Below are 72089 nucleotides of genomic sequence, written 5' to 3' on the forward strand. Positions count from 1 at the left end.
TCAACGGTGGCAAAAAGACATCTATATCATTACCGGGTTGTTTTGGGCCAGAAATCATCAATGACAATAATATATATTTGCGTTTCATACACAACCATGGAGGTAGATTATAAATCACTAACATGACTGGCCACGAGCTATGCTTGCTACTTAGGTTCCCGCGAAGGTTTATACCATCAGTACAAAGTCCTAGTCTTAAATTTTTCGACTCATGGCCAAATTCAGGAAAAGTATTATCAAAGGTTTTCCATTGAGGAGAATCAGCCGGGTGTCGAAGCTTGCCATCAGAAATTTTTTGATCTGCATGCCATGTTAAATTTTTCTCGTCGCTTGGATTTCCAAACATACGCTTAAATCTTAGAAGAATTGAGAGATACCACATACCTTTAGCTGGTGGCCCTTTCAAACTTACCTTACCAACAACATGCTCTCTTATTTTAAACCGAGATGCCCAACAGATTGGACATGAATTCATTTCTTTGTAATCATTCCTAAACAATATGCAATCGTTAGGACAATCATGTATCTTTTCATACTCCATACCCATGGGACACAAAATCTTCTTCGCATCATATGTACTCTTCGGGAGTTCATTATCTTCTGGAAGTATATCCTTTATTAAATCAAGTAAAGCAGTAAAGCTTTTGTCGCTACATCCATTCCCAGCTTTTAAGTTGAACAATTTCAAAACAGCGGATAACCGAGTATATTTACTACACCCTGGCCATAAAGGTTGTTTTGAATCATTTAATAATTCATCCTATTGGTGAACTCTTCTCCAACATCATGAAACATTTCCTCCAACCTATCTTCAGACTCATCATCTTCATTTGCTTCATTGTCAACATACATGTTAGATGTACTAGTCCATCCTCCTCCTTCACCGTGCCATATCCATTTTGTATAACTTGGAATAATTCCATCACAAATTAAGTGATCATATATGCCCTTTATACCTAATTTTTTTTAGATTACAACACTTCTTACAAGGACAAAAAAAGCATCCCATTATTATTTGGGAGATGACGTTTTGCAAAGTATAAAATTTCTCTAACTTCGACTTCATATTCCGTACTAACCCGAGAAGCATTCATCCAACTTTTATCAATCACAAGTCAATCTAAAACAATATTAACTCTAATTAAACTTTTGTTAACATTAATTCAACAAATATCTAAAATCTAAAATAATAATAATTTAATATCAAAGCCTACTGAACAATTGAAAATTTAGTAGGTAGATTTAACAAAAAATCATTTAGAAACTAGTTATCATTGAAAAGTTACCAATTCTACATAACCAAGTACTCCAGATAAGATTAAGATCAACACTTTTACAACAAACTTAAAGTGTTCTAATATAATTTTGCATATAATGAGGGAGCCAGTTTATAAATTTAAACATTAATTAGACTGCATTTCAAGAGAAGTGTTCTAATATAATTTTGCATAAATGATACAGGCTAAAAATAACTTGGATTCTTGCAAAAATAAGGACTTTATGATAGGAATATTTTTGTATGTTTTGATGAGCCAAATGTACTTTAGATCCCCTTAGTTTTTAGTTCTTTTAGTACAATCATCATAAATCAGAATATCGAGTCAAAAGGAATCTACCATAGGAAGAACAAAATTAATTTTGAAAAAATTAATTTTGGTCCTACAAGTATTCATCCGAGAAAGAAGGATAAAGGAATGGCGTTGCAAAGAATGATCGGATGAGCCTAACGGTGAAATGGTAAAAGTCTTTACTTAAAGTAATTATACCCGAGATCAATTCCCCCCCCCCCCCCAAGGACTTATTTTTACAAGTTAAATTTTCGGACAAGCACAATGTCCAAAAGAGCACAATGTTCTTAAAAAGGAGCACAATGCGGACAAGCACGATGTGTGCCAAGGAGCACGATGTATGCTAACAAGCACAATGTGTGCTAAGGAGCACAATGTTCAAAAGGAGCACAATGTCTGAAAAGGAGCTCAATGTTCAAGTCAAGAAGCACGATGTTCAAGTCAAAGGAGCAAGATGATCAGAAATTGGATAAATTCGAAGGAATTTATTCTAAAGTCTACCCACATGCCACAAGAATCCAAAATTGCCTGAAAGACATTTGATCAGAACGGAAAAATACTCATGAAGAAATGAATATAAAAATTTATCCTAGAAATAAATTCTATCAGATGAATTTATTTCAAAGATACGTTGGATATTCAATATGACAACAAAATAATATTTTGAACAAATCAATTGGAGATAAGATATTATTTTGTCAGGCAAGTTGACAATCAAATCAAAATTGAAGACCTACTATTGTCAACAATATCAGGCTATGAAGATTCAAATTTCAAATATCAAATTATCCCACTCCAACGGATATATTTGATTGCCTATAAAAAAAACCATGAAGACTTGAAGATAGAGCAGAGGTGTAATACACACGGATAAACAAAGTGCAAAATTCAAAAAGTGCAAGTGCTCAAATATTCTTAGAGACTTAGTCTGAATAGTCTCAAATCTAGTTGGAGAGAGATACAATTACCTTTGTATTTGTAATTGTAGATAGAGTATAGCTGTGTGCAAAATACTCTAGTGAGTGTAGCTGTGTGCAAAACACTCGCAGTTGCTAAGTGTAGCTGTGTGCAAGACACTTAGTTGGCGTTGAGTATAGCTGTGTGCGAAATACTCGGAGTTGAGTGTAGCTGTGTGCGAAATACTCGGAGTTAAGTGTAGCTGTGTGCGAGACACTCGGAGTTGGGTGTAGCTGTGTGCAAAACATCCGGAAGAAGTGCTTGTGTAGCGCTTATTCACTATTGTAACTGTGTGTGGAAAATAGTGAATTTCTCCTAGACGCGAAAGGAGAAAATTGGACTAGGAAGATTACGCCACTTCCGAACCACTATAAATTGCCTCTCTCATTTACATACTGCACTTACATAATTTGCTCTATCTATCTATCTTATCCGACTAACCCGTTTACTATTCACAGTTAATCTTAACCTTTCGGGTTTAGTGTGTTTTCACGTATGCATGTGACTCAAACTTCTCAAGCTTAAATTTTGAATTATTCTAAGCAAGTTTGACGTGTTGCATGTAACATTCGTTACACGGTCAACGTGATACGATATTTATTTACAATCTTGAATATTATTATTATATATTGAGTGCACCATCTCCTTTATATATTCAAGATATCTCTGTCACTTTACATATCATCTGTACTCATCTTACATGCGCATTTGAATTATTGATTGGGCATAACTCTTTACATACTACCTATTCTGCTGTGCAGTTCAAACTTACTCTATTTACTTGTTATTTAGAGTTGAAGTTACCAAAGAGTTATTTAGTTTTTGAAAAAGCTTGAAAGTCTATTCACCCCCCCCCCCCCCTCTAGACTTTCACCACCTTATCGGGACCAACACTTTAATATTTATGTTTACCTTTAAACTTCTTAAATTCAAAATATAACAATAATGCTTAAAATTCAAAATCAATTAATAATAAATCATAATATAATATCAATAAATCCTAAAATACAAATATATCAACATTATTTACTAAAATTCAAAATAAATTAATAATGATTCGACATATAATACCAATAAACCCTAAAATACAAATATATCAACATTATTTACTAAAATTCAAAATAAATTAATAATAATTCGAAATATAATACCAATAAACCTTAAAATACAAATATATCAACATTATTTACTAAAATTTAAACTAAATTAATATTAAATTCGAAATAAATTAATAATAATTAAAAAGTAAAAAAATAAAAAATAAAAGCTTACCGACAGTGCGCTGCGGCGGAAGCGGAAGGAGGTGTAGTGTGGCCCTTCGGACATAATATTGCCAATTATAATATGGGGTTTTTGAACATAAAAACACTAACAAACTCCCCCTTTGGCTATTATTTGGCAAAACAACTCAACTATATAAAAAGAACTAAGATAGGTTATTAAAAGAAGCAACCCAAGTGTCCAAACTGATTACATAGGATAAAAAGAACATAAGATCCAAAGCAGTCTAAAAACAAAAAAGAAAACGACATCAAAACATAACGCCTAGCCAGGGCCAGAAAGTACTCGATCACAAAAAACTACTCCCCCTTTTTGCCAATGGTAGCCAAAGATTAAACATTTGAGGGAGAGTCACAGTCAGACTTCACGGGATCCTCAGCAGCAGCAGCAGTATCAGACAGGCTCATGCAGAGAAGAACAGTAGCTAGCTCAGTGCGCGCACCAGTCAGTTGCTTGGCAATGATACCGTGCACCGTCTCAAGATCAGCAACTCTCGCCTTCAATTGTTCGGAAAGCCTCTCATCTTTAGCATGTGGAGACTCATCATTCACAGCATCAGGTTCCGAATTGGATGGGGCAGTCACAGGAACGACATCATTAATATGATCTCCAGAAAGAAGACGTTTATCAACAGTGTAAAGCAGCGTCGGACTGATCACTTCGCTGGGCATAGGCTTAAGACCCTGAGAGGTAAGGATGCCAAAAATCTGATTTGAAAACGGTAGTCTTACCTTCTGTTCCCGGGGATGAACCAGAGTTAGAACATGATAAAAAATCCATTTGCCCAAATTACACTGCATCTTAGTTCCAATTCAAAATAAGAACCCTGCCAGAAGCTTGCCAACCGTGTTGAAATGCGCTGATGGAAGCCAGTTGTGTAGAGCCAGGCGATGTAGGATGACATATCTAGACGTGAGATGCGAACTCAGCAAATAGTCCTTATCTCCTGTAGGCCAAGATGTAGTATGTCCACCAGTAAGAGTTTTGGCCACCACATCCCATTCAGTAATAGCTTCTTCTTGCACTGTAGGTAAGCCATAGTATTTATTTATCACAGCTGGCCCAAAATCATACCACTTCCCTCTGATGAAGATTTGCATCGGTCGTGGCCCTGTGAGACTGTCAATCTCATCACTGAGATTGCAATAGAACTCATATGTGAGCAGCTTGGAGTAAGGGCAAACATCTGTAACAGTTTTCAAAAGACCAACTTCATTCAGCAAGGGCAGGATGTCGCAAACGGAGTTCAGTTGATTCTTATCCACAGTTCTTTGAACAATCAGCTCTTTTCTGACCATAGTGGCCCATTTTGTTTGTGCAGTAGGAGATACAAACTGAGGTTTGTAAACAGTAGTATCAATTCCTTCAATAGGTGGAACCTCCGGAGTTACACTTCGACCTCTTGACCTTGTGGTAGGTTTACCTTTTCTGACAGAGGGGGTTGGTGCAGAAGAAGCTTGAGCAGCAGTAGTGCCTTGTTGCTTAACAGAGGAACGTAGAGTCTTGAAAACTTGGTGGATAGGTGGGTCTCCTTCAGGATTAGCAGTCTCAGTCGACTTTCTTCTTCACAGGCTGATACATCAACATTATCAGCACTGGTATCAACAACAACCTTCGTTGGAACATTCTTCCTTTTTGTCCGTCTTGTTTCTCTGGATGGGGGCTGAACAGGAGTCACCGAGTGGCTAGAATCAGAGACATTTGCAGATGAGCTCCCAACAATATTTGATATCTCTCGAATTCTGAAATTCGTGGAATCGGGATGAGCAGTTCCCTCAACAGTAGGGGCAGCAGAAGAAGGTGCTTGGGATACATACACCTCAGCCAGAATCTTATCATCTTCACTGGAGGATTCTGAAGGGTGTATCACTCGATAAGGTTGAGGGATCGAAGCAGATGGTAACCCATCAAAATGTCGCACATGTTCCAGGCTTTCTCCCAAAGATGTTGCAGTGTAAATAGGAACTCCACCTATTTTCTCAGACTTGTGGGGACTTGATAAATCAACAGTTTTAACAATTGCAGGTAAGGCAGGAGGATCAACAGCAAGACAAGATTCTTAAGAGACACAAACAGTTTCAGACGGAGGCAGAGCAATGTTCTCAGAAGCATAAACAACTAGACTCAGTGGATTTGGCTCATCAGAGGACTTTGTTTTCTCATGAGACACATGTAACGCATCAGATTTTTCACCAGCAAAATTAGTCACAGGCAAAGATAAAGGATCAACATTCACAGGGGACTTCTCAGAACCCAAAGAAGATTGATTTTCAGGCAAAACAGACACAGACGATGGAATAGAAGAATCAACAGGTCTATCAGGAGAAATTTCAATAGGGCTTTCAGAATCATATACCCGTTGTCGAAGAATCTCCTGTCTGTGTGTTGCTTCTCTCTGAGCAGCTTCAAGATACAGAGCTTGGGACTCCTCTTGTCGTCGAGCTTCTTCAACAGATTGTAGGGCACGTTGAGCAAAAAATTGAAGGAATGCCCCGACCCGATTTCCATCGAAGGGTTCTGGAATAAACACTGGAGAGACGTCATCACTGGCTTTGGCGACCAACACAAGAAGTTCAGTTACATCATCTGCCGACCATTCAGCATAAAATTCCGGGTAGTTGGTCATAACAGTCACCAGAATCTCGTCGCGAAGCAGAGGATCAAGCTTGAGCTTCTTCTTCATAGACAACTGTAGAAGTGTCTGAATGTGTTTGAGGGCTGCCGCCGGAGGGTGTACCTTGCTTCCAAGCTTAATGATGATGTTTTTTACGGGGTCCGCCATTTAAGATTAAGTGCGAGAAGAAGAATAAAACACCGAGAGCAGATAAGCACGGTAAATGGAGAGATGAGAGCTGAGGTGAGTTCTCTCTTCTTGACCCGGTATCATATAGGCTTAAGGGTGATGACCCTAATTAATGCGGCAAGTCAAAATATCATGCAGAAGTGATTGATGGACACAACGGTACAGCTCCTTTTTAGGAAGGAAACGGAACCCAAGGGAATTTGAAATTCAAAAAGCATTGAGATCTTTTAAGATATCTTCTTAGAAGAATAAGCTTAGATGATCTTCTTAACATAAAAAGAGAGGAGTCTTTAAGGAAATTCAAAGTCATAACACTGACCCGTATTAAACCAACTCCTCTCTGACGGACCAACTGCTTTAGTCAGTCAATTCTGCAAATTCCCAGAGCAGATCTGAGAATTTCAAAACGATTAGCATCCAGTGGCTTAGTCTGAATGTATTCCAACTCAATTTCCTTGGATTCAACCAGGTCTCTGATGTAGTGATGCCTGATGTCAATATGCTTCGTTCTGGAATGTTGAACAGGATTCTTGGAGATGTTAATAGCACTGACATTGTCACAAAAGAGTGTCATTGTTCCTTGTGTAAGACCATAATCCAGAAACATCTGTTTCATCCAAACCAACTGAGTACAGCAACCACCTGCGGCTATGTATTCTGTCTGCAGTGCTTAGTGAGATAGAGTTCTGTTTCTTACTTAACCATGATACTAAGTTCTTCCCAACAAAGAAGCATCCTCCAGAAGTACTTTTCCGATCATCAATATTCCCTGCCCAATCAGCATCACAATATGCAACCAGATTCAGTTCACTATCCTTGGAATACCAGAGTCCATACTGTATCGTTCCTTTCACGTATTTTAGAATGCGTTTTGCCGCTATCAAATGTGATTCCTTTGGGTCAGATTGATACCTTGCACAGATTCCAACACTGAACATTATGTCTGGTCGACTGGCTGTTAGATACAACAGACTGCCTATCAAGCTACGATAGACTGTGTTATCCACTGATATACCAGTTTCATCTTTCGATACTTTTGTAGAAGTGGAGATCGGTGTTCTAGATGGTTTACATGATTCCAGATCAAACTTTTTGACAAGATTCTTAGCATACTTTTCTTGTGAAATAAAGTATCCTTCAGAACTTTGCTTGACTTGTAGACCTAGGAAATATGTCAGTTGACCAACCATGGACATTTCAAACTCTTCCTCCATGACTTTTACCAACTCATCAGTGTATTTCTGCAAGGTTGATCCAAACACAATGTCATCAACATAGATTTGAGCTATGGTTACATGACTTCCAGTCGTTTTGACAAACAGAGTTTTGTCAACACTTCCGCTTTTTTATATCCGTGCTGGAGCAAATACCGTGTCAGACGTTCATACCAGGCCCGTGGGGCTTGTTTAAGGCCATAGAGAGCTTTTCGAAGCTTATAGACATACGAAGGACGTTCTGGATCTTCAAAACCTTTAGGTTGAGCCACATAGATATCTTCATAGAGATGCCCATTCAGAAACGCTGTCTTGACATCCATCTGATATAATGTAAATCCCAAAATGCAGGCAACAGCCAGCAAGATTCTGATTGACTCAAGTCTAGCTACAGGAGCAAATGTCTCGTCATAGTCAACCCTTCAATCTGTGTATAACCTTGAGCTACTAACCGAGCTTTGTTTCTGGCTATATTCCCTGCTTCATCAGTTTTATTTTTAAAGATCCACTTCGTTCCTATTACGTTGACACCATCAGGTCTTGGTACAAGATTCCAGACTTGATTCCGCTCAAACTGATGTAGCTCCTCCTACATTGCATTGATCCACAGATCATCCTGTAGAGCTTCTTTGACATTTTTGGGTTCTATCTTTGAGGTATAGCAGTAAGACCCAGATATTTCTGTCAGATTATTTCTTATTCTGCTTCTGGTTTTCATTCCATCTGACAGGTTTGTCTTTACCAACCTGAGTTCTGGTAGGTTTTCATTCCATCCAATAATGTTATCTAATGGATGGTTTTTCTGAGTTCTGGTAGGTTTGTCTTTACCAACATCATTCATGAGATCTATCTCTTGTTCCGAACTTTCTTGATCTTCATCTGATGAATCTTGTGGTTTGAGCTGACTGTTGTTATTACTTGCATCTGAATCACGTAGAGGTGACTCTATCACTATTGAGTCCACTGGTTCTTCTGGATTGTCATCGACAACCACGTTTACTGACTCCATCACAGACTGAGTCCTCTTGTTGTAGACTCTGTAGGCACGACTGTTCGGAGAGTATCCAAGAAAGATGCTCTCATCACTTTTGGGTTCGAACTTCCCTCTTTGTTCTCTGTCAGCCAGCACATAGCACTTTGTCCCAAACACATGAAAGTATTTCAGATTTGGCTTCTTTCCCTTCCAGATCTCATATGGAGTTTTCGTCGTTCCTAGTCTAAGGTAGACCCTATTTATAGTATGACACGCTATGTGTACTGCTTCAGCCCAGAAACGTTGTGGCATATGTGAGGCATGTAGCATAACTCTAGCCATTTCCTGTAGCGTTCGGTTCTTTCTTTCCACCACTCCATTCTGTTGAGCAGTTCTAGGAGCTGAGAACTCATGTGAGATACCATGCTCGGAGCAGAAGTCTGAATATAGTGAGTTCTCAAATTCCTTTCCATGATCACTCCTCAATCTCTGAACTTTTATAATAGACTCATCTTTTTCCTTCTGAACTCTTATGCACAGAATCTTGAAGGCCTTGAAGGCTTCTGTCTTTTCTCTCAGAAAGTAAACCCAGCTGTATCGAGAGAAATCGTCTACACACACAAATATATATTTCTTTCCTCCAATGCTTTCAGTCTGTGTTGGCCCCATGAGATCTATATGGACAAGATCTAGACATTTCTCAGTGGTGATACCTCTTACTGCTTTGTGTGGAGTTCTGATTTGTTTCCCAATAGCACATGCGCCACAAATTTTCTCTGGATCAATTCTGATCTTAGGTGCACCTTTTACTGCTTCCAGTTTTATCAACTTATCCATATCTCTGAAATTTATGTGACCCAGTCTTCTATGCCAGAGTTTTGATTCATCAGATTTGGATAGGTAACAAGCAGTTTCATTTGTCAAAACATAACAGTTGTCTGAAGACCGAGTTCCTTCCATGACAAGTTGATTTGCTTTGTCACTCACTCTGCAGCACTTACGATCGAAGCATACATTCCAATTTTGATCACATATCTGACTGATGCTAATAAGATTCGCTTTTAACCCACTGACTAGCAAGACTTCTTCTAATTTAGGTAAACCTGGAACATTTAGGACACCTTTCCCAATGATTTTACCCTTTTGTCCATCTCCAAATGTTACAGCTCCACTGCTAGGTTGAACAGCCATCAGACATTTAATGTTTCCTGTCATATGTCTGGAACAACCACTGTCGAAATACCATCTAGCATCAGTTGTAGATGCAGTTAGAACAATGGTGGGATAACAGATAACTTCTGACTTTCTGACCCAAACCTGTCTAGTGAATGGTGTAATAGTCTTATTCTGATATTTTTCCTTCCTTTGATCTCTGTAAAAAAAAATAGCATTCGGGACGAGTATGACCTTTTGTGTGACAGTAGTGACAAATGGGAGTATAATATTTAACTTTGACAATCTTTTTTTTGAATCTCGAATAATGAGATTGATAAGTTGATTTGTCCTAGTCAGTGTTAGTACCGTATCTCCTTTTCTTGATTTGTACTGACTGAGATGATTGTCCTTGTTCATACCTGTGATATGTTGTGGTCTTAGACATTCCCTCTTTGATGAACTTTGGTGTGTTGTTCGAAGATTCTCCTTGCTCAAATCCCAGACCCTTTTTATCATTAGGATTTCTGCCAGAGTCTAGAATTTTATCTAAGGTAGATGTGGTGTCCATCATCTGTATATTTTTCTTCAAGCTCTCCAACTCCTTGATTAATTTACCTTCTCTGGACCGTATCTGAGTGATGAGATCTTCTTTTATGACCAGTTCAGCATTCAGTTTCTTTATAAGATCATCTTTCGGCTTTAGATCGTCATTCAGATTCTTATTCACTTTCACAAGTTGTTCCCAGCTAGCGATAAGTTTTGCAAATTCTGCCTCAAGTTGAATATGTCTCTCTTCAAAATCATCTGTTGATATGTATGATTCTCCATCTGATTGATCTCCGTCTGATTGAATGTTTGTGGCAGTGAAGAACGCTACAAAGTTTCCTACATTATCATCTGATTGATCATTTGAATTTTCCTCCTCATCATCACTAAGAGTAGCTACAGACATAATCTTTTTCCTTTTAAGATATGTTGCACATTCAGCCTGTATGTGACCATATCCTTCACATTCCCTACACTGCACTGACCGATTGAGGGGTTTTCCTGTGTCTGTGGTACTACTTCTGTTTTGTCTCGATCGCCCAGTCTGAGATTGATTGTTCTGAGAGAAGAGTGCTGTTTCAACCTTTTGATATGAAGGGTTATTGCCTTTGTATTGTGTTCTTGTAGGCTGACCTTGACCCTTTCTGTTGAACCCTTTTAAGATTTTCTTGAAGTTTTTGGTTAGGAGAGCTAGGGTTTCATCATCTATGTCGTCTGTGTCAGATTCTCGGTTAGCTTCAGCCACAAAGGCTACAGACATTCCTTTCTTGTTGCTTCCAACATCATCATCAGCAAGAACTTCCAGTTCATATGTGTGCAAGCTTCCCATGAGTTCTCCGACAGTCTTCTTTTCCCAACCTGTGTGTTCCTGAATAGCCGTTACTTTCATTCGAAAACGTTTAGGTAGAGATCTGAGAATCTTTTTGACCACTCTCTCATCAGTGAATGGTTCCCCAAGAATTGAGGCTCGGTTCATCAAGTTCTGAACCCTATTGTGGAAGGTAGAAATGGTTTCGTCTTCAGTCATTCTGAGAGCTTCGAACTCTGACAGAACCATTTGCAACTTTGACTGTTTGACATCACTGGTTCCTTCAAATCTAGTTTCAAGAATCTCCCATACTCGTTTAGCCTCTTTTACCCCTATAACAAGCGTAAAAACAGATTCATGTAGAGATCCAACAATTGAGTTCAGTGCTTTGTTGTTCAGATCAGAGGCATTCATTTCATCATCTGTCCAAGTCTCCATGGGTTTTTCTTCAGCAACTCCTTGTGCATTCGGAGTAGTAGGTCGACTCCACCCAGTTAGGATGGTGCGATAAACCCTGGTTCCTTGTGCTTGAAGATATATTTCCATACGAGCCTTCCAGAAAGAGTAGTTGTGACCATCTAGTTCTGGTGGTTTCATACTTGCGTCCATCCTGAAACCAACAACCAGCCAACGAACACACAGATAGACTTCCACAAAAACAGAGAGAAAGCAAAACTAAGATAGCCCTTCGGATCAAGTCACTATGTAGACTTAAAAGCTCTGATACCACATGTAATTTTGCATTTCCTCAGATTACGTAAATTAACAGAAAAAGTTTGCTGACTTAGAATACTGATTGATTCAGTTAAGCTCCTACTTAGTAATGATAGATCATGAAGAGAACATTAGAGAAAAATAAACAAACACACAGAACGAACACTCACAATGTTTACCCAGTTCGATACGGTGTGTATCTACGTCTGGAGGACGATCACATAGGCGTCCAATCCACTAAGTCATAATCCAATGTACAAAGGTAGATATACAATAATCTTACCCAAGTGCCCCACACAAGGTATATACCCAGTCTACACAGGTTTAGTGGATTGTTGAAGATGGAGAGCCATGCATACAGAAGTCCAATGAAATCCCTTCACTTGGAGAGCCAGCTCTGATGCAGTCCACTTCAGTGACGCTCTATAAGGTTGTTCCCACAACAGTGTGATCTTAGTGTCCTTTCGTTTAAGCAGCAGTAAATCTTCTCAAGTTCATCAGCTTAATCACCATTAACATGTTGTATTGAGAAGGTGCATGACCATCAAAGATCTAGACTCATCAAAGTGATCTGGAGTGTTTCTTCTGCTTATTTTTTGGCGTAACCCTAGTTCCCTTAAAGAACTGGTACTTATAGATTCTTCTATAAACACTCTCCATAAAAGATCTTTGATTGTAGAAGGTAGGACTATAAAAGAGGAATGTAATCTCAGCTGATTAGGTCCATTACCTTCTTTGAAGATACGCTGATCGTCTTTCCATACTGAGCTGATAAAACCGCGTAAGACTCTTAAGGAAACAGCTTTCCTAAATCAGATCTTCAGTGTCAGTTCTTCTGTCGTTGCTTCTGCTTGATCAGTAAACTGTAGACCCAACCGGACAGACTCTAAACCTATCTTAGTATGCCATAATAATATTGCCAATTATAATATGAGGTTTTTGAACATAAAAACACTAACAACATAAAACTGAAATCACTATACAACATTATTTCTCAAGAATATCAAATCTTCCATGCTGTCTATTCTTAAATAGACTAAACTCGTTCTCAACTTGAATCCTTATTCATGTTCACCTGTAATAATCATTTCACACAAAAATAAAATATAGACAAAATTAGCATAAGCTATGTAAGTTCCATTTCACCCCGTAAAATAATAGGCTCGGATTTTATATAATTTTCAAATAAAGCACTTATATATTCTTATACTTTTGCAAACCATTTATATATATAAATATATGTATACTTTTGTATAATTAACATAGTAGAGTTTCACAAAGTATTACTTAGTAAATAATCATTTTCCAAAACCTTCCACGTCATTTTTTCCAAAATATAACATATTAATCAAGGAGGAGTAGATACCAAGTGTAGAGTCTTTAAGCTCTCAACTTAACCACCAAGAGGCATCTCATAAGCCAATCATGAAAATAATTTAGAATTTCAATGTGAGTTCTACTAGCTCACTCCGGTTTCCATATCTGAGATAAATTTCAAATTTGTGAGTTCTCCCGGCTCACTCCGGTATAATAAAAATATTTTTGTGAGTTCTCCCGGCTCACTCCGGTAGAATGACCAAATTCCAGTCGGTAGGTTGTGAGTTTTCCGGCTCACACCAGCACTGGATATCACCATCCTCCAAGATTAAAAAAATATATACTTTCATATCAAAATATTTCTTTTCCAAACTTTCGTTGGTAATAATATGAACGTGGAATAATAATAAGATTTCACCACATATATAAATGGTGTAGCTTGTCCAAAATAACACTTTTTTCACAAATTGGTCACATTTGATCATTATTTTAATATATAAATATATATAAATACCAAAACTTCCAAGCCAAGCATTTACACAACACATGGGTTCGACACGTCGAAACTCATTCTCGATACTTCGAGAATCACCACTCACAACGTTACCATTTATCGATAAATGTACTTGTGTCACCATAATATTACATAATATCACACATAATTTGAGAAATCATATAACTTTGATTTATATAACATCATATCATAACCACATTCACACATTATAAAAACATATATATATACTTTGGAGCAAATATAAAATTTTAGTAAACATGAAATCTTACCAAAATGATAATTCCTAGCAAGTAGCAACCCTATAAACTGCACAACCTCCAACTCCTATCTGTCTTTCTCTCCTCTTCCTTCCTTCTTTCTTTTCGTCTCTTTTCCTTCTTTTTTTTTTTTTCTTTTACCTTATGCCTATTTATTTTGCTACGTAACCCCCTTCTTATAATACTAAATAAATACCAAATAATTATCTTACTTAATTGTCCTGCTAATCAATCATTATAATAACTGCAAATCATTTTACCCTGCTAATCAATCATCAATATTATTAACCCTTAATCCTTTTCTCTGCCGAAATAAAAACAAAACAATCATTTTGTAGCTCGTAAGAATTGAACCTAAAACCTCAAACTTAACACACAAATCTCAAACCACCACACCAATTCATCTCTTGTGTGATCTCTTATCAAATTATACATATATTTAATATATAGGAAAACAATATACGGTTTTGAAATTAAATTGTTGTTGCCAAGAAAGAGTTGAAAATAAATTAACCTGTACATTGTTTTGAAAGAAATATATATATGCATATACTATACCTGAAATTATCTTTTTAGGTATAATAAATAAATATAACAAAATAATTTTTATAAGATTAATTTCAAAAAATTCTTCTTGCAACATACAAAAATATTTTATGGGTGAACAAAATAATATTTTCTCAAAATTATATTATTGCTTAAAATTACCGGGTGTCACAATGGCAATCTAGCTCGATGGGTGGGAGAAGGGAGAAGGGAGAAGGGAGAAGGCGCGCTGGGATGGGAGAACTGAAAATGAAATCTCGATCTGTTTTTAAAAACTATATAACGTCGGCTATTAGGATATAGCTGACTTTATATATGGAATATTTAAAAAAGTAATAAAATAATCTACGACGTCGAGTAAATAGATTGCCGACATCGTAGTATATTTATTTTTATTTTATTTATAATGTCGGCTATTTTCTAATAGCCAACGTTATATGTTTTATAAAAAAAAAAAAACAAAAAGGCTTTAACATCGGCTATCTATATAGCCGACGTTATATGCGAATTCTGTAGTAGTGAGCACACAGAGATGTTGTAACAGAAGTTGTAACACAGATAATTTAGGACGCAGTTTGGGTAACTAACAGCCCTAATCTGCGAGGCACTTCTCAATTTGAGAAGTTGCCTAAATCCACTAAAAGTTCAATATTAACGGTACATTGTTTGGAACCAAAGATTACACAATAGATGATCTTTCCTATCGTACTATTGTAACCTAAATACATGTACTACTTTCTAGGGGAATTTAGTAACTCTTCCTCAATTGACTCTCAAACCTCACAAGATAGATTGATGAAGGCGTAAGTCTTCAGAGAAGAGAAGGAGTCTTTAAATAATCACCTTTCTCGTTATTCATTTAGGATTAGCGTTTAATCCAAATTTGAATAGGATTGGTGAAACATCCTTCATTCATTCCTTGATTGTCTAGTAGTCCTTCTTGCATACAAAATTTGACTAATATTCTTTGAATCAACACTCTCCCCCTTAGTCAAATTTTTAGCAAAAATCTTGATCTCCTATCAGCTTGATTCTTGGACTTCTCCCCCTTAGTTGATTCTCTGAAATCTTTTCTTGGGTTTTGACTCAGTACAAGAAAAATGCACATAGACAACACTAGAAAGACAACAGTTTTTAAGAAAAGTGTTGTCTTTTGTATAAAAGACAACAGTTTGGTCCAAAACCGTTGTCTTTGATGCAACACTTTTGTCAAAGACAACGGTTTTTACTTAACCGTTGTTATAAGTGTGTTGTCTTTGTGCATTTTGTGAAAAGACAACACCACAACGATAACGGTTTTTTAAAACCGTTGTCTATGTGCATTTTTTTTTTTAAAATAAGACAACAGTTTTTTTAACTGTTGTCGTTGGTGTGTTATCTTTAAGCGCACTGGAATACATAACACTAGAAAGACAACGGTTGTTTAAAACCGTTGTCTTTGTGCGCTCTTTTTTTAAAAAAAGACAACGGTTTTATTTAACCGTTGTCATTGGTGTGTTGTCGTTAAGCGCACTTGAATACACAACACTAAAACGACAACGGCTTTGCATGTTCTTTATTTGTTTAAGATAACGGTTTTATTTAACCGTTGTCTTTGGTATGTTGTCTTTGCATGGTCTTTATTTGTTTAAGACAACGGTTTTATTTAACCGTTGTCTTTGGTATGTTGTCTTTAAGTGTATTTGAATACACAACACTACAAAGACAACGGTTTGTTTAAGTGTATTTGAATACACAACACTACAAAGACAAAACCGTTGTCGTTGCGCATCATTATTTAACAGGTATATAAAATAAAAACAAGGAAACAACAATTTTAGAAAATAGTTAAAAAATTCCCCCTAGGAAGAATAAAACCTAAGACCTCTAACATAATAAACTAACCTAAATTCACCAAGCCACAGCAACACTTGTGTACTTAAGTGCAACATCTAGTATATTACCAAAATAGTTCTATTTCCGTTCATATTTAAATATAAAATTATTCACCAAAATTTCAAAGTAAATTCATTAAAGTTTTATTTTCAATTATATTACAATTAAGACCAATCTATGAATTCAAAAAAATAATAATATTATCAAGTATAAAAAACAATATGGGATGGTGTTCATAATGGTGCGGTATGATGTGTAGGGGTTAAAGGCGGTATATATGATAGGGGCCGGGGTTGGTAATCGACTATTCCGGCTAGCGCATGACTAACAAGGTTAGCTATATGTTGGTAATTGACCCTTACGGCTAGCGCATGACTAACAAGCTAAGGTTAGCTATATGTTGGTAATCGACCCTTCCAGCTAGCGCATGACCAACAAGGTTGAAATAAACTGTTGGTAATCAACCCCTCCGGCATGCCTAGAACACGTTGAGAATGGATATGAAAGAGTAGTTGATCGATGCCATACAGTTTGCTATATCTCATTTCTTTTGTCGCGATCTTAATTAGCTCTATGTTCATAATTACCAAACTATATATTCATAATTTTTGAATTGAAATGCATATTCATAATGATTGAATAACTCAGATATCTATATTCACAATTACAGAACTTTGTGTTTATAATTTGCGATGTTCATATTCCCAAGTGTTGATAACTATACATTTTAGAAATTATGAATCAACAATACAGAAATTATGAATCTGCAGTATAGAAATTATGAATTTACTGTATAGAAATTATTAATCTATACAACTGTATTTAAATTAGAAATATACTGTATAGAAATTTTGAATCTACATTATAAAAATCTATGAATCTCGTGTTCTGTACCAATATACCCGGTTCTATTTTAATTGACCGGATGTAGCGACCCAGGTAATTAAACTAATATTTTGTTACGAAATTTCCCTCTAAGCTAAGACAAATTAAAATTTCTCTATAAGACAAAATTTCCCTATAAGAAAATATTGGGAATGAAATTTTTGTCTTCCCCCTAAGACAAAATTGGGCAAAGACAGGTCTCGGTCCAAAATTTCCTCCTTCAGGCTTCAGACATATCTCCGTCGACCTAGCTAATTGCTCGCCCGTGTGTTCGCCGCCGACCGCCACTCTCGTCAGTGAGAGGTTCCGCCGGCCGCCACTAGCCATCTTCGCAGTGAGTGCTCTCCGCCGACTGCCACTAGCCATCTCCGCCGACCGCCTACCGCCGCCGCATCCAAGTTTCGACGCCGTCGCCGCGCCCAACCTCTTCCGCCATCGCCGCCTCCATCCTGTGTCGCCGTGAGTGAGTACTTTTGGATCCTGTTTTGATTTTTGGATACTACTTATACTAATAAGAAGAAGGCCTATGTGATCCATATTAATACAGACTTTTAAAGAAAGTCATGTGATCTAAAAAAAAAAAAAACATACTGTCCTTTTGAGGTATAAAACAACCAGACCTCAAGACAACATAAGCTTTTAAAGATTAGAAACAGGGTGTCTTTTCAGAAGATAACAAAATTAAAGGGTATTAGACTTCTAGTCATTTTGACAAAAAGTGCTGGTATTGACTAGTCCTTCTCTCCCTTTTTTGCTAAAAAGTTGCTGAGGATGTTGAGATGAGAGAGAAGATTAATTCTAATGACAACAGAATACGAATTACAGAGAGTATATCCAACTGAACTTCTAAACACTCCTAAGAGATAGGATATAATATAAAGGCTAAGTCTAATACCACACATTACTACTATAGACTATACATTATTAATTACAATAATAATAGTAACACTCACACACCCCCTCAAGCACAAGGTTAGTGAGCTACAACATTGAGCTTGTCTCTTAAAGTAGTAAATCTGAGCCCTGTGAGCGGCTTAGTGAGAATGTCTGCAAGCTGATCTTTAGTCGATACAAAGTTGACCACAAAATCTCCTGAAGCCACTTTGTCACGAACAAAGTGATAGTCAATTTCAACATGCTTTGTCCGAGCGTGAAAAACCGGGTTCGCACATAAGTAGGTCGCACCTAAATTGTCACACCACAGTGCGACGGCTGACCAGAATGTAAGCCTAGCTCACGCAGTAGAGAGACAATCCAAGTAACCTCGGCTGCAACGTCTGCCAACGCTTTATACTCTGCCTCAGTGGATAAACGAGCTACCGTGCGCTGTTTCCGAGAAAGCCATGACACAAGATTAGACCCTAGGAAGACAGCATAGCCACTCGTGCTCTTCCTATCAATCGGGCAGCCAGCCCAGTCCGAGTCAGAATAGGCATGAATAGTAGTAGTCAGTGACGGTCCGAGACGCAACCCATAGTCAAGAGTGCCCTTGATATACCGTAACACCCGCTTGACCATAGCCTAGTTTTCATCAGTTGGCGAGTGCATGAACTGACAGAGTCGGTTGATAGAATATGCTAAGTCCGGACGTGTAATGGTTAAGTATTGGAAAGCTCCAACAATGCGACGATACTGCGTCGGGTTCTCATACAACTGTTCTGACGGAGTAACTGGCTGTGAAACGGATGCCGGCGTAGTGAGTGGTTTGCAATCCACCATCCTAGACCTATTCAACAGGTCTGTCATATAACGGCGCTGAGAGAGAACCATTCCATCACCAGTGTCAATCGTCTCGATACCCAAGAAAAACCCTGGTTTACCTAGATCCCGAATCTTGAAGGTAGAAGCTAAACGACTTAGTAAATGACCGACTAAGCCGGCGTCGCTGCCCATCATAATGATGTCATCAACGTAAACCAGGAGAAAAACCTTTGAGGTCTCAGTAGTATAGTAGAACAGAGAGACGTCAGTCTTGGACGAGGAAAAACCTGCAGATAATAAGAAGTCATGCAATCTTTTAAACCAGGCCCGCGGAGCTTGCTTAAGCCCATATAGTGACCTCTGTAATAGACAAACATGACCAGGATGTGCTGGATCTTCGTACCCTGGGGGTTGCTTCATATAGACTGTTTCACCAAAATGCCCATTAAGGAAGGCATTCTGAACATCTAGCTGTCTGAGAGTCCACCTGTTGGTCACTGCAAAAGAAAAGAGGATGGCGGACGGTAGTGGGTTTGACAACTGGACTGAAAGTGTCAAAGAAGTCCTCCCAGCTACCTGATTGAAACCTTTGGCTACAAGGCGTGCCTTGTAGCGATCAATTGCGCCATCAGCAGTCCGCTTGGTGCGGAAGACCCATTTGCAGCCAATAATATTCATGTTGGGTTCTGCTGGTACTAAATGACAGGTGTTATTGTGGAGTAGCGCATTAAACTCCTGATCCATAGCATCCCGCCACTGCGGATGCCCAACAGCCTGTGAGTAGCAGGTGGGATCAGTGGAGACTGTTAAGGCCTGGAAATCCTCATTTTCACCATGAGTCATGTGGCGTAAGCGCATGACATGACCCCGTTCTTGGGGTTGAGCCCGTTTAGCCCGACCCCGCGGCCGACCCCGGGTGGGTCGAACTACTGGTTCAATGGCTAAGTGCGCCTCTTCTCGAGCTATGGGAGTAGGTGACTGCGGGGCTGGTTGAGTTGCCACTAGATGGACCACATTCGTGGGAATTATAGCCCCAGAAGCCCACGGTATAGATACTGATTCATTAACTTGCAATGGTATATCTGTGACAAAAGGAAAAGAAGATTCATCAAACCGCACATGGCGACAGATATAGGTTTGTCCACTGATTAGGTCCATGCACCTATATCCCCTATAGGACGGTGGGTAACCTAGGAAGACACAGGGTGTCGAACGATACTCTATCTTATGGCGATTGTATGGCCGCAGGTAAGGGTAGCATCGACACCCGAAGACACGAAGAAATTTGTAGGGCAGTGGCTTTTTATATAGTTTGGAGTATGGACTTTCAATTTAGGACGGAGGATGGGAGATAGTTGATTAAACATGTGGCCATTTCAAAAGCGTAGTCCCAATATTGGGGTGGAACAGACCCTTGAGCAAGAAGAGCTAGACCCGTTTCGACAATATGTCTATTACGGCGCTCTACTCGACCATTTTGTTCGTGCGTATATGCACATGACTGACGGTGATTTATACCAAGTGTTTGGAATGTGTTGTGTAATTTGCGGTACTCACCCCCTAAATCTGACTGAATGGACTTGATAGAGCGCGAGAATAGTCGCTCTACCAACACACGAAACACATAAAAATTTTTATAAATATTTGATTTTACCCATAATGGATAAAACCAGCAAAAATGGGAGTAGTCATCGACAAAGAGTAAGAAATAATGAAAACCGCTAGCCGATACTACGGGGGCGGGGCCCCAGATATCCGTATACAATAAATCTAGGACAATTTTAATAGAATCATTAATACGGTCTAATTTAAAACGAGATGACTTGCCAAGATGGCAAGCCGTACATGAGCCTAAATTGGAATTATTATTTGTAGAAACTGAACACAGTTGAAGAACTTTATTTTGGACGACACTGTGAGGGTGCCCGAGCCTGCGATGCCAAACAGCTGATGTTGCCCGGTAACTAATAAACGCAAAATGACGCTGTGAAACTTGTAACTTGTACAGACCGCCTGACGTGGGACCTTTAAGGAGCACCATTTTGGTTTTGGAATCCTTCACAAAGAAACAGTTATCGTGAAACTCAATAAACTCTATTTTTATTGGCAAACTTTTGAACAGAAAGTAATGGAACAGTCAATTTAGGCACATGTAAAACATCAGACAGAAACAACTGTTTAGACTCAGAAGGGATGGTTGCATGGCCAACCCGTGAAATAACCAAACCTGTACCGTTTCTAACCCGGAGAGTGTCCGAGCCCCCATATTCGTCTGAAGATGCTAGCATGCCCGCATCCGGAGTGCCATGCGCGGTGGCTCCCGTATCCGGATACCATGCCTCGGCCAGAGAGACCGAAGCATCACCTGAAACTGCTACATGAGCCTGCGCGGGCGGCTGACCTGTGTACCTTTTATAACAATATAACGCAGTGTGCCCAAGTGCCCTGCAAATTTGACACCTCGGAGGTCCTCTACCGCCACGCCCACCGCGTCGACCGCCACGCCCACCCCTGCGACCGTCGTCCGATTGCGTCGAGCCACTGCCGTGCGCATTGCTGCCTTGCGGACTACCGCTGTTGTGCGAGTTCCTGCCACTGCCGCGCCCAGCGTACATGGCAGTGTGCGTACTGCCGGCATCCGCATGCGGGTAATCATCCGAGAGGATGAAATCCGCCGCTTGCAAATAATCCGTAAGCTGCGGCAAAGAGAGAGGGTTCTGGGCCGTCAATGACGCAGCATACGAACGGTATTCGGGATGTAGACCTTGCAGCACATACAGGTTTCGCTCCCAAAGCGACAATGGCTGCCCCGCCTGCGCCAAGGCTTCGACGAGTAATTCTGCTCGCCCGAGATAATCTGCCGGGGTTGCACCGCCTTGCCGCAACCCCTGGACTTGGCCGAGGAGATTGAGACATCGCGCCTGGGTATTGGACCCTACTGCGGTGCAGATGGATTGCCACACTTCCGCGGCAGTGTTTCGGCCTACTGCGAGATGCAGTACTGGATGTGTTGAAGTGCACTGGATGTGTCTACAGGTGAAGAAAAGGCTCTGGTGCTCACTATCTAGTGCACCAAATGGCCTCAAGGTACTAGCCAACGGACCACGAGGAGGTCCACCGACCAGCACTATGGAGCAACGACTCCAGATGACGGATCATGACAAGATCTGCCGCTTGGGGAGTCCCGCCACTAAGCTCCGCCAGGCCAAAAGGGCTTTCTGGTCGGGCCCTCTATGGCTGAGCTATGTGTCGTTCAGACCGGGACTCGTGGGCCCTTGATGCTCGGACACTCGGGTTCGTTACGACGAACTAGTAGAAGTTGATTTCGTTGAAGTCAAAATTAGAATGCATGCTTTACAGTTGGATTTGTGATGAAGAAATGCTCAGTATATGTTTATGTTCTGTTAATTTGTACAGTGAGTGGAAATGAAGTGCCTGAGATTTGTTATTTGTTAAGAAGCATGCCTAAATATTTGCTATTACTCCTTGAGAAGATTTGTTGAATTATTGAGGATTTGGCATGAAATGAAATCAAGAGACTCAAGTGAAAGAAAGAAATAAAGAAAGCGAGTCAATGTGACTCAATATAAACCTCCACAGAACAAGTGATCCTTTTCACAAAAGAGCGAGTATATATATGTATTTCTATCTATATACTTATACTTAAAGCATCATGACTATCCTGTTGCATGAATTACATGTTTTGTATGTTTAGAACTAAAGTTTGTTGAGAAGTATAACACTGTGTTGTCAATTAATGATTGACTTGATAGCATGAGCTTGTTCGTTAAGTTTAAGCATCTTTATCTATCAGTTTTGAGCTTGAGTTTGAGTATTGCGCCATGATTAGAAATATCAGTTAAATCATGAGAGCTATGTTAAATTGAGTACTTAAGTAAGCATGCCTACTTGTTGATTAGGATGCAAGCATATAGAATTATTGTTGAGCATGATCTGTGTTGTTGTTTACGAGATTGAAAGTACTTGAGATTAAGTGTATTTGTCAAATGATTTTCAAATCTATATCTATAGTACTTCACAGGGTTGAGTGGCGTTATACTTAGCATTCGTGCTAACAGGTTATCTTTCTATTTGCTTGTTTTGTTAACCCCTTTCAGCTGGGCCAAGTGTTTGAGCGCGCTCGTAATAGTTTAGAGCGTATTTATGAGTTGTTAGTGGCTAGTTCAGACTTGTTCTAGTTGTAAATGTTTAAACTTTGGAGTTTAGTTGCTTTGTTAACCTTTTGATGGTGTTGGACACCAGAGTTGTATTCCCCAAGGATATTAGTAGTTTTTGTGTTGAGCTTGACTCTATTTAGCACATTTCTTAGCCTGTGCAGTCATCTTGTGTGGTGACTGTGGCGGTGACACCCTTTGGGATGGCTTTAAGTTATTAATCTTATTTTAATCTTGTTTAGTTTATCTTTTGGAGTTAAGTATTCGTGATTTGGATTCAAGAAAAGTGGGGTGTTACAGTGAATGACAACTCCGATATTGAATTTGATGCCTTTTCCTACTTTGTATAGCAATTCTGCTAGACTCCATTTAACTGTGGTTTCATGAAGAGATGGCATCCAATTGACAAGTGCGATTTTCTGTAGAATAGCATACTTGCTTGTTAATGAGACTGCCATGATTTTCTTTTTATCAAAACAAACATTTCCTGCTGTGAGTTCATGTGCAACTTGTTCACTTGATAGTTGAATATTATGTTCTTCACTTAATGTTCCCAAGTATTCATTGATAGCTTCTGGATTGAATTCATAGAACTTACCCCAAAGATACACCTTTCCGTACATTGGGTTGCTAGGGATGGTTGTGTTTTTGGTGAGGTTGCAAAAAAATTCTTGAACCACTTCTTCTTCGTATGGTTCAATATTAGTAACTGATCCCAAGGGTTGACTTTTGGTCAGAGCGTCAGATATTTGTTCACAACTGTCCATGACCAATAGTTTTTGATGTATGATTTTTTTTTCTCTAAAATTGAATCCCATAGCTTAGAAGATTGTTTATTCAGAAATTTGGGGCTATAGGGTTTTGGCAGATTGGATCCTCTAGTTGGATAGTCATTTTGTTCAAGCACTTTCTTTCCTTTTTCCTTGGCAGAATGTTTTAGTTTATCAATTTTCTTCACTCTTCCCTTGGTAGAAGGTCTCTTGTTTGCCCTTTCTTGATTTTTGGCTCAGGTTCTTAACCCTGTTTCATTAGATTCTTCACTAGCCTCTTTAGGGACCCAGTTCGCATCCTTCTCTAGCTCCTTTCTTTCTGTTTCCTAGTGTTTGGTTTTCTGTGTGGAGGGATGTTTGGCCACCCAGGAGAGAAATAATAACCATTCAGCGTCGTCCACGTGTCCAGATCAACGAATCAGATGTAATTTTAAAAAAACAACATAGTGGCATTTTCGTAAATTTAACTCAAATTTTGGTGCATATAAATGGGTTATAAGTGCATGTAGCTGGTGCACCATTGTAAGTAAAAAGTGCAGATAAAATCACTTACAGGTGAACGTACTTTCACTTACAAGGAAAGGAATTGCAAGGAAAAGAATTGCAATTCGGTGGGAAAAGAACAAAGTATGAATAATCTAGGAATTCAAATTACATTGTTTGGTAGGGAGGAATAGAACTATTGGAGATGAGAAGGAAAAAGTGGTATAAAGACTAAAATGTCCTTGTCTAATAATAATAATAGTAACAATCAACAAGGGTACTTTTGTAATTTCTTTCATTTTTTTTCCTTTTCCCACAAACATTGAATTGGAATTCATGGTGTGACACCCCGAGATCCAAATTCGATTAAGGGATTAATTAAGTAATTAATCATATTTCAATTTGTAATTTAATTCCTTAAATTACTGAAATTCTATAGTTGGGGACTAGTAATTGACTAGTCAACCCCAAAGTCAAAGTTGTACCTTGAGCTTTAAAAGGAGTTCCCTTGTTCCCTTACACCTCTTCATGTTAGTAAGGGTATTCTTGACTTTCACCTTGTGTTAGTATTGTATGCTAACCTAGTAAGAACACCCTCATTTCTCTCCTTACACTTTCCAAATTCTAGCTCTACCTTCTCTCTAAAAAGGTAGATAACTTTTCTTCCAAGCCAAGTGGGTGTATGTCCCACCCGCGGGGAGAGAGGCTTGTGGGTGTATGTAACCGCAGGCAGGACCACGGGTAGGGGCCTACCCGTGGGTCCACCCGCGGGGTACACAGTGGTGTTGTTTGGGGATTTGTTCCCCGTGATTCTTTTGACTCGGTATTTGGTCATTTGACTTCCCGATGTTCTTTTGTGGAACTATTTGAGTGTCTTCTTGATGTTTCGTATGTCTAGAACTATATGGTAGGAATCCATGTAGGTTTTGGTGTCGTGAATCGTGCTAAGTGTTCAACATTGTGTTTCGTTGAACCATGATGAGTGTTGTGTGTTCTTCGGAACTACGTTTGGTTTACCCGTTTGATAAGCATGCTAGTTCGGTGTTTAAATGCTAGCATGTGTGTTGTTTGTACCTTCTTAATGGTTGATGATAACTTGTGTTATCCATTGTTGTTGTTGTTGGACTGTGATCCATTCCTTGATTGAGTATGGTTTCATATCTTCATTGTGATCCGTTGATTGATTCCTGTTGTGGTGTGACGTGTGTGTGGCTTTACCTGGATTGCACGATTAGTGGTATGGGACACTAGTCACCAAGGTATTGCAGTGGTCCTCGTGGTGGCCATGACGTGATTATGGAGTTTGTGGCCTGAGTGATGGGTTCACGTATTTCTTGGGTGGCATGTGTTGCCGTGTGTGTGATCGGTACCCTCGTGTACTATGAAATTGGTGGTTTGTTGGTGGGGGACGACGGTCCTAGGAGGGAAAAGGTTCGAATAAGAAGTACAGGGGTCCTGGAGGTAATGGTTGGAAGAAGATATAAGGTTGGGGGTAGCCATAAGGTTGGAACCGGGCATAAGGAAGGCATATCAACTCGTGATGGGTGATGTCACGAAGGCATGTGTAGTCGTTGTTGTGAGTTCTCTTCTTGTGACGTGTGTAGTCACAAAGGCATGTGTTGCCTTGGCATGTGTTGCCGTTTGTTGTGTCTTTATTCCTTGAGTTATGCATGTCGGGTATTAATCTATTGTGTGACGATAGATTATACCTTGAGACTTCTTGTGAGTCGTTGTTGTTCTTTGTAGTCTTGGGATGTGTTCCCGTGTTCTTGTTGAGAGTGTTGAGTCTTGTGCTGACTATTACTCTTGGTTTTTGACTTATATATATGTATTCCGTATCAAAAATGGCTTTACAAACTTATATCTTATCTATGTATGATATTTCACAAGTATTGGTGGGTTACCAGCATTATTCGCTGACCGGGCGTCGTCCCATGTTTTATATGCTTCTTTCAGGTGATGCTTAGACGAGTGCGCGGTCTAGTGCCAGCTAGTATAGCTTCACTTTTATGTTTTGTGGCCTGTGAGCCAATCTAGACGTAGTACTCTGTTGGATGGTTGTAGATTTTAAACAATGCAGATTTAGCCTGTGCGTTCACCCTTGGGTGAGCGTGGCATAGCACCCCGTTTCCTTGTTTTATATATATTTCCTCTTTCAGTCTTCCGTTGTGTTTGATGTTTTGGTTTAGATATCTGCATGTTTTAAGGCTTTAAATAGCATGTTTTTAGGGGGTGCTACACATTGGGTACCCCATGAATTGCAATTCAACAAAAAGAGGGAATTGCAATTTCATGGAATTACAATTCTCTCTAACCAAACATTGTAATTCATGTCTTCATTGAATTACAATTCAATTACAACCAAATTACATCCAACCAAACGTTAGGTGCAACTACTTATAACTATTGGTACACCTAGTTATAACGTTAGGTACACTTAGTTTTGATGCTCAGTGTAAATTTTATTTGCACCTGTAATACATTTTACCTGCACTTGTAATAAATTTTACATGCACTGAGGTGCACTATATAAAAGTACTACGTGCACTTGTAATACATTTTACTTGCACTTTGATATTCAATTATTTACGAAAATGGCACTGCATTTTTTTTAAAAAAAAAAATCAGTGTTTCTCATCCATTAGATTTGGACACGTGGACAACGCTAAATGGTTCTCATTTCTCTCCTGGACAGGAAGTTCGCACCTGAACGCAGCCCTATATATATATATATATATATATATATATATATATATATATATATATATATATATATATATATATATATATATATATATAGGGAAGGGTTCATGTGCGGATATAGCTTCCCGTGCGGTTGTGCGGTTAGATTTGAGTCGTTAATCAAATCTAGATCAACGAATCAAATCAATGAAAATTTAAAAAAAAAAAAAAAAACGCGTGCCTGGAAGAAAGCCACGCACGCACCAAGTGTTAGATCTTAAGCACAAACTCACGCACATTAAGTACAAAACCCACGCACATTAAGCACAATCTCACGCACATTAAACACAAAACCCACGCATTTAAGTATTAACTCACAGACCTTAAGTTTCAACAACTACTGACATTAAGCACAAACTCACGCACATTAAGTACAAATCTCACGCACATTAAGCACAATCTCACGCACATTAAGCACAAAACTCACGCACTTTAAGTATTAACTCACAGACTTTAAGTTTCAACAATTACTGACATTAATCACTAACCTCACACACATTAAGCACAAACTCTACGCAAATTAAGCACAAACTCCACTCACATTAAGAACAAATCTCACGCACCTTAAACACAAAAGCCAACACTTTAAGTTTTACCAACTACTCACATTAAGCACAATCCCACGCACATTAAGCACAAAACTCACGCACACCTTATGCACAAGACTCACGCATCTTATATACAAAGCTCACGCACATTAATCACAGAACCGCTCACATTAATTTTGACCTAGATTCAAAAATTACAAAATTATTATCACCGCATTTTTTTTTTAATTTTGGTAATTCTGGACGTTGATTTAAGCAAGATGAATGGCCCAAATTAAACCGCACAACCGCACCTGAGCACTCTAACGCACCAGAACCTAATTCTATATATATATATGTATATATATATATATATATGTATATATATATATATATGTATATATATATATATATATATATATATATATATATATATATATATATATATATATATATATATATATGTAGTTCTCGTCTCACAACATGGATCGTTTGTTGCGGCAATGAATGGACGGCTCGCGGGTGCTTTCTCGGCTACTATGGCCGAAGCACTGGCCTGTAAGGAGGCGCTCTCTTGGCCTAAGAATCGGGACATCATGGAGGTGGACATGTTGACGGACTGCATGGAATTACAAAATATGATGCGTACAAGCCACACGGCTAACTACTCCTACCTGGGGATCATTGTAGACCAGTGTAGGACTGCTATATCGTTATTTACGAGATGCTCGCTGAGTTATATTTCGAGAAGTTTAAATTTACATGCTCATACTTTAGCTTCTTTAGCTTTCGATCAGGACCAAGCTATGTATTGGGACTCTGTCCCTCCTGACTCTATCATTCAGTTTATTCATTAATATACCGCATGGAAAATTTTCAATATATATATATATATATATATATATATATATATATGTGTGTGTGTATATATATATATATGTGTATATATATATGTATATATATATGCTTCTCCCGTATCCGGCCTGAAACCCGCGTCTACGTAGCAGCGAGGTACACCGCCAGTGGCTTGACTGATCACGACAGTAAGTGTCCGTGCCGGCAGGCCGGGCTGCGCACTTCGGTATGCCTGCATGGCCGCCACCGCTCGATTCCATGTGTCCGTCGGTCTTGGGAGGGCGTGGTCCCATACCGCCTTGTTGCGGGTACTCCAAATAGCATATAATATCGCACTGCTAGGCCACACTGTTCCTCTGTCAAGACATTAAAAATTCCCATAAGCCATGTCGGCAATGAATTAGTATGTATATTGGTAACCGGCAACCCCGACATACCCCACACTAATTTTGAATAGTCACACTCGAGTAACGCATGCATGATGTTCTCATGCGCCCCTTGGCACATTGGGCACAGCAGATCAATCTCAACTCGTCGCATTATTAGATTGTCCGTAGTAGGGAGGATACCACAGACTGCTCTCCACAAAAAGGTCTTCCATTTGGGTGGCACTTTCAATTTCCACATAGTAACCCATATATCAAAATCACCTGGGTTATGCACATAATCCCCCTTAATTTGCCTATAAGCATTTTTAACTGAATATATTCCATTCATCTCCCCCTTCCAGTACCAAGTGTCTTCATATTCGGGGCTAACAGGGATCATTAAAATACGTGTGACATCCTCAGGAATAAATAAATCAGTCAGAATATGTGGATCCCAGGTATTAGTTTGTTGGTCAATCAATCCTGCTACATGGGCATGTCGCAACTCCTGGGGCATTATTGTTTGGACCAACGGACTGGGATTATCTGGTAGCCAGGGATGCCCCCATATTAATGTTTTTTGTCCATTCCCTACACGCCTCCTTACCCCTGAACAAACCATTCCGTGCGCAGCCATTATACTTCTCCAGCAAAAACTTGGGCAATTTCCTATGGTAGCATCAACAAAAGATGTATTCGGGTAATACCTGGCTTTATATATTCTTGCCACCAAAGTGCTGGGGTTTGTGAGAAAACGTCATGCCTGTTTTCCCAGCATTGCCAAATTAAAAGCTCGTAGGTCTTTAAATCCCAGACCCCCATACTTCTTAGGGATGCATAATTTATCCCAAGCCCTCCAATGTATTTTCCTCTCCGTTCCAGATCCCCACCAATACCTGTTCATGGTCCTCTCTATTGATGTGCAAACTGTCTCAGGTAACAAAAAAACACTCATTGAAAAAGTTGGCATAGATTGTGCCACATTTTTCAAAAGTACTTCCTTACTAGCCTGAGAAAGCAACTTTTTACTCCAGGAACCAATTCTCTGCCTGATTTTATCCTATATATATATATAGAGAGAGAGAGATATGTGGAAGAGTTCAAGTGCGGGAATGGCTTCCCGTGCGGTTGTGCGGTTGGACGCACCTTAAGCATTAAAATGTCACACATTATGTATAAACTTCGCACATCTTCAGTTTATAAACTAATGCACCTTAAGCATACAAATCACGCACCTTAAGTACACAACCCATACACCTTAAGCGCAAAACTCACGCATATTAAACACAAAAACTCACACACCTTAAGTTTCAACAACTACTCACATTAAGCACATAACCCCACGCACCTTAAGCACAAACGCTACTCATCATAAGCACAAACCTCACGCACCTTAAGTTTCAATTACTTACATTTAGGACACAACCCACACACCTTTAAGCACAAGCCCCACGCACCTCAAGCACAAACTCTATGCACCTTAAGCACAAACCTCACGCACCTTAAGTTTCAATAACTACTCACATTAATGACACAACCTACACACCTTAACCACAAACTCCACGTACCTTAACCACAACCCACATGCACTTTCAGCACAAAACTCACGCACATTAAGCACAAAACCCACTCACCTCAATTCCTCAAATTTACCTAGATGCAAATATTATCAAATTGTCATCACGTTTTTTTTTCTTTTTTTTAATTAATTTTGGTAATCTTAAACGTTGATTTAAGCAAGATCAATGGCTCAAATTTAACTGCACAATCGCACCAGAGGCGTCCACCCGCACCGGAACCGACTTACCATCATCTTCTAGCAACCTAACTTTCCTCCATTCTGGCTCACGTGTTGAACGGATGAAGTGATAAATCAAATGTTCATATCATATCACGTGAAACACCTTAGATAAGTAAGCAATCAATTAGTTGGATTATATATGTGCAAAGTAAAAAATTAAATCAAGTAAATAAATCATGTCAAACATTACGGTTGTTGGTTGAGAATAAAATATAGAAAATAATATCATTGGTTGTTTAAATTGTTAGTTGGAATTAAGGTTACAAAATACATTTTTCAATTTAGAATCATAATTTTACTCCGTAAAATTTTTTGAGTTTTTTCTTTTTAATTATTTTTATACAATTGAAGGGATTCATTGCCAAACTTTTGACATCTTGAACATAGTGTCATTTGATCACAAGATCTCAAATAAAAAATAATATGCATGGGAACTTTTTAGACATATAATAGCATTTGATTTTTTAACATTGTGTGACTAGTCCAGATTTGATTCAATACTAATATGAATTTGACATGAGTTTACCCACCATATTATAAGGCTAATATTAATTTGGCTAGCCAAGATCAAATAATTACCAAAAGTTGTAACTAATAATAAAGACATAACTTTATTTCTTTCCCTCGTTATAGTATATCTGTCATCCAATAATTGTCAAAGCCAATCGTTTATTATTACTCCAAAAAATATACTTAGTAATGATAGTGCGACTTTATCTTCTTATACTTACATAACATATATAGTGTCAATTTTTATTTTTTTTTTTATGACAAAATGTTTATTAGACTTAGAAATGTTGACTGAAACAATAAATTAAACCAAGTCCAAATGAAATCCCTTGAAATCTTGACTAAAGTTCGATCTGCGAATTAATATAATATTCGTAGTAGTTTACTAGTTTTGTTTGAATGGTGCTGAATATGGAAGCAAATTAAGCAAAAATCAATGTCGACAAATTTGACAATGTCGTTTTAGATTATTAACTTGTAGCAAAAATCATTAATTGCAGGAAAATATTATCTCTAGCTAACAAACACTTTATATATTCCTAATTAATTAGTATTACATTTTGGCAAAAATATATGTGAAAATCCGTGAAACGGGTTGTGTCAAGATTAGCTGAAATGCAATACTTATACTAGCAAATGTAATACTACCTAAGGAATAAAATATTTGCCAAGCAATTTTTGCTCAGATGGCATGTAGTCATCTCTCCCATATGGGAGGTCATGAGATCAAGCCTCAGTGGAGACGTTGTTAACTTTTTGTGCTTTAATAGATTAAGAAAGTAAGTATGTTTGAAGAGATATCACAGTGTAATAGAATCAGTAACATCTAAAAAAAAGAATAAAATGACATTTTTCCCCTTGAGTTATATGTTTATAACACTTTTCCCCCTGAGTTATTCATGTATCCACATTTGTCCCCTCAGTTATATTAAAAGTGACAGTTTTTCTTCCTTTTAAGTTAGATGAACATTTTTACCCTTAAACTAAGTATTTCATTTATTTTTCTTCTCAAATAAATTATTGCTTAAATGTACGGATGACCACGGTTTTGTTCGTAATTAACCAGACACTGTAGCAACTGAATCGAAACAGTAGAGACGGTTCTAGTTACGATTTAGAACTAAAATAAAATAAAATAAAATAAAATAAAATAATCTTTTTGTTTTCTATGATGAACCAGTTCGTACACGGTAGAACTGGGTTTTTTTTTTTTGTATGATGAACCAGTTTAAAATTTATTTATTTATTTTTGTAAATTCTATTTCTTATTTTTAAAATAATCTAAATTCAACAATTATTTTATTTTATTTTACTTTTTTTCGGTTTTGAATCGTAACTAAAACCGTCGATATTGTTTCGATTCGGTTGCTATAGTGTCCGGTTAGGTTCGAACCGAATCGTGGTCTCCATACATATATGCAATAAATTGTTGGATAAAAAAAATGAAATACTTTATTTTAAGGGTAAAAATGTCCATCTAACATAAAGGGGGGAAAACTGCCACATTTAATATAATTGAGAGGGTAAATATGGATACATAAATAATTCAGGGGGGAAATCGCTATAAGCATATAACTCAGGGTAAAAAAAGTGTAATTTTTCCTAACTTATATGAGAAAATTTAGTACTATTACATTTTGATGTAAAAGTATTACATTTCCCTTTATAAGTGCAACAATACTTATAAGGGAAAATATAATACTTTTGATGAAAAAATTAATACTTTTACATCAAAATATAAAAGTATTACATATGTTCTCAAATGTATTACGTTTTCCATTATAAGTAAAGAACATTTTATTCTTGATCTAATATTAAATTTGCTAGTATAAGTATTACATTAGCATATTGACCCGACTCGACTCTACTTGTCGCATTGATAAGGATTTGTGAGACTATCTCACACAAGTATGACCCTTATATTCTAAAAACATAATAAGTTCCAATCAAAGTTATATCTCTCATTTTTGTCCATGTTTTTAATGCTAACCATTTTGTACATTGTGATTTTAGAATTGTACTATATAATTTTTTGGACAAAAATACCCTTACCGTTATCACTTCTGTTATATTTTTCATTACTTTTACCATGCACATGCATCTACCACATCTGTTCTTATATTCTTTAATTATAACAATATTTATAAAACATTACATATTCATTATATATTGGATTAATATAATAAATAAATTTTAGTTCACTTAGATTTTAATTAGTAAAAATGTGTTAGTTATTTATAAAAATATAAATATTGGGCATATGTTTTTGTGCATCGCGCGCATAGAAAAGACTAGTTTTCAGTATAAATATTACATACTCGTATTGATTCGACCTGACCCAACCCGTCTTACGGATAAAAATCAATGAGACGGTCTCACACAAGTGTGACCCATTATATTTTTGACAAATTTGACAATATGTCTAGTCCACCATTTACCCACATAGAGTTGTCGAAATGGGCATGCGGGGGTGGGGGGGGGGGGGGGCGCTCGGGCCCACCAAAGCCCGCCATATGGCGAGGGCGGGTTAAAAAGCCCATCAAAATATATATGAGCAAAAAATAGAACGGCTACCCCGCCCTGTCATAAGCCAACTGGGCCCACCAAATTTAAAAAGTTATAAATTTAAATAAAAAGTAATATGAAAATATTAATAAGTGCATACTAAAATAACTTATTTGAATAGTTTAAACATATATTAATGCATTTGTAATTTGTTGAACACAATAATAATAATCAAATACATAAAATATGAATGTATAAGGCAATAACAAATAATTTATACATTATACTACTTACTAATACATTTTTTTCAATATAAATAAATAAATAAATAAATATAAATAATAAAATAAATATGTGTGTGTGTGTACACTAATATATTAATAACGTATACATATTAGGCGAGCTTTGCGGGTCCTTGGTGGCCCGCCAAGCCCGCCTCGCCAAAGCCTGCCATTTTGGAAGGGCGAACTAAAATATTTACCAAAATACGGACCATAATATCCAAAGCTCACTCTGCCAAGGCGGGGCTGGACGGGCTAGCCCGGCTGGCTACGCTCGTTTTGACGACTCTACATCAATACAGACTTCTCTAATCTATGATAGCCTATAGGCATGGTATACAATTGTTATTTCATAGACAATGGTCACACATTTGTGTAAACCATAAATAAAAAAAGATATATTTTTAATATACTAAAAATATATTATTTGTATACATAAAATACATTATTTGAAAGTATATAAGTTTGTATATATTATTAAATAATATATATTTAATACACAAATAATATACTTTTAGTATATTAAAAATATATATTGCATTCATGGTCCAAGTAGGTACTAATTTGCCCATGGTATACAAATAACTCAATGTGATAGGATTTTACATTGATTTCGCAATAAGTTGTGATGTGACACTTAAATATTTTTTTAAACTTATTGAACCGATCTTTTAATTTGAGATTAGTTTGATTTAGATGTCTATTATTAATTTTTTTTTAAGTAACGAGGACACTATTGAAAATTATGGAATTTCTGACCACGCGAAAATGATCTTAAATTAAGTTGAAAGTTTTGTTCCGACCACTTTTGGTATCCGGAAAAACCTTTGTTGCTATTTTCGACCACTTTTTGGTATCAACTTGATTTAAGATCACTTTCAAGTGATCGGAAATTTCATAATTTTCAATAGTGGGAAAACCTCTAATTACTATGTATCCGATGGTGTATATTAGAAAAAATCTTGCATTGTGACCCTAACTAGCAAAAGATTACAATAATGTAAATTAGCCTAGATTGTCTATAGTTAACTGGTTCATAAACTTAGAGGGCCTATATATTGTTTCTGTTGAAATCAAATTTGTAACTTTTATTTATCAAGTTAATAATTAACCTGATTAGTTGGAGTGCTACGCCTATTGTTAATATTCCTGCTATGATGTGGTGCATTGCCGTTGCAGAAGGGCGGTCTAAAAAGGTTGCTTGATAGGGTTTGTTGGAACATAATCTCTCCTTTTGGACTTTACTAAACACCACTAACCCTCAAGTTGACACTAGAAATCTTTTGTCATGAATCAGGATTTCAAGTTCAAATTCACTTCTTATACTGTATAATTAAGAAAAATTATTGTTGTTGTCGAGTTCAAAATTAATGCACGTATATATATAAAAGAGGAAGTCATTTTCTATTATCCAACTTACCATCACATTCTAGCAGCCTTAAATTTTCATCCATTCCTGCACACGCGTTCAACAGATAATAAAGTGATAAACGTCAAAGTTCATATCATATCACATGAACAATTTAGATAAGCAAGCAATCAGTTAGTTGGATTATATATGTGCTTTACGTTACATACAATCAAATCCTGCATTATGTGGTGGTTTAACCACCACAAATTAATGAGTGGTTAAGGTCCTTTAAATAATATGAGGCCTAAATTACATGGCCACTATTATTTAAACAAGGCCCTACCTTTGAGTTTAAACACATCAAGGAAAACATTTCCTTTCTCTCTTATTTCTGTGTCTGCTAGTTAAAGTCTGAATAATAATGAGGTTCAGCGCAGCTACAAGCTTAGCGTGGTTATTCTGTGCAGACTGTCGAAAGCGTACCGGTTTGTCGACTGTACCGTCACCGGGCAAATAACGCTTTTAAGGCAGTGTTATTATAACACGACACAGACTTTCTTTCACCACACACCCATTGTGTCTGTGTTTCTTAAAAGGTGTTCAGCTCGCGCATTGACGTCGCGAATATTTTTCAACATATTAGTTTGAAAAATTCTATAACAGTTTTCCAATTTGTGTACTATATGCCATTATGGGACGTTTGGTTGGATGGAGAGAATTACGTGGGAAAAGAATTGCAATTCCATGAAAGACGAATTACTGGGAATAAAGTGGGAATTTAAATTCTAGTGTTTGGTTTACGGGAATATAATTATTGGAAATTTCAATTTCAATGTATGGTAAACAAGCTAAGGGAATTGAAAGAGAATAAGTAGTATAAAATCCAAAATGCCTATTATTGTTGTGGGCATCAATTTAAAAAAAAAAAAAAAAGGGAGGAGTAATCTTATCTCATGATTATCTTTTTTCTTCCTAAAGTCCATGGAATTAAAATCTCAGGGGACATGGGATTTGAATTCCATGAAAATGAGAGAATTGCAATTCCTTTCAACCAAACTAAGGAATTAAGTGGCATTTGAAATTAGATGAGAATTAAGTGGGAAGGGAATTTAAATTCCCTCCAACCAAACACGCAGGTTTGAATGTTTGATAACATATATGGAGTATAAAATAATCAATATACATCCTAAATAGTGGCTTAAACCTCTCTAGGAATCAAAATTTTAAAAAGATCAGAATTTAATTTGAGTCTCCATACTACTAAACACAATATATATGTGATTTTTTTATTTTATTTTTTAATATACATTCGTATGAGAGTAATTCAAATTTGGTTCAAGTCGTTCCACCAGTACTATACAACTAATCCAAATTTGGCGTTCGTTGCCTATCACTAAGAAGCTAATTCAGTTTGTTTTGAGTTACACCTTTCGAGTTTGACTCTTATTCCAGGTATAGTAAGATTTGGTTAAGATCTCTTGAACATGATATATGCATACGAGAGCCGATCATATGAAATTATAATTATGTTAATAGTTTACTTATCAACTATTTCATATTAAATTAAATACAAAACACGGTATAATCATAATACGCACATTTTAAAAACTTTTGCGATTTTATTACATTATAATTAACTAGTATTTTCCCACGTGCGACACACGAAATGAATTTGTTATAATATATTAAGAATATTTGGTTTGATATATAATTGTTTAAATTGTAACATAAAATATTATATAGTGCAATTGAAGATATGGTTTGGATCGTTTATGTTTGTTGATGTTATCATTCCTTGAATTCGAGCAAATAATTGCTCAAATTAATAGCTAATGTGTAGATGTATGCATGCAGTGCTGTAACTGTGACACCCCATAAATCTAAATATTGATCGAGGATTAATTGAAGAATTAATCCAAGCTTCCTTACTAATCCATTTCTAAAAATCCTGAAATTTGATAGTCGAGGGACTAGATTTTGACTAGTCACTTAAGTCAAAAGGTTGTACCTTGTGCTTCTTGAGTTGTGCCCTTGTTTCGTAGTCTTTCCAACTTTAGTAAGGGTAAATATGTCTTTTCTCCTAAGATTTGTGATTCAAGCTAACCTAGCATGACTTTCTCATTTCATTCACCTTTTCAACCTAAAATTTAAACACTCTAGCTTCTCGCTAAGATAGTCTAGCTTCTTCTCCAAGCAAGAAATTGAACTTTCAAGCCTTGCAAGATTTTCTTCCAAGATTCATACTTTCTCCTTCTTGGGCATAGGAAAGGGTAAGATGCTTAGCTTTTTGGTGTTTTTAACATTCTTTTTGGTGTCTTTATCTAAAGTTAGGATCTTTGTTGTGTTTCGGTTTGTGTAAGAAGTTGGTGTGGAAGAGGAGCTCTAGGAAGAGGCTTTTAAAGGTGAAAAAGAGGAAGTTGTTAGGCTACAAAGGTAACCCATGCGATACAAAACCTATTTTCTTACTTATATGATGATTCTTGGCTTCTACTTGTTATTCTTGTGATGATTTGTGAGATTTGATGCATGATCTTGTGGTGATGCATGTTTAGAGCTTTTTCTTAGGTTTCTTGAATGTCATTGCTTGGCTATTTCTTGGGTTCAAGTCATATCATTGTTGTGTGTGAGATTTTGGGTGTTTTGGACTTGATTGCTATAATCTGCAAGCGCACAGAGTCAATCACAGTATAAATTCCTGGAGTATTCCAGGATCGATCCCACGAAGAACACTATTAACTGTTATCTTAAATAATCAAATTGTTGATAAGGAAATTCGCAAATAAATAGAATTAATGTGATTAAAAGAATATTTATGAATTTAAAGCAAAGGGAAATTCAATTGAGAAAAGATTAGGGATTTAGGGTTCACCTATTAGATAATTAACTAACTCTCCTAAGTATTGATTCTTAAGACTATAGTGATGATTGCTTCAAATATATCCTAATACTCCGTCGAGCTACTAGGTTGTATCCAATTAGCTGTGATCATCCGTCGATATCTCACCAACATTAATTAAACCCATTAAACAACAATCAAATATCACCACAAATACCTAAAGCTATGTCTAGTTTAGGTAAATTGTGTTTATCTTACGAGTTCTAGGTTCATAATTCACCTGTCAGTTCTTCTTATGAACCCTAATATTAGAATTATGTAATGGCCAGTCACACAATCCACAATTAAAATACATACAATAAATATAATCAAATTCAATTATTAAATTGAAATTAGAAGAATCAACACATGAAAAATAGTCAATTAATCTAATCAAGGCTAATCCAAATCCCTAATTAAAATTCTATCCGATAATCATAATTAAATGCATAAATTGTTCAGGGAACATCATTCTGAAAATTTAAACAAGAAATAAAGTAAGGAAGAAAAATAATTCAAGCCTAAGAGATGATAGCTGGGATTGAAGCTCAGAAATTTCTCACTGAAGTCGCTGCCGCGCACCCAGGCTCTCTGATTCTTCTCTCCGCCGTTTTCCTGTTCGCCTCCGTCTCCCCTATTCCCCAATATTCTGCCGTCCCTCTCCTTCTTCAAAACAAAAGCAACCCCTAACTTAATATATATAATCCCCTTTCTTTTCCTTTCTCTGTTGCGCCAATAAAACCAAATAATTTCCCTTTTCTTTTGTAAGTTTTCAACCCTCCAGAATTAACCAAAAGCTTTTTAAGATTCACATATTCACCCCTAAACTTTGTAATCTTCTTTCAATTGAACACATCTTTATATCATCAAATAAGCTTTCTTGCAATTTGACCCCAAAACTCATGATTCCCCTCAATTAAGTCCATACCTGTCAAAGAGTGCACAATTAATAAGATTTAACTCAAAATTAATCCAATTTAATAATAATGAACCTAAAATCACAATGGAATAATATACAAAATACGCACATATTCTAGACCTATCAAACTTCCCCACACTCAAGGTTTTGCTTGTCCCCAAGCAAACTTATGCAATGAAATAAACTACCAACCATAACCATGTCAACTAGGCATTCAATTCAAGGGAATTGGTGAACACATAATACTTTATGAGAGTTCAAAGTCATATGCACATAAGACAATAGAGAATAGTAGTCCTCACGGTTGTTCACTCAATCTCTCAAATATATATATGTATAAGAAAGGTACACACCATCCTCTATTGAGAATGCACTTGCCATAGGCTTGCTTGTCCACCAAAACTCCACTACCAAAATTATATGAAAGACACGACTCAAAAGGTATTTATTTATGGGTTGTAAGGGGGCCAAGGGTATGTGGTTTAAGAAAGAAAAGGATATAAGGAAATACAAATTAAGTCCAAGGAATCAGTAGAGCCATAATTTCACCATATCAAGAGCAAGAACTCGTATTCAACCAATACATTGAACTCTACTAAAACAAGTCATCACTTATACTTCATTCTCCCTCATCCTTTTCACTAATAAACAACTTCCAAAATCTCCATCTCTTTTTCATCTTTTTTTCATTTCTTTTGTTTTTTTTTTTTTCAGTTTTTTCATTTGTTTTCTCTTTTTTTTTTTCCTCATTTTGTTCTCTTTTTTTTTTTTTTTTTTTTTTTTTAACTGAATAAATTGCTTTCCATTTCCACACAACCCTCAATGGTACTCTTCCCATAATCATCAAATTTCTTTCATGCCCTCATTGCTCACAAATCATTTTAAGAATAAAATGAGCAGAAAAGTTTGGGCTAACAAGATTTTCAACCCACAATTTAGAACATATCATTTTGTTCTTTTTTTCCATTTTCATCTCTTTTGATCACAAACAATTCCTCACCCAAGCAAACCAGCTATACAATCACCTTTCAACTCCAATCTCACCCATACTTCATCATTTTTGGTCATCTTGCACAGATAAATGAAATAATGACATCCACTGACCCAAAGACGGGTTAAGAGGCTTCTTTTTATGAGCTAAGGTTCTTTGGAACTGGCTAATGAAGAAAAATGTCTTATATATTTATTATAAAGCTCAAAATGGTTCACTAGGGGAAAAATAACATGTATAAGGATGTGGTCATTTTTAAGGCTATAAGGCTAAATCCTAATGCCTAAATCATTCTCGTGTCAACATATAACATGTAGCTCTGAAATGGTATGAAGCAAGTTCTAGAAGTAACACCATCAAAGAGGGCAAATAAACACTCAAAATGAAAATAAGTTGCAGTGGGCAACCTCTAGGCTCAAAAGCTCACGGTGTGACAGAATTTGACTACTAACTCTATGCAAGCATACATATAGCCAAACACATTCATTGATATTATGCACTCCCAAAACACTAGAACTTATCTCCCAACAAACATAGTCATTAGATGGCAGTTTTTAAACTTAATTTTGCTGAAAAATTGCAGAAAAATGAAAGAAATGACGCTGAAAATCCCATAAAATGTAGAAAATTAGTGCAGAAAATGTAGAAAGAAAAATGCAGAATTTTACTGTAGCAAAATGCAGAAAAATAGAGAAAATGCAGAAAATGTTGCAGAAAATTGCAAGGAAAATGCAGAATTTTTTTTTTGATATTGCCTATTTTGCATAAAACTTGCAGAAAGCATCCCCTAATCTTACTTTCCCTTCCCCACACTCAAACTCAACATTGTCCTCAATGTTAAATATAAAAGCAAGTATGAGAAAATAAAATAAACAGGAAACTTCCCTGTTAGTTGCCAGTTTCTTCCGGGGCTGCCTTTTGGTGAAGCAACCATGAATGGTCTCTTTTTCTCTCTTTCAATCTCTATGGCCTCATACGAACAAACTCTAGTGACCATAAAAGGACCAAACCATCTAGACTTCAATTTCTCTAGAAAAAACTTAAGACAAGAATTAGACAACGAAACTTCTTGCCCTACATTGAATTCTCTCCAAAAATTATTTTTGTCATGCCAAGCTTTAGTCAATGTTCTCCACAATCTCTCTTCTTTTGCATGAAGTAAATGAGCATAAGAAAACATAAGAAAAGTATCATTGTTACTCAAAAATTCGTATTTGAACCGCAATGAAGGTGGTTTAAGTTCAAGTGGATGTGGTGTTTCACTAGGTGAATGCTTAACAAATTCTTCTTCTGAAGGTTTCTCAATAACATCAACAAAATGACATGATTCATCAAAAGTTGGTAATTTTACAGCCTTAGAGATAGAGAATTCCTCTTTTTCTTTACCTACTCTAAAAATCAATTTCCCTAAAGGCATATCAATTAATACTCCTCCTGTCAACAAAAATGGCCTACCAAGTATAAGAGATGTATCTGTGTCACTACCCATATCAAGAATCAGAAAATCAGCAGGAAAATAAAATTTACCAACTTTTACCAAGATATCCTCCACTACTCCAAGCGGGTACTTGATTGATCTATCAGCAAGTTGAAGAGAGATTGTTGTTGGCTTCATTTAAGCTATTTCCAACTTATTGAAAAGAGTTAAAGGCATAAGGTTAATACTGGCACCTAGATCACATAAGCATTTATCAATGACAGTATTACCAATAGTGCAAGGAATAGAAAAACTTCCTGGATCCATTAGCTTAGGAGGTAATTTGCTTTGCAAAACAGCACTACACTCCTCATTTAGGTGCACAGTAGCAAACTCTTCCAATTTCTTTTTATTAGACACAATTTCCTTAATGTACTTGGCATAAGATGGCATATTAGCAAGTGCTTCTGCAAATGGAATATTAATCTGCAATTTTTTAAAAACCTCCAAAAATCTTTTAAAGTTATTGTCCTGGTTCCTCTTTTGTAACGTTTGTGGATATGGAATGGGGGGTACATAAGGTTTTACTATAGAGGAATTGAGGTTTTGATCACTAGAATTCTCTTTAGGCACTTGATCCTCTTCTTTATCACTCTCTTTCTCAACCCTCGTGGGTTCATTTTCTTTCATAATTTCATTCAATATCTTACCACTTCTTAATGTGACAGCCATAGCTCCTTCCCTAGGGTTTATTTCAGTGTTACTAGGAAACTTACCTCGATCTTTTTCTGCAACCAATTTTGCCAACTGACCAACTTGCACTTCTAAATTATGAATGGATGCTTGGTTAGACTGTGCAACCTTATCAATCTTTGCATCCATTTTCTTCATCATCGTGTCCTGGCTAGCCATGTATTGCATAAACATCTCCTCCAATTGAGGCTTTTTTTCCTGAGCAGGAAGTTGAGACTGTTGTGGTGCAGGTGGCTGCTGGAAAGGTCTGTATTGCTGCTGCTGGAATCCTGATGGTCCTTGTTGCTGGAATCCGGGTGGTCCCATTGGTCTTGCATTACCTTGATCTCTCCATGAGAAGTTAGGGTGATTTCGCCAACCTGGATTATATGTATTAGAAAATGGATCATGTCTGGGTGGTTGCCTACCCATGTTGGATCCCATGTAATTAGCTTCCTCTTATGGTTGTGATGACTCTGCATTCATACAAACAGAAGAATTATGACCATATGTATTGCAATAAGAACAAAATTCTCTATTCGAACTATCACGAGTCATCAACAAGGTAATCTGTTTAGTCAATTCAGCCATTTGTGTTGTCAACTCAGATTGTGTGCTAATTTCATGCACAACAGCTCTTCGACCTCTCACTGCCTTTTGTCGAGAATTAGTAGCTAATCTCTCATAGATAGCTTCTAATTCATCACTATTTTTATCACCTGTGTATCCACCTGCAGCAGTATCTACAAGAGACTGACAATTAGGAGTTAAACCATCATAAAAGAATTGTGTCAACAATAACAATGGGAATTGATGGTGTGGACATTGGTTCAAAAGCAATTTAAAACGATCCCATGCTTCATGAAATAATTCAGCCTCTCTTTGAGTGAAAGTGCATATCCTACTCCTATAGTCCATTGTCTTTTGAGATGAATAATATTTAAACATGAAAGCATTGTAAACATCATCCCAAGTTCTTAAAGTACCCTCTGGGAAATTTAACAACCACTGCCTAGCATCACCCCTCATGCAATATGGAAAACATTTCATTCTAAGCTCTTTTTCAGATAAATTATTTAAAGGTAAAGTTTGTACCGTACTATAGAGCTCTCGCATGAAACCCAAAGCATCTTCACTTCCCAAACCGTTAAAGGTAGGGAGCATATTCAGATGGAAAGTCTTCAGTTCATAATTCCTAGCTGCATCAGATAATTGAATACAAGAGGGATTAACAGCTATTACCGGTCTTTGGATGTCTCGAAGACGTGGTTGAGCTGCTTGATTGTGAGGAGGTGGAACTATTGGTGGTATGGGGTCATCCAGTTGACCCACTCTATTGTTCTCAGCCATTTCAAGCCGCCTTCGTACCCTGTTTTTTCTACAAGTACGCTCAATTTCAAGATCAATAGGAAATAATTCCGCGTTTTTATGCCTTAGTGAACGCCTTAAGTTCATAAACAGAATAAAATAAAAATAGGAAAAACAAAAACTTAGTAAAAAAATAAGAATAAAATAATAACAAACCTAACAACCTAAATAAATCAGAAAAGAAAAACTTAAAAAAACAACTTAATAAAGTGTTCCCCGGCAACGGCGCCAAAAACTTGATTGCTATAATCTGCAAGCGCATAGAGTCAATCACAGTATAAATTCCTGGAGTATTCCAGGGTCGATCCCACGAAGAACACTATTAACTGTTATCTTAAATAATCAAATTGTTGATAAGGAAATTCGCAAATAAATAGAATTAATGTGATTAAAAGAATATTTATGAATTTAAAGCAAAGGGAAATTCAATTGAGAAAAGATTAGGGATTTGGGGTTCACCTATTAGATAATTAACTAACTCTCCTAAGTATTGATTCTTAAGACTATAGTGATGATTGCTTCAAATATATCCTAATACTCCGTCGAGCTACTAGGTTGTATCCAATTAACTGTGATCATCCGTCGATATCTCACCAACATTAATTAAACCCATTAAGCAACAATCAAATATCACCACAAATACCTAAAGCTATGTCTAGTTTAGGTCAATTGTGTTTATCTTACGAGTTCTAGGTTCATAATTCACCTGTCAGTTCTTCTTATGAACCCTAATATTAGAATTATGTAATGGCCAGTCACACAATCCACAATTAAAATACATACAATAAATATAATCAAATTCAATTATTAAATTGAAATTAGAAGAATCAACACATGAAAAATAGTCAATTAATCTAATCAAGGCTAATCCAAATCCCTAATTAAAATTCTATCCGATAATCATAATTAAATGCATAAATTGTTCAGGGAACATCATTCTGAAAATTTAAACAAGAAATAAAGTAAGGAAGAAAAATAATTCAAGCCTAAGAGATGATAGCTGGGATTGAAGCTCAGAAATTTCTCACTGAAGTCGCTGCCGCGCACCCAGGCTCTCTGATTCTTCTCTCCGCCGTTTTCCTGTTCGCCTCCGTCTCCCCTATTCCCCAATATTCTGCCGTCCCTCTCCTTCTTCAAAACAAAAGCAACCCCTAACTTAATATATATAATCCCCTTTCTTTTCCTTTCTCTGTTGCGCCAATAAAACCAAATAATTTCCCTTTTCTTTTGTAAGTTTTCAACCCTCCAGAATTAACCAAAAGCTTTTTAAGATTCACATATTCACCCCTAAACTTTGTAATCTTCTTTCAATTGAACACATCTTTATATCATCAAATAAGCTTTCTTGCAATTTGACCCCAAAACTCATGATTCCCCTCAATTAAGTCCATACTGTCAAAGAGTGCACAATTAATAAGATTTAACTCAAAATTAATCCAATTTAATAATAATGAACCTAAAATCACAATGGAATAATATATAAAATACGCACATATTCTAGGCCTATCAGACTTGAACTTGGCCTTGTTGTTGATTCCCCAAAGGGAAATTTGGAGTACAGGTTGTACCCGTGGGCAGAACGACGGGTAGAGGCCTACCCGCTGCCCCACCTGCGGGGTACGTGGTCCTCGTGGGTGTGTACACGCGGGCGGAACCACGGGTGGAGGCCCACCCGTGGCCCCACCCGCGGGTACATTGTTGATGTTGGCCGGGGATTTGTTCCCCGTGATCCTTTCTTCCCGGTATTGATGTTTTGACCTCCCGATGTTGATTTATTGGGCTATTTGTGAGTTTTCTTGATGTTTCTATGTCTAGAACGGTGTGTTAGGAATCCATGTAGGATTTGGTGTCTTGAATCGTGCTAAGGGTCTAACTTTGTGATTCGTTGGGCTAATATGAGTCTTGAATGTTCTTTGGAACTAATTTTGGTTTACCCGTTTGATAAGTATGCTAGTTTGATGTGATATGCTAATATGCGCTGTTTGTTCCTTCGTATTGGGGTTGGCAACTTGTGTTGGCAACCATTTGGTGTTGGATTGTAATCCTTTGTTGTTGAGTATGGTCTCATGTCTTTATTGTGATCTCTTGATTAATTCCTATGATGTGATCGTATGCAAATCGTTGTACCCTTTGTTGATACTTGATTGAGGCTATTGTTGAGCCTTAGTCTTCTTGGTAATGAGGGGGAGGTTGGACTCAGAAGTACAGGGTGGCACTAGGAGGTAATGGTTGGAACTGTGATAAGGTCGGGGGTAGCTATAAGGTTGGAACAGGGCATAAGGTTGGAACTATGAGACTTGTGACATGTAGTTGTCACTATGTGGATGTGATTTTCTTGCTTCTGAGTATGTCTTGATGTATTCTACCTTGTGAATGGTAGGCTGCATCCTGAGTTGTGTTGTCTATGATTGGTTGTGGTCTTGTCTTTGTCGTGAGGTTGATGATCCTCGTTTTTATTGAGAGTGTGATGGTCTTTGATGTTGACTTCCTTCCTTGGTTTTGAAGTGATATATATTGTATTCCGTTCCAAATGGGTTTGATTATATCTTTCTATATTATGCTATTTAACGCGTATTGATGGGTTACAAGCATTATTCACTGACCGGGTGTTATCCCTTGATTTTACAGGTTTTGAGTAGATGCCGTGTGACACCCCGTAAATCCAAACACTAATTAAGGATTAATTAAAGAATTAATCCAAGTATTTTTGCTAATCTATTCCTAACAATCCTGAAATTTAATAGTCGAAGGACTAGATTTTGACTAGTCACTTTAGTCAAAGGGTTGTACCTTGTGATTCTTGAGTTGTGCCCTTGTTCCCTTGTCTTTCCAACATTAGTAAGGGTAGAAATGTCTTTCTACCTAAGGTTTGTGATTCAAGCTAACCTAGCAATATTCTTTCATTTCATTCACCCTTCAATCTAAACACTAAAACCTCTAGCGTCTCTCTAAAATGGTTTAGCTTCTTCTCCAAGCTAGAATTTGAGCATCCAAGTCTTGCAAGATTGTCTCCCAAGATTTTGACTTTCTTCATCTTGAGCATAGGGGAAAGTAATATCCTTGGTCTTTTGTTTTTTTTAACCTTCTTTTACGTGTCTTTTTTTAAAAGATAGGATCTTTGTTGTGTTTTGGTTTTTATATGAAGTTGGTGTGGAAGAGGAGCTCTAGGAATGGCTTTTTTAGGGTGAAAAGAGGAAGTTATTAGGCTACAAAGGTAACCCATACGTTACAAAACGAAGAGGAGTCCGAAGAGGCCGAGGAGTCGGAGAGCGAGGAGTTTTAGTTTGTGTTGCGGTAACCCCGTTCGCTTTTTCCTTCTTGTTTCTTTCTTAGCCGTTGTTAGCTTGGTGATAGGTTGTTGTGTGCTTTGTGTGCTTGCTTGTTCTGTTTGTTGCCTTGTTGTTTAGCTAGTTTGATAGTGGTGTTTGGAGTTAGTAGTTTAGTCCTTGGTTGTTGTCTAGAAGTTGGTGGTTGTGTTGAGGCTAGAGTTCTTGATGCTCAATCTATCCGTTTGTTGACCTCTTGCCAATCCTTGAATTTGAAATGCCTTCTTCTTTGCTTTGGGAATCCTTGTGAGTTCTTTTTGAGTCTTTGACCAAAAGAGTTGTTCTTGAACTTCTTGTCACAATTTCGTTTCCTTTTTACCGTTCGCTTTTAATTCGTCGTACCCAAGCTTCGGGGACGAAACTTCTTTGAAGGGTGAGAGGATGTGACACCCCAAAAATCCACATTCAATCCATGGATTAATTGAGTAATTAATCCTATTTTGATTTGAGGATTTAATTCCTAAAATCCTGATTTTTAATACTCAAGGACTAGAATTTGACTAGTCAACCTTTAAGTTGTGTTGTACTTTGTGCTTTGAGGGGAGTTCCCTTGTTCCTTACACTTTCTAAGGGTTAGTAAGGGTATTCTTGTCTTTTCACCAAGAGTTAGTATTGTAACCTAACCTAGAAGACTTCTTCATTTCATTCCCTACAATTTTTAGAAAATAGTTCTACCTGCTCTCTGGAAAAGAAGTGTAGCTTATTCTCCAAGCCAAGTTGAGACCCTTGTCAAGATTCCAAGATTTGCTTCCAAGATTCAACCTTTCACCTATTTGGGCATCTAGGAGGGTAAGATCTAAGTTCATTTTGTGTTTTTGGTTCCATCTTAGTTGTCTTTTTCTTAAAGGTAGGATCTTTATGATCTTTTGGTTTAATCTTGAAGTGGGTTTGGAAAGTAAGCCTTGTGGAGAGCTTGTTGTGGTGTAAAGTGAAGTCTCTTGGTCTTCAAGAGGTAACCCAGGCTCTACAAAACCTATTTTGCTTACCTATATGTGATTTCTTGGATTCTACATGTGCTTTGCTATGAAATGTGATGGTTTATGCATTTGTCTTGTGATATTGCATATCTAGAGCTTGTGTTTAGGGTTCCTTTGTGCCATTGCTTGGCATTTTTTCCATGGTTCAAGTCATTTTTTTGTGTTTGGTGAGATTTGGCATGTTTTGGACTTGAATTTGTGTTTGGAGAAGAAAATCCCCGAAGGGATTATTTTGCACAGGTAGATGTACCCGCAGGCGGAACGACGGGTCGAGCTCCACCCGTCGCCCACCCGCGGGGAACATGTAGCCTCGTGAGTAGTGTACCCGCGGGCGGAACCACGAGTGGGAGCCTACCCGTGGGTCCACCCGCGGGGAACACAGTGGAGTTGAGATGGGATTTGTTCCCCGTGATTTGTTTGGCTCGGTATTTGGTCTTTTGGCTTCCCGTTGTTCTTTTGTGGAACTATTTGAGCGTCTCCTTGATGTTTCGTACGTCTAGAACTATATGGTAGGTACCCATGTAGGACTTTGGTGTCTTGAATCGTGCTAAGTGTTCAACGTTGTGTTTCGTTGGACCAAGAGGTGTCTTGTGTGTTCCTCGGAACTATCTTGAGTTTCCCCGTTGATAAGCATGCTAGTTTGTTATCTTAATGCTAGCGTGTGTGTGGTTTGTACCTTCCGTTTGGTTGATGATAACTTGTGTTATTCATCTTTGTTGTCGTTAGGCTGTGACCCGTTCCTTGATTGAGTATGTTTCATACATTCGTTGTGATCCGTTGTTTGACTCTTGTTGAGTTGTGGTGCGTGTGTGGCTCTACCTGGATTGCACGATTAGTGGAATGGGACACTAGTCACCAAGGTATTGCAGCGATCCTCGTGGTGGCCGTGACGTGATTATGGAGTTGTGGCCTGAGTGATGGGTCCACGTTTTTGGGGGATAACTTGTGTTATCCGGGCATGTGTTGCCGTGATTGGTGGTGTTCGTTGGTGGTTGTTGGTGGGGGACGACGGTCCAGGAGGAATAAGGTTGGACTAAGAAGTACAGGGATTCCTGGAGGTAATGGTTGGAAAGAAGGTACAAGGTTGGGGGTAGCCATAAGGTTGGAACAGGGCATAAGGAAGGCATACCAACTCGTGATGGGTGATGTTGCGAGGGTTTGTAAAGCCGGCGTTGTGTGATCTTCTCTCGTGACGTGTGTAGTCACGGAGGCTTGTGTTGTTGTGGCATGTGTTGCCGTTGGGTGAGTCTTTATCCTTGCGTGTGGTTAACCATTGTGGTTTGGGATGTGTTCCTGTGTTATCCTTGAGAGTGATGAGTCTTGTGTTGACAGTTGATCTTGGTTTTGACTTATATATATGTATTTCGTTTCGAAAATGGTTTTTATGACTTATATCTATCTATTTATGATACTGAACGGTATTGGTGGGTTACCAGCATTATTCGCTGACCGGGCGTCGTCCTAATGTTTATCTTTGTATCTTTCAGGTGATGTTTAGACGAGCGCGATGTCTAGAGCCTGGTAGCTTAGCACCTTTATCCTTGCTTTTGTGGCTTGTGCGCCGATGTAGTTAGACTGATGTTTTGGGATAGATGTACACACTTGCAGATTGTTTGCCGTAGCGTTTACCATGTTTGGTAGACGTGGCGTGACACCCTGTTGGATTTCTTTTTATACAGTTTCGTTTTTATCTTCCGCTGTGCTAGTTTTGTCACATAATCTGCATGTGTTAAGGCTTTTATATAGGTCTTGTTTGGGGGGTGTTACAATAAGTTTCCCATGTTGCCCATAAGTAAAGTATCCAACGGCCATCCGGAGCTACACTACCGGTCCGTTCACGCATAAGTCCCCACACTGTCCACTTTACCAGCTCAAACATCTCATCATAGTAATCCATGGCCACCACGAGGACCACATCTGTACCTTGGTGATTAATGTCCCATACCATTAACTGTGCAATCAAGGTACAACTAGACACACAACACCATCATAGGAATCAATCAACGGATCACAACGAAGATATGAAACCATACTCAACAAGGAAGGATTACAATCCGACACCAACGATGGTCAATACAAGCTGCCAACCTCAATAGGAAACAACAAACCACACACACTGGCATTACAACATCAAACTAGCATGCATATCAAACGGGTAAACCAAAATAGTTCCAATGAACCACAAAGACTCAACATCAATCCAACGAATCACAAGGTTGGATCATTAGCACGATTCAAGACTCCAAATCCTAACATGGATACTTAAGACATTGCTCTAGACATACGTAACAAGAAGGAGACACACAAAAGCTCAACAATCCAATCAAACGGGGGCCAAAGAATCACACATGAATGGGCGAAAGGGTGGGAAAACAACCCCAAACCATTTCTCAAACATGTTCCCCGCGGGGGGGACCACGGGTAGGGCTCCACCCGCGGGTACATCCTGCACCCAAAAATCAGCATTCGCGAAAAATCACTTTTTAGGCCAAGTTCAAGTCCAAATGATCCAAAATCTTCCACACAACAAAGATATGACTTGAACCTATGAATAACTCATAAAATGGCATTCAAGAACCCTAAATACAAGCTCTAAAAATGCATCATCACAAGATCATGCACCAATCACTCAAACACATCAAGAATATCACATAGAAGCCAACAATTATTATTATCTAGTGAAAATAGGTTTTGTGTCACATGGGTTACCTCTTGTAGACCAAGAACACCTTCTTCAACCTCAAAGCAAGACCAAAGCTCCTCTATAACAACCTAGCACTTCACCCACCACTAGATATTCTACAAACTCCCAAAACCCACAAGGTAGAAGAAAGATTTAGAGAAAAGATGGAGGAATCATCTAAGGAAAAGATGGGGAAGGATAGATCTTACCATTCCTAGCCTTGTAGAGTTGGAAAGGTAGAATATTGGCTTGGGATTCCTTGAAGAACTTGTGAGGATGAACCCTAGGATTTCCTAGAGAGAAGGAGGAGTAGGGAGCAAGAAAGAGATGTAGAGAGAAGGGAAATCCTGAAAAGTGATTTGGATTTCCTTGGTTAGGGTAGGGTTTTAATGCTTGCATTGTGTGAAATGACCAAAAGGGCCCCTTCCTCCCAAAACTTGTTAGGAGAAAGGCAAAGTCTAAGGTACAAGGTCTAAAACCCAAGGTACAACTCATTGACCAAATTAAAAGAGTAAGGGATTTGGTCAAATTTGGTCCCTCAACTAATTTCAAAGGGAATTTAGGATAGGATCATAAGGAATTAATTCGGGATTAAGGCACGAATTTCCGGGATGTCACACTCTTCCCCCCTCATAAGAAGCTTCGTCCTTGAAGCTTAGATGCAACAAGGGTTGAGTAAGGTCAACAAACTGGACTACAAGTCGTATCAAGAATGAAGGTTACGATGAAAGATAGGATTTGGAATTAATCAAGAATTCAAATCAAAGTGGAAAGATTGATAGATTTAGAAATAAGCTGAAGGTTCGTAAAGGTGAGACAAGAATGAAAAATGAAGCGATAGATAGAAGATTTACCTGAAGGGAAAACCTACTCCAACCTTAAACTTAACTCCCTACTTAAAACTAACCACCGATCTACCCAGACTTAGACGTCTTAGCTAAGGAACAAGCTATAACTAAGAACGGACACTAAGAGAACCTCTTAAGCTAGATCACTCGGGATCAAAAAACAAGGATCGCGTCTTCAACTGATCGCCGCTGACTTCTTCAACCAAAGGAAGCAAGGTACTCACACTGCACAACTTGAGCTCGGCATCCGCTTGAACTTGATCCGTCACTTCTAGACAAAGGCTACTACTGTCAGCTCCAAAACACGAGCAGGATGTCCTTCTCCCTAGCTCTTGGGCTAACTTGATGCAGGCTGCAAACTTAACACTTGCATTAACACACAACCCATAACTCTCTACAAAGCAGCGCTTGAAAACTTCAAAACTTTCGGTCCGGATGAAAGATCCAAAGCAGGAACTGTAACAAAGGAGAAAGGTAACTCAGGGGAAAGAAGGCTCACAAGAAGAGATGCGGTTCAACGGAAAATATTAAAGTGAAAGGTTTTAAGATTTAGAAACTCAAGGAGCACGTTACTTAGGAGATGGATCAAAGTCATCAAAGTTGCAACTTAGGAAATAAGGTTGCCACCTTGCACAGAATCATTAGAAGCTAGGAATACAAGAACGAGGTTTGATTCAAAGGGACGATCAAGGTAAGAGTTTAGGTTCCAAAACTCGAGGACCATGTTGATTAAGAAGAATAGAATTGTAAGGTAAAGCTTTTGATCCTAATTCTTTTTCGAATTCTTTGTTGGAGTTGTTGAATTACCAAGGATTGTTGGATGGGTATCTCGCAATTAGGACCGAGACTTACCCGAGTTTGGTAAGGGAATTCTACCGTATCATGGGTGTGACCAAAGATGGTGGAAAGTTGGAAGTTACCTCAAAGGTAGGAGGTGTGAAAATTGTCTTGACCGAAAAGCGGTTGGCTCAGCTTTTGAGTTTGACAACCATGGGAGTCTCGCAGTATAGTGGTGACTCTTGGATTGAGACAAGTAGCATGAGTTATCGGAATTATCTGAGTTATCTGTTGGGAAGAACTAGTGAGTTCACCCAGGCCACGAGGCCGGAGAGGAAGTGGCTTTCCGCCGAGCAAAAGATTTTGGTAATGCTTCATTTTGGACTGTTTTTGCCTAACAATAATAAGAGTCGCTTGTTGGGTAAGCTGGAGTGCACGTTTACTTTTTGTCTGAAATACAAGGTGAAGTTCAACTTGCCTGCGTCGATGTTGCAATATATGGTCTACTGTAGAGATCATAACCGGAAGAGTTTGCCTTATGGCATGGTTTTAAGTTAGATCTTTGTCAAGACGGGAGTGAGTGTTGAAGGCTATGTGCCCAAGACGGTGGGCAAGATGGTTCTAGATGTCACAAATCTCCGCAGTTGCAAACTGTTTCAGCAGGATGATGGTGACTACATCACTCTTGAAGAGGTCGCAAGGAAAGCCCCTGCCGAGAGGAGTTCGTTAGTTGAAGAGCTTGAAATTCCTGTTGGAAAGTTGAACCTAGTGGTGCAGAGCTTGGGTGGAGATGTTGAGAACGAATGTGAAGAAGAGAGAGAAGAGGAAGAAGAAGGAGGAGAAGCAGAGGAGGTTGAGGAGAGTGACTCCGAAAGTGAAGAGAACGTAAGGAGGAAGGAAATGAGAACCAACAAGGAGCATGTTGCAATGACACATGAGGAACGTGTGGTGACCCTCCTTCGTCAGCAAAATTGAATGATTGAGGAAGGCTTCTCTTTCATGAAGGCTCAGTTTGTTACCGTCAACCAGAGGTTAGATAGGTTGGAGGCCGGTTCTAGCTGTGGTGGAGCTGAGGAAGACTCGAACGAGGATACCGAGGAGTCGGAGGATGAGTCCTCTTAAGCCAGTGTTGGGGTAAGCTCGTTTCTTCTCTTCTTCGTTGTTGCCGTGTGGTAGTTGTTGGTTGTTGGCTGTGCTTAGTTGTTCTCTCTTGTTTTTCCTTGGTTGTTAGCTTGTTGTTTGGGTGGTTGGTTTAGTGGTTTTGCTTCGTTAGAATCTAGTCGCTTGAGTTTAGGTGTGGGGTAGAAGGCTCCTAGCTGTCCGTAAGGTGGTGATAGTGTTTGTTGCTTGAGAAAACTCCTTTTGTGATTTTTGAAACCTTGCTTTTTCTTGATTCTTGAAAATCTTACACCTTTTGGATCATTGAAGTCTTGTTTAATGATATTCTTGCTTCCTTTTGTCACATTGTTGATCCGTTGTTACCCGTTTGATTGAACTCGTCGTGCCCAAGCTTCGGGGACGAAGCTTCTTGTTAGGGGGGAGAGGATGTGACACCCCGTAAATCCAAGTCTCTTTGCTAACCTATTCCTAAAAATCCAAGTCTCTTTGCTTCTTGTTAAAGAATTAATCCAAGTCTCTTTGCTAACCTATTCCTAAAAATCCTGAAATTCAATAGTCGAAGGACTAGATTTTGACTAGTCACTTAAGTCAAAGGGTTGTACCTTGTGCTTCTTGAGTTGTGCCCTTGTTCCCTTGTCTTTCCAACATTAGTAAGGGTAGAAATATCTTTCTACCTCAGGTTTGTGATTCAAGCTAACCTAGCAATATTCTTCCATTTCATTCATCCTTCAATCTAAACACAAAAACCTCTAGCCTCTCTCTAAAATGGTTTAGCTTCTTCTCCAAGCTAGAATATGAGCATCCAAGTCTTGCAAGATTGTCTCCCAAGATTCCTACTTTCTTCACCTTGAGCATAGGGGAGGGTAAGATGCTTGGTCTTTTGGTGTTTTTAACCTTCTTTTAGGTGTTTTTTTCTAAAGATAGGATCTTTGTTGTGTTTTGGTTTGTGTATGAAGTTGGTGTGGAAGAGGAGCTTTAGGAAAGGCTTTTTAAGGGTGAAAAGAGGAAGTTATTAGTCTACAAAGTAACCCATGCTTTACAAAACCTAATTTCTTACTTAAATGATGATTTCTTGGCTTCTACTTGTGATTCTTGTGTTTATTTGTAAGATTTGATGCATTGTCTTGTGGTGATGCATGTTTAGAGCTTGTTCTTTGGGTTCTTGAATGCCATTGCTTGGCCATTTCTTGGGTTCAAGTCATATTGTTGTTGTGTGTGAGATTTTGGGTGTTTTGGACTTGAACTTGGCCTTGTGGTTGAAAATCCCCGAAGGGATTTTTGTGTACAGGAGGTGGTACCCGCGGGCAGAACAGCGGGCAGGGGCCTACCCGCCGTGCCACCTGCCGGGTACAATGCTTGGTGGGTTGTGTACCCGCGGGGAACATGGTGGGTTGTTGGCGGGGATTTGTTCCCCGTGATTCTTTTGTCTTGGTATTGATGTTTTGACTTCCCGATGGTATTTTATTGGGCTATTTGTGAGTCTTATTAATGCTTCGTATGTCTAGAACGATATGTTAGGAATCCATGTAGGATTTGGTGTCTTGAATCGTGTTAAGGGTCCGACATTGTGATTCGTTGGGATAATGTGAGTCTTGACTGTTCTTTGGAACTACTTTTGGTTTACCCGTTTGTTAAGCATGCTAGTTTGATGTTGAAATGCTACTATGTGTGGTTTGTTCCTTCCGATTGGGATTGACAACTTGTGTGACAATCATTTGGTGTTGGATTTTGATCCTTTATTGTTGAGTATGGTCTCATGTCATTGTTGTGATCTCTTGATTGATTCTTATGATATGAACGTATGTGAATCGTCATACCCTTTGATTGATACTTGATTAAAGTTATTGTGGAGCCTTAGTCTTCTTGGTAATGATGATGACTTTGTGTGACTATGATTGAGATTGTTGGTTTGTTACTTGAGTTTTGCTCATGAGATTGGCGGTTTTGTGATATGATATTTAATGGTACCCTCGTGTACTGAGAGATCAGTGGTGAATAGGAGTGTCGTCGGTGGGGGTGATGCTCCCCGGTGGCAAAAGGTTGGATTCAGAAGTACAGGGTGGCACTAGGAGGTAATGGTTAGAACCGAAATAAGGTCGGGGGTAGCTATAAGGTTGGAACAGGGCATAAGTTTGGAACTATAATACGTGTGACATGTTGTTGTCACCTTGTGAATGTGTTTTCCTTGCTTATGAGCATGTCTTGATGTATTCTACTTTGTAATCAGTAGAATGTCTCTCGAGTTGTATTGTCTTTCATGTTTGTTGTCTTGTTGTTGTTGAGGGAACGGTGATTCCCATTTCTTTTGAGAGTGATTTGATGAGTCTTTGCAGTTGACTTCTCTCCTTCGTTTTCAAATGATGTATACTATATTCCGTTTCAAAATGGTTTCTGATTATACTTATCTATATATGTTATTTAACGCATATTGATGGGTTACCAGTAATATTCGCTAACCGGGTGTTATCCCCATGTTTATCCCCTTGTTTTACAAGTTTTGAGTAGATGTCTGAGAGCGCTAGACGTGGATCGCTAGATAGTTTAGCTGTCCTGTGTAGACGTTATCTTTTGGTTGGCCTGTGTGCCTAGATACTTTATGTTTTGTTGTTTTGATAGTTTTCTCGCCTGTGCACCCATGGTTTATGGGTGTGGCATAACGCTTTCCCAATTTTTATATAGCTTCCGTTGCTTCATGTCTTGATGATTAGATGTTTTCCTGTGCATTTAAGTTTTAAAAATGTGATAAAATTGGGGGTGTTACATGCCGAGTGATAAGCTTAATTTATAGGCATTATTTAGATTTATTTTAGTGAGTGATTTGCATAAATAAATTAAGTTTTAGGGTTAATTATATTATAAATATTATATTTAGTTATATGTTACTAGTTTAGACTGATTTTAATAAGTATTAGGCTAATGTTGCATTTTTTTTATTAATATAAATAGGAGTTTGATTTTAATTATAGTATTAGATTTATTTGTTAGTTTTATATATTCAATTGTTTTAATAATTAGATTTTATTAAGTTGTGATTAGCTTATAATTATTTGGCTTTAATTTAATTTTGTTTCTTTTCTTTAATTCTAGGGATTGGCGCAGCAGTTAAGAAAGAAAAGAAAGAGATTAGGATTAGGATTTTTGTTTTATCTTTAAGTTCGGAGAAGACGGACGTGACGGAAAGACTAAAAAGATAAAAACCCTTCCTAATTGCTTGTGTGTGGGGACGGCAGAACCGAGGAAGAGCAAAACAGTAGAGGAAAAAAAGGGAGTTTGTGAGCAGCAGCAGAGTCGTTGGACGAGGAAACACCAGCTAGGAGATTCGAGACTTCATCGCAGGAGATTTCCGAGCATTGGTTGTGGCTATCGTTCTCTAGGCTAGAATTACTTTCTTCCGTCTCTATTTTTATTCTTGTTTAAATTTCCAAAATACTATTTGTTGAACAATTTATACATTTAATTATGATTATTGGCTAGAACTTTAATTAGGGATTTGGATTAGCCTAGATTAGATTAATTGATTATTCTTCATGATGTGTTGATTCATCTAATTTCAATTTAATAATTGAACTTGATTATATTTATTTTGTGTATTTTAATTGTGGATTGTGTGAATGGCCACTGCATAATTCTAATATTAGGGTTCATAAGAAGAACTGACAGGTGAATTATGAACCTAGAACTCGTAAAATAAACACAATTGACCTAAACTAGACATAGCTTTAGGTATTTGTGGTGATACTTGATTGTTGCTTAATGGGTTCAATTAATGTTGGTGAGATATCGACGGATGATCACAGTTAATTGGATACAACCTAGTAGCTAGCTCGACGGAGTATTAGGATATATTTGAAGCAATCATCACTATAGTCATAAGAATCAATATTTATGAGATTTAGTTAATTATCTAATAGGTGAAGCCTAAGTCCCTAGTCTTCTCTCAATTAAAAGTTTCCCTCTTCTTTAAATTCATAAATATTCTATTTAATTACATTAATCCTATTTATATGCATCTTTCTTTATCAACAAACTGATTATTTAAGTTAACAGTCAATAGTGTTCTTCGTGGGATCGACCCTGGAATACTTCAAGAATTTATACTGTGATTGACTCTGTGCGCTTGCAGATTATAGCAATGAAGTTTTTGGCGCCGTTGCTGGGGAACATTTTGTTAAACTGTTTTCTTAAGTTTTTCTTTTTAATTTTTTTATTTATTTTTTTTGGTTAGGTTCATCATCATTTTATTTTTATTTATCTTTTCTATTTTTATTTTGTTCTGTTTATGAACTTAAGGCGATCACTAAGGCATAAAAGCGCTGAATTTTATTCCCTATTGATTTTGAAATTGAGCGTACTTGCAGAAAAAACAGGGTACGAAGGCGGCTTGAAATGGCTGAAAACAATAGAGTGGGTCAACAGGATGACCCCGTACCACCAATAGTTCCACCTCCTCAAAATCAATCAGCTCAACCACGTCTTCGAGACATCCAAAGACCAGTAATACTTGTTAACCCTTCTTGCATTCAATTATCTGATGCAGCTAGAAATTATGAACTGAAGACTTTCCATCTGAATATGCTCCCTACCTTTAACGGCTTGGGAAGTGAAGATGCTTTGGGTTTCATGCGTGACACAATGTCCACACCATCAATTCCCATTGTTATTGTTGACACAATTCTTTTATGATGGTTTAACTCCCAATTGTCAGTCTCTTGTAGACACTGCTGCAGGTGGATACACAGGTGATAAAAATAGTGATGAATTAGAAGCTATCTATGAGAGCTTAGCTAGTAATTCTCGACAAAAAGCAGTGAGAGGTCGAAGAGCTGCTGTGCATGAAATTAGCACACAATCTAAGTTGACAACACAAATGGCTGAATTGACTAAACAGATTAACTTGTTGATGACTCATGATAGTTCGAATAGAGAATTTTGTGCTTTTTGCAATACATATGGTTATAATTCTTCTGTTTGTATGAATGCAGAGTCATCACAACCATCTTATGAGGAAGCTAATTACATGTGATCCAACATGGGTAGGCAACCACCAAGAAATGATCCATTTTCTAATACATATAATCCAGCTTGGCGAAATCACCCTAACTTCTCATGGAGAGATCAAGGTAATGCAAGACCAATGGGACCACCCGGATTCCAGAAACAAGGACCATCAGGATTTCAGCGTTAGCAATACAGACCTTTCCAACAGCCACCTGCACCACAACAGTCTCAACTTCCTGCTCAGGAGAAGAAGTCTCAACTAGAGGAGATGTTCATGCAATACATGGCGAGCCAGGACACTATGATGAAGAAAATGGATGCAAAAATTGATAAGGTTGCTCAGTCCAGCCAAGCATCCATTCATAATTTAGAGGTGCAAGTAGGTCAGTTGGCTAAATTGGTTGCGAAAAAAGATCGAGGTAAGTTTCCTACTACCACTTAAATAAACCCTAGGGAAGGAGCTATGGCTGTCACTTTGAGAAGTGGTAAGATATTGAATGAAATTATGAAAGAAAATGAACCCACGAGGGTTGAAAAAGAGAGTGATAAAGAAGAGGAGCAAGTGCCTAAAGAGAATTCTAGTGATCAAAACCTCATTTCCTCTATAGTAAAACCTTATGTACCCCCCATTCCATATCCACAAAGGCTACAAAAGAGGAACCAGGACAATAACTTTAAAAGATTTTTGGAGGTTTTTAAAAAATTGTAGATTAACATTCCTTTTGCAGAAGCACTTGCCAATATGTCATCTTAGGCCAAGTACATTAAAGAAATTGTGTCGAATAAAAAGAAATTGGAAGAGTTTGCTACTATGCATTTAAATGAGGAGTGTAGTGCTATTCTACAAAGCAAATTACCTCCTAAGCTAATGGATCCAGGAAGTTTTTCTATTCCTTGCACTATTGGTAATACTGTTGTTGATAAATGCTTATGTGATCTAGGTGCCAGTATTAACCTTATGCCTTTAACTCTTTTTTAAAAGTTGGAAATAGCTGAAATGAAGCCAACAACAATCTCTCTTCACCTTGCTGATAGATCAATCAAGTACCCGCTTGGAGTAGTGGAGGATATCTTGGTAAAAGTTGGTAAATTTTATTTTCCTGCTGATTTTCTGATTCTTGATATGGGTAGTGACACAGATACATCTCTTATACTTGGTAGGTCATTTTTGTTGACAGGAGGAGTATTAATTGATATGCCTTTAGGGAAATTGATTTTTAGAGTAGGTACAAAAAAAGAGGAATTCTCTATCTTTAAAGCTGTAAAATTACCATCTTTTGATGAATCATGTCTTTTTGTTGATGTTATTGAGAAACCTTCAGAAGAAGAATTTGTTAAGCATTCACTTAGTGAAACACCACATCAACTTGAACTTAAACCACCTTCATTGCGGTTCAAATACAGATTTTTGAGTAACAATGATACTTTTCTTATGTTTTCTTATGCTCATTTACTTCATGCAAAAGAAGAGAGATTGTGGAGAACATTGACTAAAGCTTGGCATGATAAAAATAATTTTTGGAGAGAATTCAATGTAGGGCAAGAAGTTTTGTTATCTAGTTCTTGTCTTAAGTTTTTTCTAGAGAAATTGAAGTCTAGATGGTTTGGTCCTTTCATGGTCACTAAAGTTTGTTCGTATGAGGCCATAGAGATTGAAAGAGAGAAAAAGAGACCATTCATGGTTGCTTCACCAAAAGGCAGCCCCGGAAGAAACTGGCAACTAACAGGGAAGTTTCCTGTTTATATCTTTTTCTCATACTTGTTTTTATATTTCACATTGAGGACAATGTTGAGTTTGAGCGTGGGGAAGGGAAAGTAAGAATAGGGGATGTTTTCTGCAAGTTTTATGCAAAATATGCAATATCAAAAATAATTCTGCATTTTTCCTGCAATTTTCTGCAACATTTTCTCTATTTTTTTGCATTTTGCTACAGTAAAATTCTGCATTTTCTGCACTAATTTTTTGCATTTGATGGGATTTTCAGCGTCATTTTTTTTCATTTTTCTGCAATTTCTTAGCAAATTAAGTTTAAAAAATGTCATCTAATGACTATGTTGATTGGGAGTAAGTTCTAGTGTTTTGGGAGTGCATAATATCAATGAATGTGTTTGGCTATATGTATGCTTGCATAGAGTTAGTAGTCAAATTCTGTCACACCGTGAGCTGTTGAGCCTAGAGGTTGCCCACTGTAACTTATTTTCATTTTTGAGTGTTATTTGCCCTCTTTGATTGTGTTACTTCTAGAACTTGCTTCATACCATTTCATAGCTACATGTTATATGATGACACGAGAATGATTTAGGCATTAGGATTTAGCCTTATTGCCTTTAAAATGACCACATCCTTATACATGTTATTTTTCCCCTAGTGAACCAGTTTCAGCTTTATAATAAATATAAGAAATTTTTCTTCATTAGCCAATTCTAAAGAACCTTAGCTCATAAAAAGAAGCCTCTTAACCCGTCTTTGGGTCATTAGATGTCATTATTTCATTTATCTGTGCAAGATGACCAAAAGTGATGATGTATGGGTGAGATTGGAGTTACAAGGTGATTCTACAACTGAGTTGCTTTGGATGAGGAATTGGTTGTGATCAAAGAGAAAACAAATGAAAAAAAAAAGAGAACAAATGATATGTTCTAATTTGTGGGTTGAAAAATCTTTGATTGCCCAAACTTTTGTGCTCATTTTATTCTTAAAATGATTTCTGAGCAATGAAGGTATGATAGAAATTTGATGATTATGGGAAGAGTACCATTGAGGGTTGTGTGGAAATAGAAAGCTATTTATTCAGTTTTACCAGGAAAAAAAACAAAAAAAAAAAAGAAAACAAAAAAAAAGAAACAGAAAAATGAAAAATGAGATTTTGAAAGTTGTTTTGGGAGTTTATCAGTGAAAAGGATGAGGGAGAATGAAGTAGAAATGATTGCTTGATTTGGTAGAGTTCGTTGTATTGGTAGAATATAAGTTCTCACTCTTGATATGGTGAAATTATGGCTCTACTAATCCATTGAACTTTATTTGTATTTCCTTATATCCTTTCTTTCTTAAACCACATACCCTTGGCCCCGTTACAACCCAGAAATAAAGACCTTTTGACTCCTGTTCTTCATATAATTTTGGTAGTGATGTTTTGGTGGTCAAGCAAGCCTATGCCAAGTGCACTCTCAATAAAGGATGGTGTGTGCCTTTCCTATACAAATATTTATGAGAGATTGAGTGAACAACCGTGAGGACTACTATTCTCTATTGTCTTGTGTGCATATAACTTTGAACTCTCATGAAGTATTATGTGTTCACCAATTCCCTTGAATTGAATGCCTAGTTGACATGGTTATGGTTGGTAGTTTGATTTCATTGCATAAGTTTGCTTGGGGACAAGCAAAACCTTGAGTGTGGGGAAGTTTGATAAGCTTAATTTATAGGCATTATTTAGATTAATTTTACTGAGTGATTTGCATAAATAAATTAAGTTTTAGGGTTAATTATATTATAAATATTATATTTAGTTATATGTTACTAGTTTAGATAGATTTTAATAAGTATTAGGTTAATGTTACATTTTTTTTATTAATATAAATAGGAGTTTGATTTTAACTATAGTATTAGATTTATTTGTTAGTTTTATATATTCAATTGTTTTAATAATTAGATTTTATTAAGTTGTGATTAGCTTATAATAATTTGGCTTTAATTTAATTTTGTTTCTTTTCTGTAATTCTAGGGATTGGCGCAGCAGTTAAGAAAGAAAAGAAAGAGATTAGGATTAGGATTTTTGTTTTATCTTTAAGTTCGGCAGAAAACGGACGTGACGGAAAGACTAAAAAGATAAAAACCCTTCCTAATTGCTTGTGTGTGGGGACGGCAGAACGGAGGAAGAGCAAAACAGTAGACGAAAAAAAGGGAGCTTGAGAGCAGCAGCAGAGTCGTTGGACGAGGAAACACCAGCTAGGAGATTCGAGACTTCATCGCAGGAGATTTCCGAGCATTGATTGTGGCTATCGTTCTCTAGACTTGAATTACTTTCTTCCGTCTCTATTTTTATTCTTGTTTAAATTTCCAGAATACTATTTGTTGAACAATTTATACATTTAATTATGATTATTGGCTAGAACTTTAATTAGGGATTTTGATTAGCCTAGATTAGATTAATTGATTATTCTTCATGATGTGTTGATTCATCTAATTTCAATTTAATAATTGAACTTGATTATATTTATTTTATGTATTTTAATTGTGGATTGTGTAACTGGCCATTGCATAATTCTAATATTAGGGTTCATAAGAAGAACTGACAGGTGAATTATGAACCTAGAACTCGTAAGATAAACACAATTGACCTAAACTAGACATAGCTTTAGGTATTTTTGGTGATACTTGATTGTTGCTTAATGGGTTCAATTAATGTTGGTGAGATATCGACGGATGATCACAGTTAATTGGATACAACCTAGTAGCTCGACGGAGTATTAGGATATATTTGAAGCAATCATCACTATAGTCATAAGAACCAACTACAAAGCCCGGAAGGCTTTGACAGTGAGTAAGCCTAGGACGCTGAATGAGGCCTACCTGAAAGCAGCATATCTGTATAGAGTGCTACAGCTTCAATGGCCTTTGAGTTCGCCAAGAAGAGAAGTGAAGGAAGTGGGTCTCACAATTTTAAGAAGCTGATGCAAGATTTTAGAGCCAGACCTGCACCTCCTCAGCCTCAAGAGCCAGACTCGCACCTCCTCAGCCTCAAGGATCGACTCGGGCCGTTAGTGGGGAAAAACTCACACCTCCTCAGCCTCAAGGATCGACTCGGGCCGTTAGTGGGGAAAAAGAGAGGCCTTTAGGATGTAAGAGATGTGGCGGTGTTACACGTGTGGGGAAAGGGGCCACAAAACCTTTGAGTGCCATCTCCAATCCAACCAGAGAGCCTTATCACCTAGTACGAGATCCAGTGGACCTCCAGTGGTATGGCACCAGAGAGCCTTGTCACCTAATACGAGATCCAGTGGACCTCTGGTCGCGAGGAGGAGTCTAGATTTTTAATTAAGACCTCACCCCTTCGTGTCACCTAAGCCTAAACAAGAAGTTTACTTCGTAGCGAGCAAGTTTTGAACCCAGGTTTTCTAATTCCCAACCTAACCCTTTAACCATCTAAACCTATTATGTTTCTTGAATCTTATCCCACTTAAATTCCTCTTACCCTTTTATTTTTCAACCTACTCAAAAATCCCCAAATTAAAATCTTCTTTTCCCAAATTTCCCCCCAAACCCTTCCACTATTTTCTACCCCACCCATGAGTAGCAGCAGACAAACCCACCCCCTGCCCGTCGCATTCCCTCTGCCGACGGCCTCCAGCCACTAGCCGCTCCTCGTCACCGTCAACCGCCGTCGCCAATAGCCGCCGGAAGCTCGTCGCCTCGCCGTTGTTCCGCCGGAATCGCAGCCGAAAAGCCGAGAAGGAAGAGAAGAAAAGAAAAAGGAAAAGAAGAAGATATTTTGGGTCTACCTTGGTCTTAGACATATCAATCATGTGTAGAAGGTCTAAAACCGCAAGAAGAATGGAATGGGTGGATGCCCAGTACTCTGTTTTAGAAGGTAAAGCTTCTGACCCCGACTCTTTCTCTAGTTCTTTGTTGGAGTTGTTGAATTACCAAGGTTTGTTGGATGGGTACCTCGCGATTAGGACCGAGACTTACCCAAGTTTGGTAAAGGAATTTTACCATCACATGAGTGTGACCAAAGACTGAGGGAAAGTGGAAATTACCTCAAATGTGGGAGGTGTGAAAATTTCCTTGACCGAGAAACGGTTGGCTCAACTCATGAGTTTGACGACCACGGGAGTCTCACAGTACAGTGATGACACTTGGATCGAGACAAACAATATGAGTTATCAGAATTTCTTGAGCTAACTGTTGGGAAGGACTAGAGGTTTCACCCAAGCCACAAGGCCAGAGAGGAATTGGCTTTCTGCCGAGCAAAAGATTTTGGTAATGCTTGTTTCTAATTGTTTGTTGCCTAACAATAACAAGAGTTGCTTGCTGGGTAAATTGGAATGCACCTTTGCCTTTTGCTTGAAGTACAAAGTGAAGTTCAACTTGCCTTCGTTTATGTTGCAACATATGGTCTACTGTAGAGATCATAACCGGAAGAGTTTACCTTATGGAATGGTTTTAAGTTGGATCTTTGTTAGGAAAGGGGTGAGTGTTGAAGGTTGTGTGCCCAAGCCGGTGGGCAAGATGGTTCTGGATGCCACAAATCTCCGAAGATGCAATCTGTTTCAGTTGGATGATGGGGACTACATCACTCTTGAAGAAGTCGCAAGGAAAGCCCCTGCCGAGAGGAGTTCTTTAGTTGAAGAGCTTGAGATCCCCGTTGGGAAGTTGAACCAAGCGGTGCAGAGTTTGGGTGGGGACGCTGAGGATGAAGGTGAAGAAGAGGGAGGAGAAGAAGAAGAAGGGGGAGGAGCAGAGGAAGCCGAGGAAAGTGACTCCGAGAGCGAGGAGAACGTACGGAGGAAAGAAGTGAGGACCAAGAAAGAGCATGATGCCATGACCCACGAGGAGCGTGTGGTGACCCTCCTTCGACAGCAGAATTGGATGATTGAGGAAGACTTCTCTTTCATGAAGGCTCAGTTTGTCATCATTAACCAGAGGTTGGAGGCTGGTTCTAGTCGTGGAGGAGCTGAGGAAGATTCGGACGAGGATGTCGAGGATTCGGAGGATGATTCCTCCTAGGCCGGAGTTTGGGGTAAGCTCGTTTCTTCTCTCGTTTGTTTGTTTGCCGGTTGGTAGTTTTTGCTTGTTTGTTGTGTTTAGTTGTGCTCTCTTGTTTATCTTGGTTGTTAGCTTGATGTTTGGGTAGTTGGTTTAGTTTCTTTTCTTTGTTTAAGCCTGGTTTGTTCTTGGTTTAGGATTGGTGTAGAAGGGTACTAGCTGTCCTTAAGGTTGTGTTAGTATTGTGTTGCTTGAGAAGCCTCTTTTTGTGACTATTGAAACCTTGTATTTCTTGATTCTTGAAAACCATACACCTTTTATCTTTGAAGCCTTGTTTAGTGGTACTTTGCTTCCTTTTTGTCACATTTTTGATCCGTTGCTATCCTTTGATTGAACTCGTCGTGCCCAAGCTTCGAGGACGAAGCTTCTTGTTAGGGGGAGAGGATGTGACACCCCGTAAATCTAAATATTGATCGAGGATTAATTGAAGAATTAATCCAAGCTTCTTTACTAATCCAATTCTAAAAATCCGGAAATTTGATAGTCGAGGGACTAGATTTTGACTAGTCACTTAAGTCAAAAGGTTGTACCTTGTGCTTCTTGAGTTGTGCCCTTGTTTCGTAGTCTTTCCAACTTTAGTAAGGGTAAATATGTCTTTTCTCCTAAGATTTGTGATTCAAGCTAACCTAGCATGACTTTCTCATTTCATTCACCTTTTCAACCTAAAATTTAAACACTCTAGCTTCTCGCTAAGATAGTCTAGCTTCTTCTCCAAGCAAGAAATTGAACTTTCAAGCCTTGCAAGATTTTCTTCCAAGATTCATACTTTCTCCTTCTTGGGCATAGGAAAGGGTAAGATGCTTAGCTTTTTGGTGTTTTTAACATTCTTTTTGGTGTCTTTATCTAAAGTTAGGATCTTTGTTGTGTTTCGGTTTGTGTAAGAAGTTGGTGTGGAAGAGGAGCTCTAGGAAGAGGCTTTTAAAGGTGAAAAAGAGGAAGTTGTTAGGCTACAAAGGTAACCCATGCGATACAAAACCTATTTTCTTACTTATATGATGATTCTTGGCTTCTACTTGTTATTCTTGTGATGATTTGTGAGATTTGATGCATGATCTTGTGGTGATGCATGTTTAGAGCTTTTTCTTAGGTTTCTTGAATGTCATTGCTTGGCTATTTCTTGGGTTCAAGTCATATCATTGTTGTGTGTGAGATTTTGGGTGTTTTGGACTTGAACTTGGCCTTGTTGTTTATTTTCCCCGAAGGGAAATTTGGAACACAGGTTGTACCCGCAGGCGGAACGGCGGCCAGAGGCCTACTCGCCGCCCCACCCGCGGGGTACGGGGTCCTCGTGGGTTTGTACCCGCGGCGGAACCACGGGTGGAGGCCCCACCCGCAGGGTACATTGTTGATATTGGCCGGGGATTTGTTCCACGTGATCCTTTCTTCTCGGTATTGATGTTTTGACCTCCCGATGTTGATTTATTGGGCTATTTGTGAGTCTTCTTGATGTTTCGTATGTCTAGAATGGTGTGTTAGGAATCCATGTAGGATTTGGTGTCTTGAATCGTGCTAAGGGTCCAACTTTGTGATTCGTTGGGCTAATATGAGTCTTGAATGTTCTTTGGAACTAATTTTGGTTTACCCGTTTGATAAGCATGCTAGTTTGATGTGATATGCTAGTATACGTGGTTTGTTCCTTCGTATTGGGGTTGACAACTTGTGTTGGCAATCATTTGGTGTTGGATTGTAATCCTTTGTTGAGTATGGTCTCATGTCTTTATTGTGATCTCTTGATTGATTCCTATGATGTGATCGTATGCAAATCATCGTATCCTTTGTTGATACTTGATTGACGCTATTTTTGAGCCTTAGTCTTCTTGGTAATGATGATGACCTTGTATGACTATGATTGAGATTGGTGGTTTGTTACTTGAGCTTTGCTCACGATATTGGCGGTTTTGTGATTATGAAATTAATGGTACCCTCGTTTACTGAGAGATCGGTGGTGATGTAGGCGGTGTAGGCGGGGGGGGGGCGACGGTCCTCGGAGGCAAAAGTTTGGACTCAGAAGTATAGGGTGGCACTAGGAGGCAAAAGGTTGGACTCAGAAGGCCGGGGTTAGCCATAATGTTGGAACAGGGCATAAGGTTGGAACTATGAGACTTGTGACATGTAGTTGTCACTGTGTGAATGTGATTTCCTTGCTTATGAGTATGTCTTGATGTATTCTACCTTGTGATTGGTAGGGTGCATCCTGAGTTGTGTTGTCTATGATTGGCTGTGGTCTTGTCTTTGTTATGAGGTTGATGATCCTCGTTTTTATTGAGAGTGTGATGGTCTTTGATGTTGACTTTCTTTCTTGATTCTGAAATTATATATATTGTATTCCGTTCCAAATGGTTTTGATTATATCTATATATATTATTCTATTTAACAAGTATTGATGGGTTACCAGCATTATTCGCTGACCGGGTGCTATCCCTTGATTTTACAAGTTTTGACTAGATGCCTAGTGCGCTAGATATGGACCTTAGATAGTATAGATCCCATGCTAGACGTTTATCCTTTGTTGGCCTGTGTGCCTTAGAATTGCTATTGTTATCTTGGATTGTTGTTGACTAGTCTGTGCACCCATGGTTTATGGGTGTGGCATAACATCTCTCCGATTTTATTTAAGTTTCCGCTATTGTTTATCTTGATGATTAGATGTTTACCCTTGAATTTAAGTTTTAAAAATGTTATAAAAATCGGGGGTGTTACAGTAATTTTAGTGCTTTTATATATCATTGTTTATGATTTTTATAAATTGAGCAAATGTGCTCGTTCTCTAGCAACTTAGTTATAGTAATCAATTGCTATCCTAATTTGTTTGTATATAGGATATATTTTTGTATCTAGATATGTAACAATTTTATCATTTTTGAAAAAAAACATAATATCATCAATTGTATTTACACATTATTGAAAATCATATTGTAGACGAAATTAGTAGTAGTCGCAACACAATCTTGTCCATTCTCATCTAGAGCTAACACCTTCAAGCCATCAAGATGGGTGACTTGGGAGAAAGCCACGTACAATTGTCTGTGATTAAAGACCGATTTTTTTATCAATAACCTAATGCGAGTTAGTGTTTGGCCTTGGCTTTTGTTGAAAGTCATGGCATATGCATGCACCACCGATAATTGTTTACGCTGGAACTTGAAGGGAAATCTCGTATCAGAAGGAGTGAGAGACATTCGAGGGATAAGAACTTTGGTTCCTTCATGTGTCCCATTAACTATATTCTTGCTTCGACCACATCACCATTGAAGGCATTGACTGAACTACTCATGAATTCTGCCGTGACCCTATTATTTCCTTTGTTCACATATTTGAATAAATATTTAATAGACCTAGACTTATTGCACCATTCAACGTTAATATGTGTGCGATATTTTAGGAGCAGATGTTTATTATGCTTGAGTGCGCGACGACATAACAGCAGTTATCAAGCTCGATTCCATTCCTACTGATTGTGCGTCCATTGCCACGCCTTGTGTTGATCGAGTAACCATCTTTATCAAAAAATCCAAAATCGTATGACTAACATGTTTTTTTTTGGAAAAAACTTTGAACATTTACCATCTACCATACCTGGCGAATTTTTCAAATGTTCTCTGCATGGTCCGTGCAACATGAATTAGTAATAGAATATTAATAACAGATTGTCGTGTGTAATATTCATTTCCTTTTTCGTTCATACAAAGAATTAATATTCATTTCCATATAATTAATAAGTAATATGTGGTCTAATGGTACTTGAGTTGGACTTCCATTTGAAAGGTTGCGAGTTTGAGCCTAAGTGGAGGCGTTATTGATTTTTTGTGTTTTAGAGAGTTGAGAAAGTATATATAATTATAAAAATATAAAGCACAAGGTGCTTGGCAAATAATTAGTATTTCATATAATTATAATACTAAAATTGTTGATTATAATTAATATTTTGAATGACCTAAAAATTAATTACACAATATGTGAGGAATATAATGAGTGGCTTTTTAAATGATGGCAAATAATTAGTATTTAATATAATTATAATACTGAAATTGCCGATTATAATTAATATTTTGAAGGACCTAAAAATTAATTACACAATATGTGAGGAATATAACGAGTGGCTTTTTAAATGATTTCACTACAAACTCTAAACCTGTGATTTTTATCTTCTTGTTGTCACAAATATACTTCAAAGAAGTAATTGTGACATTTTCACTCGATAAAGCTTCCAATGATCCAGATCCACTCATTCTTGAACTTGAGTTTATACTTCGTATTAGAGTCGAACACCTAGGAATACTAATTTAAATGGATTACTCGAAATCATCAAACGTGTTTGAAATAAAATATGATATCGAGTGGAAAAAATTGAATTGTTACAATACCGCTCCTTGAAATTGAGGAACTCAGAGCATTCATAGTTGAACAGAATCTTTGTTCCAGTGTAGGAACTGGATATCCTAACCTTCACCATCTAAAATGATAAATAATTTTAAATACTTATAATAGAATCAAATGAATATATGCTTGCCACCGGATAATTACTTACCCCATCATTCACCCTGGCTCTACACAACTGTAGTATAACGATAAGTGGATCTGTCAAATCAACATTATAGTAAGGCAAGAAAGAATCCACGTACTCATCCCACATGGTAATTGTGAGCCGACTCCGATCCCCCTTAGTGAAAACAATAATGAACGTGATAACGCCTAAATTTATACTTAAACAAATCAAAAGGCCATCTAAACAAATACAGTTCGAGAATGTTAAATGACAAAATTAATCAACCTTTATGGATTTTGATTAACTTGGATAACTTTTGGCTCAGAATAGAAACTACATGGCTAATCAAATCTGCACAAACCAAACAAAAGATTTTAAATTGTCATTCATGAATGTACTATTAGAAATTTAATACAACAAAAATAAATGAGAACAAATCTAGTATATAACAAAATTTAAAGAAGAATTTACCAATTAGCCATGACGAAGTAAGAAGACACTCCACATCATGAAAAGCTTAGAACACTCCTCTGGAAAGTGTAGCAGCATGTCTTAATCTCCCAAAGTCAAAGAGGGTCATCTTCTCATTTCCAACCTTGGCAGTTATAACCATTTCATTCTATTACTCATTGTATATAATTTGTTCTCATTTCCCGTTTCGTTGAAGAAGGTGCTCATTATAAACTCACTTCCATTGTCTGTTATGAGTACTTTGATTTTGGCTGAGAATTGAGTGCAAACATGATTGTAAAAATTATGAAATATAGGCTTTACTTCTGATTTGTGCTTCATGAGATGTAACCATGTAAACCTACTGTGATCAGCCACAATGGTTAAAAAATAATGTTCTCCTTTCAAGGAAGCCACAACAAAGGGGCCCCAAACATCCATGTGTATTAGATCGAAGCATTTTTTAGTCTTGGTGGTGCTAATAGGGAAGCTATTTCTCTTATGTTTTGCAAAATGGCAAGTGTCACAAAATTCCTTTTGGATCTTAATCACTAGTGCACACGAGCGCTTCGGCAGTCACTCATAAGCAGGAACTTGTCTCATAGAATTCAATTGCACCCACAAAGCATTACTTTTAGTGAGATTTTCATTGATAAACTTGTGAGTATCTCTTATTTAGTGCATTCCAGATGTGTGCTGCGACCTCAAAATATAAACAACATCTTCTATTGTGGAGTTATGCGACTTGAAGATCCACGAGCAGAAAATATATTGCAGCTCTTCCAGATCGGATACTTAGGATCATCCACTCCAGAATTCACAATGGTTCCGTCAACAAATCGGAACTTGTTTTTTACTTCTAGCGCTATCCTCATTGATTTACTCCATGAACTATATTTGATTTTGGACAGGGATGGTGAAACGAGAACCAAATTTGGATTCTCTGTGATGTGCATGTACATAGGATCGACAAACTCAGTAGCACGTTGAACCGGATTCAAATTCGTCGAGTTTTGGTTTGAAGGAGCTCTTGATTGCTGTTCAGTCGAATTTCCGTCGTCGTTCTGGCTTTCCGTCATCACTGCTATGGCATAGCTTCGGTGACGCTCTGATACCATGGGGTAGCAGAAAGGAAACATCAAGATATTTTGAATATTACCAGAGCCCTGAAGTTTTAATCTTGAGTGTTAGATGCTTCCTGGGCCACTGTGTTCTACATTCTTTCTATCTAATATATAGGCTACCAACTGAAGTCTTCAATGGTAACACTCCTTTCCAAATACTCTTCGGGAAGGATGTGGATTATGATCAGCTCATACCATTTGGCTGTCTTTGCTTTGCTTCAACTATCTCACAAGGGAGAAATAAGATGCAACCAAGGGCTAGGAAATGCATATTTCTAGGCTTTCCTGCTGCTGTGAAAGGATATATATTGTATGATCTTACTAATAAAGTAACTTTTGTCTTTAGGGATGTCAAGTTTCATTAGCACGTTTTTCCCCATTAAGGAAGGGTACTTAGGGACTAAACATGAGATTTCCCCAGAAATGTTTAATCCCACACTGCCACTAGTTCCAATCATCATTGATGCAGAATTTAATACAATGGAATCAACAAGGAGATATATTGATGAAGAAACACAAGATTGTAACAACAATGTTGAAGAGACAGTTAATGGTCCTCTGGTAGATGTGAAAAGCTTAGAAGATCACTCACCAGATTTTTTTGCTGCGCAGCCACATCCTTGTAATTCACCAATTCAACATGATGATCAACCATAGTAACCTGATGAATATGCTGAGCAGCCACAGCCCAGGAGGTCAAACAGAGCAAGGAATATTCCCCTTAGGTTCCAAGTCTACATGTGCCAGT

General features: G+C 37.8%; 2 protein-coding genes and 1 long non-coding RNA gene across 3 annotated transcripts; all 3 read right to left on the reverse strand.

The window, feature by feature from the left end:
• Positions 1–4138: 4138 nt before the first annotated feature.
• Positions 4139–6588, reverse strand: LOC109176733. Its single transcript, XM_019326128.1, has 4 exons — positions 6000–6588; positions 5230–5864; positions 4652–5140; positions 4139–4540 (listed from the first exon to the last, which is right to left on the reverse strand). The coding sequence occupies exons 1-4, from the start codon at positions 6586–6588 to the stop codon at positions 4139–4141; spliced, it is 2115 nt and encodes a 704-aa protein (XP_019181673.1).
• Positions 6589–13844: 7256 nt separating this feature from the next.
• On the reverse strand, positions 13845–39455 carry LOC109176728. Its single transcript, XR_002053436.1, has 3 exons — positions 39444–39455; positions 30587–30592; positions 13845–13930 (listed from the first exon to the last, which is right to left on the reverse strand). It is a non-coding gene; the product is annotated as an uncharacterized LOC109176728 (long non-coding RNA).
• Positions 39456–41882: 2427 nt separating this feature from the next.
• On the reverse strand, positions 41883–42848 carry LOC109176734. The gene has a single exon (XM_019326129.1). The coding sequence runs from the start codon at positions 42846–42848 to the stop codon at positions 41883–41885; it is 966 nt and encodes a 321-aa protein (XP_019181674.1).
• Between the last annotated feature and the right edge of the window lie 29241 nt (positions 42849–72089).

This window comes from Ipomoea nil, unplaced genomic scaffold (genome assembly GCF_001879475.1).
Source record: "Ipomoea nil cultivar Tokyo-kokei standard unplaced genomic scaffold, Asagao_1.1 scaffold0755, whole genome shotgun sequence".
NCBI classification, from domain to species: Eukaryota; Viridiplantae; Streptophyta; class Magnoliopsida; order Solanales; family Convolvulaceae; genus Ipomoea; species Ipomoea nil.

Excerpts from the sequence above, each read along its gene's own strand:
- LOC109176733 (XM_019326128.1), bottom strand. The coding sequence starts at position 6,588 with ATGGCGGACCCCGTAAAAAACATCATCATTAAGCTTGGAAGCAAGGTA. Across the intron at positions 5,141-5,229 it reads AACCCCCTCTGTCAGAAAAG|TTTGTATCTCCTACTGCACA; the intron begins GTAAACCTACCA and ends TACAAACCTCAG. Across the intron at positions 4,541-4,651 it reads CATCAGCGCATTTCAACACG|AAGGTAAGACTACCGTTTTC; the intron begins GTTGGCAAGCTT and ends CCCCGGGAACAG.
- LOC109176734 (XM_019326129.1), bottom strand. The coding sequence starts at position 42,848 with ATGGGTAGGCAACCACCCAGACATGATCCATTTTCTAATACATATAAT.